Source organism: Monodelphis domestica, chromosome 1 (assembly GCF_027887165.1).
Source record: "Monodelphis domestica isolate mMonDom1 chromosome 1, mMonDom1.pri, whole genome shotgun sequence".
Lineage (NCBI taxonomy): Eukaryota > Metazoa > Chordata > Mammalia > Didelphimorphia > Didelphidae > Monodelphis > Monodelphis domestica.
Window position 1 is genome coordinate 87552543 of NC_077227.1, and position 72089 is coordinate 87624631.

Consider the following 72089-nt stretch of genomic DNA (forward strand, 5'->3'; position numbering starts at 1 on the left):
AACTCTGTTATTGATCTTGTTCAAGGAATGATATATCCTGACCAATCAAGTATTTAGGTCTATCTGAATCATCATGTATCTATACTTGAATTATCTATGTTCCAAAAATTGGTATATCCTAGAAAAAAGTGAGTTGACCAGAATCTTTTGTTGGCTCAGAATCATAGCTTGAAAATGCCCTTCTCCTGTAAGATTTGCAGAAGCAATGAAGGCCTAAAGAGAAAGCTGAATGGAAGAGCTCCATAGTTCACTACTACAAATAAAAGTTTTCTCTGTAGGCTTTAAAATAATGCCAACCCCTTAACCCAGCCATACTGTTGGGTTTGTACCCCAAAGAGATAATAAGGAAAAATACTTGTATGAAAATATTTATAGCTGCACTCTTTATGGGTGGCAAAAAATTGGAAAATGAGAGGATGCCCTTCAATTAGAAAATGGATGAACAAATTGTCGAATCTGATGGTGATGGAATGCTATTGTGCTTAAAGGAATAAAGAACTGGAGGAATTCCATGTGAACTGGAAAGAACTCCAGAAATCGATGTAGAGCGAAAGGAGCAGAACCAGGAGAACATTGTACACAGAGACTGATATACTGTGGCACAATTGAATATAATGGACTTCTCTACTAGCAGCAATGCAATGACCCAGGACAATCCAGTGGAATTTATGAGAAAGAACACTATCCACATTCAGAGAAAGAACTGTGGGAACAAAAATGCAGAAGAAAAACATATGATTGATCATGTGGTTTGATGGGGATATGATTAGGGTTTTGATGTCAAATGATCAGTCTACTGAAAATATGAATAACATGGAAATAGGTTTTGAACAATAATACATGTATAACCCAGTGGAATTGCTTTTCAACTCTGGGAGGGGGAAGAGAAGAAGAGTGGGGAAAAATCATGAATCATGTAACCATGGCAAAATATTCTAAATTAAAAAAAAAAAAAACTTTTCTCTGTACAACAGATAGGTAAACCAAAACACAGAGAGGAAGTTTTCCATGCAGGCTAGCAAACTCAGGTGCCAGTGATGATTATTAGCAACTAAATCCCCAAACCTCTCAGAATCTCAATTTACTCATCTGTAAAATGAAGATTCTTTCATTTACCCTACCTACTACACAAGGTCATTGGAAGGATTCAATTAGTATGTTTGTATAAACTGCTGTAAAATCTGAGATTTTGCTATTTTCATCATCATTTTAGTAATAAATTACACAATTATGCTACAAATATTCCATTTTTTTGAAGCTCTAAATTCATGCAAAAAAATTGAAGAAATATTTTGTTGCTATTGTTCACTTTTCACTTTTCTTCCCCTTCCTAGGTCGAAAGCTTTGTTTATTTCTCTTTTTTTAAGTCTGGAATTTTAATGAAAAGAAGGTGGCAAAAATATGGGGAGTGAAATTCATTCTGATATTTAGGAAATTTTTGATTACAACAAAATGCATTCTCTGCAGTATTTTTTCTTCTGGTCCTGATTTCCTTCTATTCTTTTGGAACACAAAATGTTCACATAATAACATAACATAAAGTAGATACAGACTCATAAGTTCCCTCAGTATTTACCAGCTACTACAGAGATGGGACAGAAACAAAGCAGTAGCTGTGTGGAAACAGACAAAGGGACAGGGCCAAGTGCCTCTTTCTGGAGAAAGAAAATAATCCAAACATTTAAGAATCCAAAGAAACAATAGGGTTGACTGGAACCAACTTTACTGTTCAATTTTTTTTTTTAAATAGAAGCCATGAGTAATGGACAAAGAATCAAGAAATCAGTGGCAAGTCGAATGTGTGCCACTGACTAGTTGGGTGATCTTGAACAAGATAAGAAACTTTTCTGGGCCTCAGTTTCTTCATCTATAAAATGAGAAGGATGAACTAATAGCTCATATTGTGATATGGAAATCACTTTAAAAGACTGATATATATTAATTTAAGGTCGCCAAGGAATTCAGCTATGTAATTCCTAAATGAAAACTCAAGTCAGCAGTCAACCTTTTATGGAGTTTTTAATTACAAACAGGAGGAAGAAAGGTATTAGAGAGAGAGAGAGAGAGAGAGAGAGAGAGAGAGAGAGAGAGAGAGAGAGAGAGAGAGGGAGAGAAGGGAATAGGGCTTAAATATCCCCTCTGCTTAGGCTGGGCCAAAGGCCCAAGCCCTTAGATAGCTGAGGCAAAGAAAAGAGATTAGTCCCTATCACTCACGTGACCAAAATGGAGAAACAGTCTCAGGGGCCTCCACCTCCAGCCTCCTTCAGAGCAAGCCCTCCTCTCAGACCTCTCCAGGAGCTCTCCCTCCAGGAACTCTCTCCTCTCAGACTCCTCCAGAGCAAAACCTCTCAGAGCCAAAACCTCCTCCCTCCTGTCCTCAGACCCCGCTATCTTTAAGGAAACCATCTAAGTCCCCTCCCCTCAGTTCTCACATCTACCAATCACTATCGATGTCTCCCCTGTGCCAATGGTGGCTCTAGCTTAACCCAGGACCGCCCAGAGGTCTGTTTCCTTTGCACATGTCTGTTGAAAGTCATATTCTCAAATAATTAAATATTGATCTTTGCTGCAGCCCTTCCTAAATTCTGTTACTCTTAGTAGGGTGGAGATTGTAAGTTCCAAGACTTGGTTCTGTCATTCCAAGTATCTCTATTGTATCAATTCTAAAATCAATCATGACTCAAAGAACTTCCTGTTCTATGCTTAAGCATAGGTCAAAGCCCTTTCCATTGTTTAGCAAAAGGTTTCTGTCCTAAAGTAATCTTAATTAGGGAGGAGAAGGATCCTCCCATGCCAAGGAGTTTCACATTCCAATAGAGTTCTTACTATCAGTAGGAAATTTTTCAAGTATGAAATTTCCCAATGGGGAAATTTCCAACATTCATAAGTCTAAGAAATTTTAAGGTTTACAACATTTATATAATGATTCATTGTTTTTGAATTGTATTCTTGACAATCTTACTATACAGGCAGTATAAATCTTAATATTTACATTTTATAGATGAGGAAACTCATTTTATGAATGAGAAAAAACCAGAGACATTAAATGTCTCTTTTAAGTTCAGAAACTTTTATTCAAACAAATATTTATTATGAGGCTATCGTAAATGTAAGGAATACAAATGTAAAATGAGACAACACATTCCCTGAAGGATCTTACATTTTGGGTGTAAGAAGCAAAGATATGATAATAGAATTTGCTCATCAAGAAGTAAATGCATAGTGATTATGGGAAGGGGATACTGAACACTAAGAGAATCAGAAGAGGTCTCTGGAAAAACATAATACTTGAATTGGATCCAATGATTATAAAAGTCAGAGATAAGCAAGGAAGATATTACAAACACGCTTTGCAAAATCACAGAGGAAGTAGATAGACCATCACAGGAAATAAATTGAGCTAGAAAAGATTCTGTGAGGAGTAACATAGAAGTAGGTTGCAGCCAGGTTTAAATGTCTGACAGAGCCATTAGTATTTTCTCCTAAAGTCCCTTGGGAGTTACTACAGCTTCTTAAGCAAGAAAGGAGAATGTCCAAATTTGTGTTTTAGTTAGATTGATCTGGCAGCTGAGTGGAAGATGAATTGAACAGGGAAGAGACTGGTTCCATGAAAACCATTTGGGAGGTGTAAGGGGAGAATGGGATTAATTTTTAAAGGATTGGACTTGGTTATTTAAGAGTGTTGTCACCAGGAATTTAATTAATTCCAAAGAGATTTTATTTACAATTTATTTACAAAATGTAGAAAGAGTGGAGTAAGAATTCAGAGAGGATAAGGTAAGATATCTAACCTAAGCATTAAGTAATTTATCTCTGACCCCTGTCTCAAAAAACAGGCAGGGGCATTTAGTCCTCAACTGGATAGGTCTCAGCCCTTGTAGCCCAGGACCTGGGGAAGTCTCTTCAAAAAATCCAGCAGTTAAGAGTCAGTTTTTCGCCCACCACGTGTCAATCTACTCTGCAGATTCTTCTGCTCCTCTTCATCAGCCTCAACTCAAAAGCATGAAGAATTGAATTCTCACAGGAAGTAGCAGCTCCTTTTAAAGACATTTTCTCTTGCATCACTTCCTGTGCCTTCGCTTAATTCTATATTTATCAATCACAGTTGAAGTCCTTTTCTAGGACTGCTCAGAAGGCAGTTAGTCGATTCTGATTCATTACCCACCATCGCACACATGGGTCACAGACCTCCCACTTCATGATTAAGTGGAATATTTGCACTTTTGGTGATTAGATCTAAATGGACAGATCTTCATACATAACTTTTAAGAACCATGTTTACATTTATGGCTATTAAATCTAAAAATAGACAAGGGTTACAACTTAATCTTCACAATTAGGGGAGAGTTAAGTATTTTCATTGTTATAATCAAGGGATTGTTAAATTTAATCTTCACAGAGGCTATTGTAATAATTCAGGTGAGAAGTAATGAGGGGCTATACCAGAGTGGTCATCCTGTGACCATGGTAGAAATAAGGGGATGAAGGTAAGTGTTCTTGAGGAAGCTAAATGGATAAAACATGTCAACTGATTGGATATAGCAAAGAAATTGAATGAGATTAAGATATGAAGATGACTCCTGTGTTGTAAATTCAGGTAACTAGAACGTTGGTGTTGCACTCATAATAAAGAAGAAAATTAAGAGGAATAAGTTCAGTTGAAAAGATAACAAAGTCTGTTTTGGATATGTTTAGTTCAGGATGTCTAAAGGACACCCAGGTAGAGATCTCTAGCAGAAGGTTGGCAATGCCATCTGGGCATATGATCAGAAAAGATCTGAAATCTGAATAAGTAGATTGGAAAGTCATCTATATAAAAATGATTGCTGAACTGACTGATGAACTGACTGAAAAAGACTATAAGAGAAAGGAAAAGAGGGTCCAGGAAAGAGCCCTAATATATTGCAGAGTGGACATATTGTTATTCAGCCATTTCAGTTGTTTCTAGTTCTAGGATCCCATTTGGGACTTTCTTGACAAAGACACTAGAGTGGTTTGCCATTTCTTTCTCCATATCATTTTATAGTTGAGGTAATTGAGGCAAACTAGATTAAATATTTTGCCCAAGGTCACATAGGTAGTAAATGTCTGATGTCAGATTTGAACACAAGTCTTTCTGGCTCCAGGCCCAGTGTTCTTTCCAGTGAGCCATCTAGCTATCTAGGATGGGCATGGCTAATGATAACTGAAAAGGATTGGTGTGATAGGAAGGAGGAATAACAATTGCAAAACAGTGTCACACAAACCTGGAAAATAGAGAGTATCTAGAATGATGGTTCTTAACCTTTTTTTATATTGTGGATTCTTTTATTCATATGGTGAAATCTATGGAGCCCTTTTCAGAATTATGTTTTGAATGAATAAATTTCTGAAGGATTTTCAAAGGCAAAATATTTTGTTGAAATACTGTTATCACAGTAGTAAATAAAAAGCAAGTTCATGGACCACATGTTACAAACCTTTGATCTAGCTGAGCTAGCATTTATACCGAGCTTTGAAGTTTGCAAAAATATTTTACAAAGATTAGTTCACTTTAGCTTTCCAACAACCCCAGAAGAAAGGTATTATTATTATACCCATTTTGCAGATGATGAAACTGTCAGACAAGTTAAGTGAGTTGTCCAGGGTCACAACTAGTAATGGCTAAGGATTTATTTCAATTTAAGTCTTCTTCACTCTATCTCTAGCCCTTTAATCCCTCCACTTTGGAGTGGTCACCACTAAAAGATGCTGCAAAGGTCAAGAAAGAAGATGGCTAAGAAAATGCAAACAAAATTAATAAGTAAGTAGCAAAACTGGGACTAGAAGTTTACTTCAGGGCAATGTTCTTTCCATTATATCAGGCTGCCTCTACTCATTTCTAGGTAAAAAGGTTCTATGATTTTTATAGCTAATTAAATAGAGATGCAGATTAGCAACCAAAATACAATTCTGCATGTGAGATTAAATCATCCTCAAACATTTTACATACATTCATAGAGACTAGATTTCAACCAGAATTACAGACTACCTATAAAAGTATCACTGTAAACATTTTACAGATGGAGCAAAACCCACTGAGGAAATGGTACCCAGTGCCTGAGTGATCCATTGATGTTCCTAAAATGGAAAAAAACATCATAAGAGAAGGAAACTTGATAGCCTTCAGAGTTTTTGTCCTTGCTTCCATTCTCTCCACAAATCTTCTTCCTTATGGAAGTGAAACATTTTTTTAAGTCACAAGTATAATTATAGTAAAGTTCTACTAAAAACTGCTACGCGGTTGGTTCTCCATTGCCCAATGATTGAGGTGAATCCATTTATAGGAAATCTATAATAGTAAGTCATCAAGAAAACTATACAGAATGAGCAGCTAGGTGGCCCAGTAGATAGAAAGCCAGTCCTGGAGACAATGGGTCCTGAGTTTTAATCTGACCTCAGAAACTTATTTCCTGTGTGAGTTTGGGCAAATCACTTAATCCCGATTGCCTAACCTTTACTGTTCTTCTGCCTTGGAATGAGTACTTAGTAATGATGCTAAGACAAAAAGAAAGAGTTAAAAAAGGGAACTTCACAGAATGAGAAGGCATGGCTAATAAATAAATCTTGCTGGCAGTCTGGATTTATACCAAAGCATTAACTGGTAGGGTTGAACTTGCACCAATTAAGGAACTATTCATATCCAGGGGATCAAGGGATAAGAGTTAGAGAGCTGGAGAGGAACTTAGAGGTCATTTAGTTCAAATCCCTCATTTTACTGATTATGATAATGGACCCTAGAAAGGTTAAATAACTTGTTCAAGGTCTCACAATTATAAAGTGACAGAGCCAGGTTTGACCTCAGTCCTTGTGAATCAAAATTCACTTTTCTCTTTCTATTATACCAAGTTGATTACATTAAAATACTAACATATTGCTATACTTGTCAAAAAGACTGAATTTCTCTGCTTTACATAATGAGTTACCTCGTGTAGCCACCACCTTTGAGAACATTACAGGAAAGTATTTCAGAGGTGACTTGAGCTACAGATTCCACACTAAAGTCCAGATGTCAGTTTTAATCAAGTGCAAAAAAAAAAACTTTAATGACATGGAGCTGGAAATGCTCACTTTTCCAGATGTATTAAAAGCTGCTGTTTGCTACCTGCTTTGTATCAGTAAGGCTGCATGCAGTCAAGCACCCATAGCTGATTAATGCATTTGTTGTGAGCATGATTTTATCAAGGTCAGAGTCACAGAGTCACAAGTTGGGTGGACACACAGTCTAGTTGACTTCATTGTCTTCCATGGCCAGGTATTGTGTATCCTTAGTCCCTATTAACTACCTAGCCACCCAACCACTGTATGCCATCAACTACAATGTGAATTAAGTAAAGGTATACCTGGCTCAGAGAAAACTCATTCTCCCAAATGGAAAAATAAATAATAATTCTATTAATAACTAGCATTTATTTGGCACTTCAAGGTTTGCAAAGTGTTTTTCAAATATTTATTTCATTTTATCCTCAAAATAGCCCTGGAAAGTTTCTGCTATTATTATCCCCCATTTTACAGATGAGAAAACTGAGGTAAATAGCAGTTAAGTAAGTTGTCCAGAGTCACACAACTAGTGTCTAAGGCAAAATTTGACCTAAGGTCTTTCTGATTCAAAATCTAACATTACATTCACCATACTGCCTTTCTGCCTCCTGTCAAATCCCATTTCTTTCCAGTGGAAGAACAACCACATCACCTTTATGCTGGATGACTAATTACCACACTCAACACCCTATGAAGTCAGAGTCCCATTATAACTAAAAGATGATTGAAATACAAATTGCAAGTTACATGACTTACAACTCAGGGAACCCACTCTGGAAGTACCAAATGGAAACAATTATTGAATGGAAATGAGAAATTTAAATAATGCTGGCAGATGACAAAACAGTGCCATGTGAAACCATATCCCCAATTCTTTTCTCTCATCTCTTTTCTGATTCTATCTTCTGCTCCCTTCTAGATTCTCTATTTCACACTCTCATCCTACTCTTTCAGTCTTAGTTCAGCAGCCCATATGGGAGATCATGAAGTTGAGAAATGCTCTAGACCTCGTTTGAGCAGTGCAGAAAAGACAGGGTGATTAGATGTCAAAAACAACATCTGGCACACAATCCTTCATAATACAGCTCACAACATAAGCCATTTTAATCAAGTCGTAGGGCAAAGATGTTTTTATATGGATTTTTTATTCCTGATTCTGCCACTATGTTTATATGCAACCTTGGGTGAGGAGAAATTTAGAGCCTGGAGGAACCACCACAATCCCTTAATCCAATTCACTCATTTTATACATTGGAAAATTGAAGTTCAGAGAGCTATAATGACTCACCCCAAGTCACACAATTAACTTCTAGAATAATATTCCTAAAACAAAAATTTGGCCATGTCCATTCCCTGATTAATAAATTTCATTGACTCCCTATTACCTCTTGGATCAAATATGTACTTTTGTGTTCACTATTCACTAACCTTCATAATTTGTATCAAACCTTCCTTTCCAGACTTATTATGCCTCTTAATATGGTCCTGCCAAAATGCCTTCACACATGACATTCCATCTCCTTTGTCTATGCTTTGGTGTGAGCTGTCTCCCATACCTGGAATACATTTCTCATTACTTCTCCCTTTTAGAACCTCTTGTTTCCTGCAAAATTAAATTGCCCCCTTTATACAAGGGTTTTCCATATCACTACAGTACTTCTCTATGAAAAAATTATATTTATTTCATATTTTGATTTATTTTCTAATTATATAAGATGTACCAAAAGTCAGTATAATTTAAGCTCTTAAAGCTTAAACATATTTACCTCTGCATGTGTTGTTTCTTCCTCCCTTCCTTCTTCATTCCCTAATAAAACATAAACTCTCTGAGGGCAGGGAAGTTTTATTTTTGTCTTAGGTTCCTCAGCAACTACCACAGTGGCATATAATAGGTACTTAAGAAATGTTTGTTGGTTGATTGACTAATAATGTCAAAATCAAGGCTAGATGCTGAGCCTGAGAACCTCCTAAGACTTTCTCTAGTACTTTTCCTACTGTATCAAAGACTTTATTTGTGAAATGATGAACTTGAAATAATTATGTCTAAGGTCTCTTGGCTTTTTACTTCTGGTCTAGGTTCTCAAATTATGTTCTCACATTCTTTTCTATTTCTACAAGCCATAACTAGCAATTTTTGCACCTGCGTCAAGTAGCCCCAGTATGGATATGCTAAATTGAACATATGATCTCAATTCAGTTGGGTAATTCAAGTATAATGTTGGGGAGGCACAATAAAAACTTGCCATTGGGACTGGGGAAAGCAGGACACTGTTGGGCTAGGATGAACTCATTTGGGATAGTGCTACTGGGGAAATAAGCCTTCCATTTGCATCTAATATCTTCCTATTTTAACTAATCATTCTTACTAACGAGGTACTAAACTTAGATTTTGCTAAGCTGCAAAAATATTCTAAGTGCTGTCAGAATTCTTTTAATTTCAGTGCTCTTGGATAAAGCCCTGGTCGCCTAGTCCTATTTATATCTCTGAATTTCATTGCCAGTTATATTATAGTTTTTACTAGTTATTGACAGAAGAGTCCAAAGGAAAGACTTCTATGGGAAGGAAAGTAAAAAAAAAATGGAAAAAAGTTAAAAGTTAAAAAGGGGAATAAAGGATATACTACTTCTACAAAATAATTTTGTTGTTGTGTTGTTGTTATTGTTCCTTTTAGAAAGACTACTCAAAGAAATTTAGCTATGGAAAATTTCATTTTTTTTTCTTTGCAATGGAAAGAACTATTTGTAAGAAGAATTTCAAAAGTGACCTCTTGTAAAATGGCTATATGACTACATACCCCACACAAACATAGACTAACAAAAACACATATGTACATTCATGCCTTTGTATTTGCTTTTCCATGTTAGTTCTGCACTTAAACAATGATCTAACTATTATAGTGAATTGGGTCTGGTTCTTCTTTATAAAAGCCTATTCAAGAAATAGACAAAATGAGATTTAGAAATAAAGGGCAGAACATTAAGCTTTTAATTTAGCAATTTCATGAAAAGATCTTGCCCTGTGGTACTGTACATGAGCATAATGGGGAAATGTAATGATGCAATAGAGCAGTAATTACAATTGCACTGGCTTTTTTCTTCCTCAATCCAATATTGCTCCTTGAACCTGGGAACAATTACCATAGACAAACTCTCTAGACTAAACTAACTGCTAAAATGTGTATATGATGCGTGCATATTGAAGACAAGAATTTCCTTTTTAAGGGGAATCTAATTATCTGATCTTTTGTATTGGATATCTATCAGGAGAATGTTAATCATGTGTTAGGACTTTTATTGTCTTTAAAAATTAAATCAGGAAATATTTTCATAGACTAGGAGCAAGGGGAGATGGAAGTGCAGAAGATTTTTTGGAAAGATTTTGTTTTGAATATTTTCCTTTAAGTTTACTTTTCTACTAAAAGCATAAGGCAAAATGCATTTTAATATATTAGATAAATTATTATTATTGGATAAATTATTATTGAATAAATTATTATCATTAGATAAATTATTATTGCATAAAATAATTATTATTTATTATCTGGAGATGAAATTCTAGAAAAAGTATGATTCTGAAGTCTCAAGGGGAAAAAATATAGAGCTGTGCACTGTTGTGTGAGCTGGGCATATTATTCAGATTCTCTAGAACTCAGTTTCTTCATCTTTAAAGTATAAGTCTAATGTCTATTCCAGTTCTATTATTCTATGACAAAAATAATATACTTTTCTTCATTACATTCTGGTCATCTCAGCCCTCTAATGTGTTTAAGAAAAGCCAAATAAGCTTTATAATGACCTTGAAGAGAATCTATTTTAAATATTGGGAAGGGTAAAAACTTTCACTGGCCTGTGAAACTTTCATTCTTCCTGTCCAAGTTAACCATTACTACCCTTTTACCTTTCTAATTAAGCCTGCTACAGATAGCTAAAATAAGACTGGGAGTAAGTAGTGTGGGAAAAATGGAAAGAGTGATGGATTTGGAGTTGAAGAAGCTGGATTCAAATCCTTTCCTTGCCCCTTGTTCATATGTGACTTTGGAAAAGTCACTTCTCTTTGAATCTCAGATTTCTCAATTACAGATTTCTCATCTGTAAAATGGAGAGACTGAACTAAAGTAAAGATAAACAGATAAGTAGTTAGAGATGATAGATAGGTAGATAGGTGGATAGGTAGATAGATAGTAGGTAGATAGTTGGATAAATAGTAGATAGATAGTTGGATAAATAGTAGATAGATAGATAGATAGATAGATAGATAGATAGATAGATAGATAGATAGATAGATAGATAGATAAATGGATGGATGGATGGATAGATGGATGGATAGATAGATAAAGAGATAGATAGATAGATAGATAGATAGATAGATAGATAGATAGATAGATAGATAGATAGAAAGATAGATAGTAGATATAGGTAGACAAACAGAGGAGAGAGAGAATGAGAATGTGAATGTTATTAAGGCTTACTATGTTCCAGGTGCTGAACTAAGCCCTGGAAGCAAAAAAAAAAAAAGACAGTTCATAGCTTAAAAGGGCTTAAATCCTAGTTGAAGAGTTCATGAAAAAGGGTATTGAAAAGCTAGTCTAGGAAGGCATGAGTAGATTCAAGTTTGAAGAGAGTATAACTAGCTTGAGAACTTCCTCAAATGGAGGTTGGAGGGAAGGGAAGGGGCTATACAGGTATAGGTGTTGACAATGGGGAAAACCACTGCTGTGAAAGGAGAGAGGCCAGGAGAAATATCTAAAGCCTGTTCCAGTGCTAAATGAATTTCCCTTTGATCTTAAGGTATCCCTGTAGGATACTATGCCTTTCTGGTTTTCCCTTAGACTTTAAGCTGCTCTTCATTCTCCTTTACAGCTGTATTCCTCAAGGTCTTCTCTTTGGCCCCTTCTAGATGGCACAAAGGATAAAGTGCTAAATTTGAGTTCAGGAAGATCAGATTTCAAATCTTACTTTAGCCACTTATTATGTGACCCTGGACAAATCACAACCTCTATCTCCTCAGTCTCCTTATCTGTAAAATGGAAATAATAGCAACCAACTCACAGTTGTTGTGAGGATAAATGCAAAACTCTTTGCAAACCTTGAAGCACTATAAAAATTATTAACTGCTTATTATTATTTCACCGTATTCACCCATTTGAAGACATTGTCCATTCATGCTACAACTATCACCTTTATGAATCTGACTTATGAAATTCATCTCCTTAGTTTTGACCTCTTTCTGAACCAACCTGAAGCTCTATATTTCCAACTATCTATTTGATAATAAATAATAAGAATAAATAATATTATTAATAATACATTCTATAGTGCATAATTTTTAAATATTGTACATGTATTATATCCTTTGATCCTCACAGCAAATCTATAAGGTAGATGGTGTTATTACCTCCTTGTTATATATATGAGCCAACTGAAGCAGGCAGAAGTTTAAAAGGTTGGCCAAGAGTTTAAAAAAAATAAATTCCTGATGCAGAATTTGAACTCAGGTATTCCTGACTCCATATCCAGTGATCTAGTCATTATGCCACCTGATTTCCATGCCTCTCTTAACTTACATACCCTGCCAGAACCTTATCTTCAATATATCAAAATGGACACATCATTTTCCCACCCCAAAATCTCTCTTGTTTCTGGTTTCCCTATTTCTATTATTGTCACAAATGGTTTTCAGTAATGTAGGTTCAATATACCTGTATCATTTTTTGTCCCTCCCCCTCACTCATCAAATCTGTTGTCAAATGCCATGGATTCCATTTATCTCTTTAGCATTTCTTGAATATTTCTTTCCATGTCCATTCTTATCACCCTAACAGAGATTTTTCATCTCCTCTTGTTTAATCTATTATGAGAGCTAGTATCCCTTCCTTCAGAATTACTCCTTTCTAATTTACCTTTCACAAGGTACCACAAAAATCTTCCTTTGGAATAGTTGTGATCATGTTACTACTCTGCTTAAAATATTTGAATATGTCCCTATTACTTTTAGAATAAAGTCCAAAATTCTTAACCTGGAGCTCCAGGCTTTCCATGATTTAGTTGCAAAGTACATTTCTAACTTTAGGTTGGTTATTACTCCCCTTCACATAATCTGTTTTCCATCCATATTGAATTAGTCTCCATTATCTGCATAAATCCTGTGCTTTGCAATCCTTCTATTTTGTAACCTTCTCATCTATGTTTGGAATTCCTTTCTACTCCCATCTTGGCCTGTTGAAATCTGACTTATCTTTCAATGTCTGGTGCAAATGCCATAAGTTCCATGGAAACCTTTCTGTTCCCTTCATTCAGAAATGAGTTCTCTCTTCCTGTTTTTTTTTTTGGTATCTCATGCATATATCAGTTCTCTTTTTTTGGATTAGAGTGATTTGTATACATTTCTGATTTTCCCTACTAGATTTTAAATTACTTGATGGTATAGCCTAGGGTTTTCCACTTAGAATATGTTAGGTAATCAAGTGAATTAAGCTGAATGGACTATAAACAATACTTTCCTAACTGGCCTGCTTCACACCATCTAGATTTTTTTCTATCAACTGTATGCCACTGACCGTTTTTTTTTTTTGTGTTTTGTTTTGTTTTGTTTTACATTAGAATGTGACAGATATTATTTTTGTCTTTTCTTGTACCCACAGTACTTATCACTGTGTCTGATACATAGTAGGCATTTAATAAATGTTTTCTGACTGGATGACTTGTCTGTTGATGCATATAATCAGGGTTCAACATAGGAAGTTGTTTTTTTTAAAAGAAAATATCACCTTTTTCTGGTTTCTTGGGAACGTTTATGGATAGAGGCAGAGATAAGTATAGGAGTCATCCTCAGTCAGAAAGACCTGACTTTCATGTCACTCCCAACACATGCTGGTTGTGTGATCCCTGAAAAAGAAAGAAAAATCATTAGAAGTAAAATTTTCCCCTGAAAAGCGGCAATATTTGAGAAAAAGTGGAGAAGAAATTATTTTCTTATTTCTTCTACTGACTGACTATAATCAGACATTGCTGGTGGCATAAACTTGATTAGCTTAGCAGCCAGGAGAGTTATTTAAGGACATATTTATCCTTTGTTCCCTTTGATTCTCAGCAATGTTTTTTACTTGGTGTTTTAATCCTTTGGAAGAAATAGAACTGCCAATTTCTTCGTGGACTTGGTACATTTTCAAGGCCAGAGAATTCCATCATCTCGAGTAATATGAAAATGTGCCAGTACTGAAGTCACAGCAATTGTGCTTCAGTGGTGGTGCCCAGACACGTTTGCTCAGTTTCCTCTATGGCACTCTTTACTGCCTTGATGTAAAGTTAGTATATGGTCTCGTCAAGGTGCCCAAGTAGTTTGGTGCTTGAGTTTGAAGCTGTCAACATTTTAGAAAGGAAAATCTTACTCCAGTTTTAAATGTTTTACTTTGCAATCAGACTAGAGGAAATGAAGCCAAGATGCTTCTTTCCTTCTACCAAGAGGGCAAAGGAGGAATTGAGGGAAAAATAAATGCAAACCAGTACTTTCAGGTATGTTCAATGTCATCTACAAAGTTACCATTCTCATATTTGCCATTTAATGAGAGGAGACTGACTAGGAAAGGTGACTGGGGGCTTGAAACAATGAAGTATGGATGCTTAACCTAGAGAGAGGACTTAATTGGGAGCATGATAGTTAACTCCAAATATCTTAAAGATAGCCATGTAGAAGAAACATTAGACTTATACTATAGAGGCAATCGATATAAATTGCAAAGAGGCAGATTTCAATCAAATTTAAAGAGAAACTTCCTTATAAATAGAACTATACAAAAATAGAATGAACTGCCTTGGCAAGTAGGGAATTCCCTGTCACTGAAAATGTTCAAATGAAGGCTGGGGGTGTTGAATGAATATTGGATTGAGAGGTAGTATACTATAATAGGAAGAGCTTTTAATTTGGTATTAAAAGGTTTCATGTTCTTCCTACTATAGTATACCACCTTTCAACCTAATATCCTTTAAGTAGTTCTACATAAGACACAATGTTCCTCTACACCACTTTTCTGATATGGAAAAAAATGCAAATAATACTTTCATTAAATATCTTACAAGGTAGCCACAAGGAAAGGCTTTATTCAATTGTAAAGCACTATGCATATATATATATATCACTATATATGATTATTTATGTAATTGTGGCATAGATAGGATTCTAGTTAGAGTTGGATCAGATGACCTCTAAGGTCCTTCCTAAATCTATATGTTTAAAACATCTTTTGAGGGCAGGATTTTTTTTTCAAATTTTACTGAAGTATCTATTTCTTTAATTTTCATACCAGTAATTTACCTTTACAATCGCCACCCCAATGAAAGTTTCATTGTAATACAACAAAAAAGGACATAAGCAAAAGAAATGATCACAGAAACAACGTCTGACTGTACAGACCACAGTCCAGATTTCCCATATTATGGAGAAGAGGAGGAGGAAGAAGAAGTGGGGAGGGAGAGGAGGAGAAAGGGAAGCTATAATTCATTATCAGTTCTCCAGAATGAAGATTAGACAATATAATTAATCAAAGTCTAATTATTTGTTAATGTTGTTGTTTCCCTGACTGCAGTTCCTACTTAATTTCTTCATGAGTGGACACCTGAGAAGGAGAATGGAGACTGAGGGAAAAAGAATGACTAGTTTATAGAGATAGACAGAGAGAGACAAAGGAACAAAGACTCAGAGACAAAGAGTTAAAACACGAGGGATCCAGCATGCTCCAGTGATGCTTCTCAAAGAGAGCAATTTTCACATGTACCCAAACTTTTATTGGAGAGTTTAGGAATGTGGAGTAGGAGGTAGCTAATGAACATGTGACATGGCACAGGTTTTAACATTGGTTCAATTGACAGTCACGTAATCAAAGAGGAGGAGGTTAACTGAGCATATGACTTGGTATGGAATGTGGTCTATCAAGGTGGGAGCTAGGACCCTGTGGGAAATAATGTCCTACTCAGGAATTCTTTTGTTCTTTGGACTTAAGATTTGGAAATACAATAATCAAAAAGTAACATGACCATGAGTCTGATATATGCACACATAAGATACAATATCAATATACCAATAATACTTTCAAGATGCTAATATACCTGGTATGCTACTGTACTCATGTATACTGTTCCCTAATTGTGTTTACTTTGTTCTTCATTAGGTCATAGAAATTTTCCCATGTTTCTCTGAATTCATATTCGCCATTTCTTATGGTAAAAGTATTTCAATTGACTGCTTAATTCACTTGCTAATCAATGAACATCCACTTCTTCCAGTTTTTTGCCCCAACATAAAATAGCTATATATTTTGGTATCTATGTATGTATATATATATATATATATATGTATGCACATATATATAACTAGAATCTATACCGATAAATAGGTATAAAGGATATATGATATAGAAAGTTTATATTGATCAATAGAAAGTATATATACATAAATATAGAAAGAATCAAAATCAATAGAAAGAAAAATAAAGATTGCTTATATATAATAGTCTTTCTATATGTATATACACATATATGTATATGTTTGTGTATGTATATAATAATATACTCTTGGGATACAAATGCATATATACTCTGAGATATATATTATAAAACATACTATATATAAGTGGGAGATATATGTCTATATATATTCAGATATAATATATTCTGATATACTATCTAGGATATATATAAATATATAAAACACTTAATGTGTATAACACCACTCAATTTTCTTGCCTATTGTGCTTTGAATTAATTTCTCAACAGCATCATTATGTCTGCACAGGAGGAACAATTCTTCATGTATTTATAAGCCTATGAAAGCCTTGAAAATATATCTAATAGATTAGCTCAGCGTATCACAGATTTCAGGACTTCCTTACTCTAAAGAAACATCAGGTGAATGTTGATGTGGCTATCTGAAAGTGAAATTTCCTCATAATCCATTCATTCATTCATTTAATCATCTACATGAAACAGCAGTTCCTTTACTACTATTCATGGTCATAATAGTTCACAATTTGTTCTTTATCCTATGTAAAATCTTCATTCAAAACTGTTGAAGTGAGTCTGGGAGAATCATATTGGATGGTGCATCCAACATCTTTAAAAAAAGGTTTTAATACAGACCTGAAGGGTGTGACGTACATTAAGTTGAGGCACAATTACTCTGGATGTCTCAATGGTCCCATTATGCTCTTTTCCCTGATGTTTTGTCCACCTTTTAAAGTCATTATTCAATTGACTCTTCTAGTTCCTGCCAACTGGCTGTCTCCATGGGATGGCTGGCACACCCCCCAGGACTGTGCAGCCAGTGATGACATTTTTACAGCTTTGCTTTGTTCTTTCTCAGCATTAACCTCATTGCTCTGCACTTGTCTCCATTTAAAATTGCATAATAGAATCTTCTGTTGGTGATCCGGGCCCTCTGCTTTTGGAGAATGACCTTAATGTGCATTAAAGTGGAACACTGGGGACCAGGCTTCTACAAGCCTATTTAAATCATTCAGGGCTCATTTGTGATAGTGTGGGTTTTAAATGACCCAAGTGCCATCTGAGAAGGGGAAGGTCAATTTGACCTCCAAGCTCAGCGGCAGTCTTGTAGTTCCCAACTCAGAGGGAGAGACTTCTTGATCATGCTTTGCAGGGCCATCAACTCATATCCCTCAGGGCTCTGCTTGGTGCTGCTTTACTGCGTGTGACTTAAATAAACAGGTCCCATTACAGATCATGCACAAGGCAGGGACCAGGGTAAAAAAATAGTAACCATATAAATTGTTTGTTGGAGTAGGAAGGAAGGCATCATATGTGTGTGTGTGTGTGTGTGTGTGTGTGTGTGTGTGTGTGTATCTTCAATAATTGGAATAACTTTTTTAACATTAAAAGACTGGCTGAAAGTAAAAAAAAATAAACTTTATATATAATAATATGTAGATAAATTATGTATGATATTTAATAATATAGATAGATAAATTATATATGTTGTATATAATAATATAGAGTGATAAATTATATATAGAGAGGCTCTAATTACTTAGTGCTTTGGACAAAAGTTCTCTAGGTCTGATAGATAAGTTTAATTCATTATGTTGTTAAGCTTCAAGAGATTTTCTTTTTCTTTGGACTTTTATGACTTTAGTGTTGTATCCAAGAGACCAGAAAACAAAACATATTTGCTCAAAAAAAAGAGGGAAAGGGAACAACAATCAGAGTGGAAAGAATTTGTAATTTGCTACTATATTTGCTATATCCAACTGAAAAGAAGGCTGCAAAATTGTGGCATGGGGGGCAGAGAAGCCACTCCATATGATGGTCAGTGCAGCAAAACTAGGTCTGAGGCTCCTTCCTGGCATGTGCAAGTACTCAATAAATATATTAGAATTAGAGGTAGTAAGGGAAAAAGTTCATTTTGCATCCTAGGAAGAGACATAACTTTTTAATTTATTGAAATGATCAGCCAACTCTGCTTTCAGTAAAGACGTGTGTAATATTTATTGGGAAAGGAAATAGGATTGGAAAAATGGAGAATAATGGGAGGTTTGTATGGGGTAATGAGGAGTTAAGGGGAGAGAGGGAATATTGTTTGGTGAGGCAAGGGAGGGAGATGCCCCCTGCTGAGAGGAAGCCGCAGGAGTCCGATAAGGACTCTTTGTCCTGGAATGATTAAGCTGAAGTTCAGCTCCCTCTATGACCAGAAATGATAGTCTACTTATCTGACTGCGTATTCTAATAATATAAAGTTTAATAACTAGTTGGGATTGGAGTTTTTCTCAGCTTCAGAACTGAGGCCAGGGCCCAGAGGCTGGCAGAGGGTTCTCCCACTCCTGTCTACTCTATATGAGTCCTTCTTTGTCCAATACAGAATCTTAGCAGTAGACAGAAAGCAAACCAGAACCGGTCTAACCTTCACAAGCCTATGTCTTCAACTGAACCAAGAAAAGCATGCCACTCCAGACAGGGCTGAACAAGCTCCTCTCTCCTCCAACACCCAGAAGCAAGTCCCACCTGGCAGGAAGGAAGGACTCCTCACAAGGCCCCACTGCCACTCCCAGCAGGAAGAAAGTGCTAGTCACAAGACCCAACTGCCACTCCCAGTTGGGCCCTTCCCCCACAAACTGTCAGTCTTGTTTCCTTTCCACAATCGTCCCCTTTTTTTGTTGTGACCTTCCCAAGGTCACATATTTATATGATAGTTATTAATTTAGTAAATCTACTCTAAGGAATTCTTAGCAGGAAAGTTTGGGTAAGGGTAGTTTTGGGTTTTACAATAAATTCAGTACAAAAAAAAATGTTGAACAAAACTATTACAAGAAATTTGAATCTTAGTGCTAATACTCTAAGTTAACTAAAACTAATATACTATTTATAGAAATATTTACATATAATACAATATACATTGTTCCACATCATGATGTCAATCAAACAGAAATATCTATTGATCTTTCTATTTGCCTAAGACTTTATGGAACTAACTATATACATATTTACATTTGGCATAAATACAATTTCAGACACTTGTTTATATAAACAAGGTCTTTCAATGTGTCAGTTTGTGATTTTGTGTTTTGTGTCTAATAGTGTTTTGTTGAATTAATTCTTATCAAGTTTCTTCAGATTTCCACTTCTCATGTTGACTGATGGATCTCTTCTTTCTTCCATGTTATGTAGTGATGCATACTATTTCCCTAATATGTGAAATTACTTTTATTTTATTATTTCAACACACTCAGTCTTACACATAAGTCTCATTTTCAATCTGTCCTCTTCTTATATAAGCAAATTTACAAAGTTCAAAGTCTTAGCTGTCCATTTCAGCTTTTCCTCTTTGTTTCTTGTCTCTAGCATCTTTTCTTGATGCTTTTCCTCTGGGCTGGTTTAAAATCTTTTCCTCTGGGATGCTTTTCCTCTGGGTTGCTTTTCCTCTGGGTTGCTTTTCCTCTGGGATGCTTTTCCTCTGGGTTGCTTTTCCTCTGGGTTGCTTTTCCTCTGGGATGCTTTTCCTCTGGGTTGCTTTTCCTCTGGGCTGGAAAGTTGTCTTGAACATTATGTGTCACTATTATTTCTTTGTGGTGTACTTTTTATGTTAATCAGTTTTTGTTTTCATTTCTCAGCCCTATCTGTTGTCTAATTATCTTCTATGTCTGTTACAGTGATGTTGAACTTTTTCTGGTTTCAAGTGGGAACACTGAAACCATGAGTCTTTCCCTGCAACTTTTATAGCTGTTGGGGTAGTAAGCAATACTTCATGTGGTCCAGTCCATTTTATGTCTGTGGCCAATTTTCTATTGAAATTTTTTAAGTATACTATGTCTCTTGGTTTGATGTTGTGCAAATTGTAATCCAGGGGTACTGTTTGCTGTATCAAGTCCATTTCATGCAATTCTGCTATTCTTGTCTGTAAAGCTTGAATATATTTTGTTAATTGACAATCTCCACCTATTGTGGCAATGTAAGCTGATTTACAAGTCCTTCCATGCCAAACTGCGTGTCCATATAGCATCTCAAATGGAGAGATATGCAAATCTCCACTGGGTCGTGTTCTAAGATGGAAAAGAACTAATGGCAGAATGTTTGTCCATTTTTGGTGTGTTTCTGCACAAAATTTTCCTATCAATGTTTTAATGTCTTTATTTAATCTTTCCACTTGCCCTGAACTTTGGGGATGATATGGTGTGTGGTATGTTGCTTGTATTCCTAGATTTTTATAAATTTCATTTAATATTGACTGAGTAAAGTGACTTACATGGTCTGAGTCCAATTTTGAGGGAATCCCAAATCTAGGTATGATTTCTTTCAATAGGATTTTGACCACAAATGCTGCGTTGTTCTTTTTGGAAGGAAAAACTTCTGGCCATCTAGTCAGTCTGTCTATGATGACAAGGCAATACTTAAACCCTTTGTCTTTTGGCATATTGATAAAATCTATCTGTATGCATTCAAATGGAGTATATGCTAAGGGACGACCTCCTAAGCCTTTAGTCTTATAAACTCCCTGATTGAATTGCATACAAATTTTACATTTTTGACAAATTCTTATGGCATAACAATGTTTGTGTTTGCTTTTTCTTGTGCATTTACAATTGTTTGGAATTCTTCTGCATAAGGATTTAAGGTTGACTTTTCTATTATATCATTGGTATTTTCTTTTGTAATAGCATTTTTGCTTTCAGAGTCATTGCCTCCAGGAGGTCTGCTAATTTGAACATTCTCAGTTATTTCATTTTCCTCCCCATTGGACCCTTCTATTGTTTGCTCATATGCTTCAATTAATTCATTTACAGTTTGTGTATTACAGACTGTTGCCAGTTCTGTTTCTTCCTCTTTCTTTGTAGCTTGTTCCACTGTTCCAAAAATTTTCTCTTTAATCTCTGTTACATCATTATCTAATTGGATTTCTTCTTCTATCTGTTCTTTAGTTTTATTTTGTGCTTTTGGCACCTCACATCTTATCTGCATGCAGTTTCCTTCCTTTTCATTTTTCCCTTTTCCTTTTCCATTTTTCCTTTTTGATGTTACCCCATGCACCTGGCTTCATAACTGGCTTTGTTGGGCAGCACCTGAGACTACTTGTGAATAATGTACTTTCGCTCCTTGTTGGATGTACCTCTCTCTCCATGGTTTCTAAATTTGGTGCTTGCAATGATTTCTTGCAATTACAATCACAACATTTTGCATTTGTTTGTGTATTATTGCTGCTATACTTTACATTGTTTTTCCAAGACCTCGGTTTGTTATTAGCTTGGAATAATTGTGCCTTTAAATAACAGTCTCAAACCATGTGGCCTATTTTTCCACAGAGGAAACATCTGGGTAAATTTCTCCTTTGGTTACTTTGTATGTAATTTCTTGTGGGTTTGTATGACTGCAGAGTGGCTAGATTTTTTATTTCTTCAATTTCTTTATATTTACTTGAGCTATTTGCCTCCTTGAGCTTGGCTTTAAGGTCTTTTATTATTTCATCCTTTTCCTCTAGCATTTCTTTATGACCTGAAAATATGTAGGTTGCAGTTTTTCTTAAATCTTCCAGACTTAGTGTTTCCCAATCTGGGCATTGAAGTTTAAAATATGACCTAATAGGTGTGTTACTGCCTTTCACAAATTGTCTCCTTATGTGTTGGAGATTTTGTTCAGTTAAATTTTCAAATCCAAGCACATCCTCTGCTACTTCAATCACTCTATCGAGGAACTTTGATGGATGTTCCCCACTTTCCTGTCTCAATTTCTCAAATTTTCCCCAAGTATCTGGTCTTTTTGAAAAACTTTTCATTGCCTCTAATAGATCTTCTCTAGCCTTTCTTAGGTAACGTAGATTTTTATTATTAGATAACTCTAAGTCTGTTCCTTTCTCTGGCCATGATGTTAAATTTGGATTTATTCTAGTTTCATCATGGAATTGTTGTTTTTTCCCCTTTGAAAATAATTCTGAGAGAAGAATTTCAGTGTCCTGGAAATCTGGATCATAAAGCCTAATTGCTCTTTTAAATTCGTTTAAACATCTCATCAGTTCTGAAAACCAGGAAGGCATTCATCTTTTCAGACTTCCAAGGTCAGCTGTTGTAAATGGTTTATGTGTTTTAATATGAATTATGCCGCTATCTGGTTGTAGGCTTGTTTGATCTCTTAATGGCAATATTTGTATTCCACCTTCATCCCCATCTGTATTTTCTTGATGAACTACATTGTTATTTTTAGGTATGTCTTTGTTGTGTGTTAATACCTTTGCCACATTGTTTCTCTTCAGTCAGTTGCTTCATCATTTCCTTTATTTGCATTATCTCCTCCTTCATGGCTAAAATAGTCACAGCCATTTCATTATCTTTGCTTTTTTTCCAAAAATTAGAAGCACACCTATTTTTAGGACATAGTATAATTTGGTTAGGAAGAATAATGCTCCAGTATATGTGTGAATGAATGAAATCAAGCGATACATACTTATATTCAGCCATTGCAATGTTTCATAGATGCTAAGCAGAAAATAAATATAATCTGAAATCGTGACAAAAAATAAGTCGTAAAATATATACAAGAAATACGCAATCCAAGCTAGATAACCCATGGCAAGTAATAGTTTATTTGCCGTCTTGTATCTTGAAAAGCCTTTTGCAACAGAAAAAAAATTTCAAGTCTGGCCCTTTAAGAGTCCCCTCCTCCCTTCAGGAGGAGTGGTTTCTTTTGGGTGTGGTATCACTAGGCAGATTAGTTGCACTCAGCACTGCTCTCAAAATCGTTACTTTTCACAGTCACACAGGCTTTTGAAATGTATGCAGGCCTGATTTTTTCAAATTCTTGACAAAAATAGGTTGGAAAACCTAGCTGGCTCTACCAAAAACTGTAATATTTTATTGGGAAAGGAAATAGGATTAGAATAATGGGAAGTTTGTATGGGGTAATGAGGAGTTAAGGGGAGAGAGGGAATATTGTTTGGTGAGGCAAGGGAGGGAGATGCCCCCTGCTGAGAGGAAGCCGCAGGAGTCCGATAAGGACTCTTTGTCCTGGAATGATTAAGCTGAAGTTCAGCTCCCTTTATGACCAGAAATTATAGTCTACTTATCTGACTGTGTATTCTAATAATATAAAGTTTAATAACTAGTTGGGATTGGAGTTTTTCTCAGCTTCAGAACTGAGGCCAGGGCCCAGAGGCTGGCAGAGGGTTCTCCCACTCCTGTCTACTCTATATGAGTCCTTCTTTGTCCAATACAGAATCTTAGCAGTAGACAGAAAGCAAACCAGAACCGGTCTAACCTTCACAAGCCTGTGTCTTCCAACTAAACCAAGAAGAGCATGCCACTCCAGACAGGGCTGAACAAGCTCCTCTCTCCTCCAACACCCGGAAGCAAGTCCCACCCGGCAGGAAGGAAGGACTCCTCACAAGACCCCACTGCCACTCCCAGCAAGAAGGAAGTGCTAGTCACAAGACCCAACTGCCATTCCCAGTTGGGCCCTTCCCCCACAAACTGTCAGTCTTGTTTCCTTTCTACACGTGGTTTCATAGATTTAACTTTTTGGTAACAATCAGAACTAAAAGAGACTGAGCAGTATCATCAGTCAGCAGGGCAGTCTTCAATGTTAGAGATAGGAGAAAGAGTTAAAGGAAAAATACAGAAAACTGTACCAAAAAACTTGGTAGAAATACTTAGATGAGCATCCTTGAGGGATTTTTAGAGGATGCTTATGTGATGAGATGCTACAAAGTAATAGTAATAATAACAAAAATAATAGCTAGTATTCATATAGCAGCTCAGGGCACCTAGGTGGCCCAGTGAATAGAGCACTGGTACTGGAATATGGCCACAAACACTTACTATCTGTGTGACTTTAGGCAAGTTACTTAACCCTATTTACCTCAGCCTCACAAACAGTAAAATGAGTTGGAGAAGGAAATGATAAACCATGTCAGTATCTTTGCCAAGAAAATCTTAAATGGAATTATAAAGAGTGAGACCCAACCAAAAAATTGATATGTAGCACTTTCTAAGTACCAGGCATAGTGCTGAGAGCTTTACAAATATTATCTTATTTTATCCTCACACCAACCCTGAGAAATAGGGGCTATTATTATTTACATTCTACTGAGGCAAACAAGTCATAACCTGACAAAGTTACAGGCAGCTGAGGTTTAATCTGAATTCAGTTTCTAGACTGTTGGTGTAGTATTCTATCCACTACACTACCCAGTTATCAGAGAATACCTATCTCCTTCATTTTTCCATAAATATTTTATTTTCTCCAATTATCTGTAAATATAATTAACATTCATTATTTTTAAAATTGAGTCCCAAATTCTCTCCCTCTTTCTCACCCTCCTTCTTTCTCTCCCTTCACTCCACATCCTTGCCCAAGATAGTATGCAATCTGATATCAACTTCACATGTGAAATCATGTAAAACATTTTTCCTTATTAGTCATCCTCATTTCAAGGCAAGTAAATGGTATAGTCAACAAAGAACTGGATTTGGAGTAAGGTAGATTTGAGTTTTGAGTCTTAGTTCAGATACTTACTCTATATCCCTGAGGTAATCACTAAACCTCTCTTGCCTTCAGTTTGTCATCAGTGAAATGGGGATAATAATGGCTCCTGCCTCACAGGATTATTATGAGGATTAAAGGAAACGTGTAGAGTACTTCACAAGCCTCAAAGCATAATATACATGTTATTGTTGTTATCTTCTTTTGTGCATTTTTTCAAAGTAGGAAAATGAAATGTGGCTTAAGGACCCCTTACAGATGTGTCAAGGAAGTTCATCCCCTCCCCCTCCTGAGTAGCTTGACCTGTCCATCAAACATTCCTGACATAATACAGTTTCACTAGGTTTGCATCCCTGTATGTGCTGTACATCAATAAAAGTCAAGGTTTGGGGCTTGAGAGGAGGGAGAAGCAAGAAGAGAATGAAGAAGGAAGAAGCAGGAACAGAGCAAGCAGGTGAAGGGGAAGGAAGAAGAGACTTGCAGGCTAGGCACCATGTGGTCAGGTTACTTAGATGAATAATTGTCTACCCTTTCTAATAAACTTTATAAAATGTATATCTGTGTAGAAATAGTACTTCAATTATTACCGATGGTGACCAGATTGGTTGTTTAGGATCTTTAATTTTCTTCTGAGAAGTTTAAATAAGTGCTTAAATTAGCATATGTAAGATAAAATCAGCTTCTGCCTACATATATGAAACTGGCTGAGAAAGAGAAGCAGAACCTTCTAAAGCACCTCTTCCTATGGATTGATGAGAAAAATCCCTTCCATGTGTTCCCCTCTCCCTGTTCTTTTACCTTAGCCCAGGGTGGGTCAGTAAAGTCCCCACCAGAGCCCAGCCCAGCCCCTCACTTCCCCAGGTGTTTGAAACTACCAGCTCCTACTGCCACTTTGCTCAGCCAGGTGCTGAGCTGTGCAAGGAGACACCCCTTAAATTAATCCTGGGGGTCCTTCTAGGCTGTGGATTAGAGTTGTGGGTCCCTTGGGACAGTAGAGACAGAAGTCCTGGCTTTTTGCCCAAACAGAACTGGGGGTCTTTAGGACCCAGGCAGGGGAGCAGCTGTTTTTTTTCCAGATCATTAAGGAATCTCCCCACATGGTTCCCCACCCCACACCCCACTGGACCATTTTGGATGAGAGTGAGGTGGTGGAGGATGGGTCAGGATCACCCACACCCCCTGACAGTCTGACTTTCCAGGACACGAAAAACACAGATTCCTGTTTCTTCCCAATCTCTTCACACTCTCCAGACAAGCAATACAGGGGAAACTGACATGGGCACCCCATGCCTGCTGCCTTTCCTCCCCTCATCACAGACCAGCAATAGAACCTTTTTTTTAAACAAAGAGGCACTAGGATCCAATGGGTCTTTCCCAATCTAGTGTCTGCCTGACTTTCCCCCACAATGGCTGCTTTTGCAGAGACCTGCTCGGAGACACCCATTAAATTAATCCTGGGGGTCCTTCCAGGCTGTGTAATATGGTTAGGAGCTCCCTGCCCCCCCAACTTTGAAAACATGTGACCACTAACTAACCTCTGAGGGAAACTGTATTTTTATAAGGAAGTTCTCTTTGAATTTTTCTCTTTCCCTCCCCCACCCTCAAACTTTCCTTGCAGACTGTCTGCCTCCTTTAGCATATTAAAGTCACAATTTTTTTTTCCTTTCTCTTCCTTTATCTGATTGCTTTTAGATAAGTGCCTACCCTCAAGTGCCTTCCACTATACACTCATTTGTAGCACCACCTATGAGAATTAATACTACCGGAAACTAAAAAGAATTCCTTTGCTACTGCTACTAGTGATCTAAAATAATGCTATTAAATTGAATATATTGAAATAAAAAGATTAATAGAAAAAATAAATAATATTGAATTTATATTAAAACCAAATATCAAAAATTGAACAAAGCCAACATTAAATCAAATTAATTGTATGCAATATTAAAGAATAATTTTAGAACAAATAGTATTAATAATACTATGAATAACAATAATTATTAATTTTCAATAACTATTATTATTAACTCCTATTATTAATGACTATTAATGATTGATATTTGTTTATGGTCATTTATTGGTATTGATTATTAATAACATTATCAATAATTGTAATGAATGCATATTGTTGCTAATTATTAATAACAACAATTATTACACTAAATACACATTAATTATTCATACTATTGCTATGCAACAATAACTGTTTCCTTACATCAAACTTTTTTGTTTTAAACCTCCTCTCATTGCTTTCCACAATAAAACTGAAGAACTTTGTGTTTCCATTTTTTTAATGTTTTAGGAACATTTCATTGTTTAAGCTGACCATTTACCAATACTCAAACTACCTTAAATAAGCCAGACAGACTAGGCAACATGGGAAATGACGCAACAAATCAAGGGAAATCGGAAAATATTCCACCTGATTCAACTCTGCATAAATTTCTTAATTCTTGGGCTGATCCCAATCTAAGGAGAATTGGATGACAAAGAAAGAAGCTAGAAAGCTTTGTAAGCCATAGATGGATATATATCTTTTACCTGGCCAAAATATGGCTCTTTTGAATTCAAGTTCTTAAAAAGATTTGAAGTTAGCCATTAAAAAAGATTCCAAAGATTATAAATGCATATTCTTGTGGGCATATGATGTTGATAAAGCAACCATTCCCAATGAGGAAACCATTTTTTCTTTGGAACCAGACCAATCTAGTTTAACTCCTTCAGTGAAATCTAGCAAGAAACACACTCTATCATCCCATCTGACCTGTGGAGAAGTTTCTCCTCATAAGGACCCAAACTAGGACTTGAACCCCTCAGCTCCTCTCCTTGTCAGACCTTGCTCATCCTCTACTCCTCCCATCCCCTTCCACCCCAATCTACCTCTCTACCCTCCCTTGACATCCCACTACCCAGTGCCCACCCATCTACCCTATCCCCACCCATACCATCCCTACTTCAATCCTTTTCCGTATCCTCCTTCCCAGCCACCTTACTATGACTCCTCTAGACCTCACCCATCCTATTCCTTTCCACCCGATACCTGGTCCCACCCCCCTTCTCTCCACCATGCCCCCAGCCCTGCCCTCAATCTTTTCATACTGCCTCCCCACCTCCATTCACCCACCCCATCCCCTTCCCCTATTAGCCTAACTGCAACCCAATCCACTGAACTCCAGAACACAGACCAAGCAGCAGTTGCCACAGATGATTAAAATAAAGGTCTCCTCTTTTTAAGAGATGTCCTTACATATAACAGATGTGGAGATTTAGAAGCCATTAGACATCATACACCTTCTTATCTACAGGACATCAAGAGATTCAAAGAAAAAATTCCCTCATTTTAAACTGAGCCTATCTTGTTAATAAATAGGGTTGAAAACATGTTTTTCATAAATATAACCCCACATGGGTCGATGAGGAAGATTTGCTCCAGGCCTTGCTAACAGAAAGGGAAAGGAATAAGATTATTTCTCTTATCAATCAGGTCCAACAAAAGGGAAAAACTCATTGGTAAACTGAAGATCCCAAATGGAACCCAAATTCAGAGCAAGATTACTTACAATTATGCCTGGCTAGAAATGCATTGCTAAAAGCTATGAGAACCTATTTTGATAGGTCTCGTACATGGACTAAATTTGAAAATCTTAAGCAAGAAGACAATGAAAATCCCTTCCAGTTTATGGATAGACTTATTGAGCTGGGAGGAAGGTATATCGAGCTTGATCTTGATAGAGAATGGGACCTTTGATAAATCAGAATATAATTTGTAAAAAAAAAAAAAACAGTTGTAAGGTAGTTAGGAATTATTTTATGACTAGCTCTCCAAACTGGCCTACTATGGACCTTGAAGAATTGAAAAGAGTGGCAGTTTATGCTTTTGAGGGACCTAAGGAAAAGAAGAGGGAGAACATTGATTTAGTGGAAGCATTAGAGAAGGAAATAAAGGAATTGACTGCTAAACAGGGTGAGAAGGATAAAGAGAATGCTACATTAGTAGAGACATTAAGGAAGGAAACAAAAGAATTAACTGAAACAATTTTAAAGGTAAAGCAAGGAGAGATCATTGTTCCCTTACAAAAATCTACAAAAAAACCACTAACGTTATTTTTTTTGGAAAAGTGAGTCATGTAATTATGAATTGTAAGAAGAGAAATAAGGAAAATAGGAATAGTAGTTTCAGGAATAATGATACTATTGATAGGAGGAATAGTTATTTGAATGAGGCAAATCAAAACGCAAACCCAAACATTTGTCCTCAGTGTGGGAACTCCCCTCAGTATGGGGGACCCCAGAGGTATGGAAAAAGGGATTGTGATGACTGATGGTATTTGAAAGGGGAAGGAACCTCAAAAAGTCTGGAGGTGAATGTTAAGCCTTTTCAGATCTCATTGCCTTATTGATGTTAATTGTTGCAGTTTGTTCCCCTCCCCAGACTGAAGAAGTCTTTGTAACCCAATTCTAAATACAAGATATATCTAATTCACTGTTGAACACTTCAAAACTTATCATAATTGAAATTTTCTGTTACATTGTCTTTATTTATACCGCCCCTATGCTTGTACTAAAGAATATCATGTAAATATCATGTAAAAAGCCCATTTTGTTCCTTTTTTGGCCTTTGTTAATTTTCATATATATGATGATGGATGGACTTCATCAAATTGGTTTCAACTTATATAACAGATTTGGAGAATTTAATTATCTAATAACCTCAATTGATTTTAATGGGTATTCAGAGACATGCTTTTTCGATATCTGGGAGCATCCCTATCTCTGATCATTTATTTGCCTACCTCTGAGTTGTTTGTAACAAGAGGTAAGGGGTCCATTTGTAGCTGAAGTAGAGTGCAATTTCATTGTTGTATTTTCTCATCTCTGCATTTATTGTAAATGTAATGAATGACATTTCTAAAATGATTTTCACTTTTTAGTCCTCAGCTCCACATGAAAATAGGTGGGAGATACTGGAGACAGTTCTGTTACACTGTTACAGTCTTATACCAAGAGGGAGGGAGGTGCCCAAGTGGCTTAATTACCCTGTGATGTGTTATAATCTCATCCAGGAGGTGGGAATGATTTTTCCTGTGAAGCCTAGTAGCTTCAAAATGGATTTATTATATTTGTAACTCTTCATCACCAGTACAAAGGTTTTTCTGGGTTTCTCTCCTACCAAATTTTGGAATGATGGTAATAATAGACTTTGTTAAAAATATTTTTGCCAAGATTGAAAGATTGGCTAAATCTGTAGAACTTGTGACAAGCAATCATGTATTCATATGCCTTTTTAAGGACACACATCAAGTAGCTATAGAAACACATGTAAATCCTAATGATAGTGGGTTTGTTTGCAGTTATCCTTAAATGAGCTCTTATAATTTGGGGGATTTTGGTACTTTTCAGAATCTGTATTAGTTGTTGTACTACTGTTTTTAAAAGGTTTTTACTTGGTAAAAAAATTATGTACATTCACATTTTGGACCCTGGCCAAGTTAAGAGTGATATAAATTTCATTTTTGAGTGAGCATCTTTTGTGTTGTGCCTCAGCTTGGCTAAAACATTGTCACATGGAATATGAACTGTAAAATTATGATTTTTAATTATTTTTCTCTTTATTTTTGTAATAGGATGTTTGATTTTTTTTTCCGTTCTCTTTTCCCCTAATGTTGGTGGTACTTGAAGTACATGAAATCAGTATTAATGTTTTTTGCCTTAAAGGATATAGTTTACAGTACCTATTAGCCCTAGTAATATGCATACCCAAAAACTTTTGACTATGGAAACCTACCATTTATTAATAAATGTTATGGGATTTTGTTTAATGATTATGTCTGATTCCAAGAAAAGGGAACAAAAGAGCCACTATACAGTGCCAAGTAGCACAAGGTCAAAAAGGATCAAACCCAATCCAAGGAGGATTGGTGAACTTCTATGCTAATACAAAAAAAAAAAAAAAAAGCACAAACTTGAACCTAATGTGAGAATCGAGGCTGTGGTGCTTGACATATGTTATGATGCAGGACTCCCTTGAAACATATTCCATGAGCAATATTCTGAGTCAAATACCTCAGGTTGGGAACCATCCTGGCTCCTCTTATCCCTGAAAGTGACAGTAAAATCAGAACACGGAATGATTTTCCCATTTGCTGCTGAAACTTAGTCCCTTCTCTCTTATAGTTTGGCAATTTTCTATAGTCTTGGCTGCAAATGTGTAAATTCTATATTGCTGCTATTGTCCTACAGGCTTGTGGGATGTAAGTCACTTTAATAGAACCTTGCTGTGATTCAAGAACATGTTACAGGTTTATTTTTTTACTCAGAATTTTATACACATAAGATTTTTTTATTTTTTTATCATTTATGTACTTATTATTTTTATACAGAATTTAATTTTTACCTCTTTTACTTTGGGATTTTTTGGTGGTTTGTTTTTGTTTTGTTTTTCTTTTGACAATTGTTTCATATACCTCATAACTCAGTCATGTATCCCAGTGTGATTCTGGTGTTGGTCAACAACCTCCTCAGGGAGGATTGTGTGATTATCCTAAAAATCAAAGACTTAAAATTTTTTGGAGAAATTTCAGGAAAAAAAAAAAACTTGCCAACATCCTGAATCAAAAAAGTGGATCCTTTTGGAGAAGGTGCTGAAAAGATGCCTGAAGAAGTCACACTATGCATCAAAAGATCCAGAATGAACTTTGGGATATAATGAACTGACCTGAAGCAAGTTGAACATATTTATTCTGAATGTAAACTCTTATGCTAAAGGGGACTGCCCCCTAATTGACATTTTGTCAATGTATCTATAAATGTTTTTTTTTACTCTCATCTCTAACTATTGTAACTCCCTCTTGAAAAAAAAAATTGCAATCTTATATGTACTTTTAGCTAGAAGGTATTTAGAGTTATAAAATAGTTATATAGAGATGATCCATTGGGGAAACAGGTCTTCCAAAGGATAACAGGGGGATGGTGTCAAGGAAGTTGATCCCCTCCCCCTCCTGAGTAGCTTGACCTGCCAATCAAACATTCCTGACATAACAGAGTTGCACCAAGTTTGCATCCCTGCATGTGCTGTAAGTCAATAAAAGTTAAGGCTTTGGGCTTGAGATGAGGGAGAAACAAGAAGAGAAAGAAGAAGGAAGAAGCAGGAACAGAGCAGGCATGTAAAGGATAAGGACAAAGATACTTGCAGGCTAAGCGCCATGTGGTCAGGTTACTTAGATGAATAATTGTCTACCCTGTCTAATAAACTTTATAAAATGTATATCTGCATAGAAATATTATTTCAATTCTTACACAGACCATACTTACTTGAATTTAGAAAAAACTATGTGCTCTTGACAGCACCCAATCAGAAGTTTCAGGAGGGTCTTGATAAATTGAATGATCTTTTTTGAGGGGAGGATAAGACCTCTTAACTTTTTAAAAATGATTGACAATCTTTTAATTCTTTGTATTTGTATGATGATATGAAATTTATAAGAAGTTTTTAATACTTTTGATCTTCACAATGACCCTGTAATGTAACCAATATAGATAGTTTTATCCCCATTTTATAGATAAAAAAAATGAGACTCAGGAAAGGTTAAATGACTTGACCAACATTATGAAGAAAGTTAATTGTGGAGACTAGTTTCAAGTCTAGTTTTCTTTCTATTATATCATATCTTTATGACACCATTTAGACCTGGATAGAACTTTAGGGTTCCCCCTAGACAAACACAAACCAATGATATTCAGTTATCTTCTCCATAAAATCTCTGGACAGGAACCTACTGAATCACAGAAATATCCTTCTACCACTCCAACCATGAACCTCATACATACACCAATGACCTTAAGAAATGCAATTATTTCTATTTACATAAACTATATTCATCCAGTTCTGCTATAATGCAACAGATAACTATGCCCGAAAGCACCCTGTTATGAACAATTTCACAATAAAAACAAAAGAGTTATTTTATTGATAAAATGGAAAAAGGGACACAACATGCAAAAATTTCATTAGTGACAAATTTAAAAATATATAGGAAACTAATAAAATAGTAGCAGTTTTATGCATGCTAGATGGTTACAACATACATAAATGTTACAATAAATAGTGGTGGTATTCTCTGCCTTTTGCTATTGCTCCAGCTGTTCCCTGGTTCTTTTCAGCCAGAAAAGATTGGGGCAGATGGGATTGTATGACAATGCAGACCATCTCTCTTCCAGTCATAGCTCTTAATGCACCAGAAGATTTACAATAAATATGACAATTCACATTAGCAAAAATTTGAATTTGGAAGTGAGTATTCAAATTGGGTACTAATGAATGAGATGGTGCTCCCTGGTCATCACCAATTTTACTGGACTGCTTACATTGCCTGGCTGTTAGTAGATAACTAATCAATGCTTGTTCCATTGAAATTAATTTAATTCCTGATATGCCAACTATCTTCTTGTTTCACTCATACTGTGACTTTCCCAACTGAAACATTCTTTGTCATATGTATTGTTGCTCTCTTATCAGATGTAACCTTGAGAGAAGAGAGTGTGACCCAGGCAAGTTATTTAACCTCTCTAAGCCTCAATTTCTTCATTTGTAAAATAAGGCTTGGATCCTATGATTTCTATGAAACCTTCCAGAATTGTCTCTTTTCTTATGATTCTATAATTATAAGTCCCACCCCCCAGTGCTTAGGACAATGAGGTAACAGTGGGTATTCAACAACATTCATCTGAGTCTTCATATAAAGTTGTAAGATGTCCAAATAAGTGCCATCAGTTTAGCAGATGTTGAGGGAAGAGATGTTTTTTCTTTCCAACTAGCAGCCTTCACTGGTTGGTTGACTATATTGAACAGTTAATTCTGATAAAATGTTCCAACAGGTTAATTCCATGTAGAAATAACCAGTATAAAAGACAAAATAATGAGTTTGTAGCCATGGCTACCCACAAACTGGCTTTACAGAAAAAAATAAATAAAAATATGAGGACAAAGAATGGAAAGTGGAACTGAGCAGTCGACTATTTTTTTAAGTGTTTCTATAAATTCAACATTTTTTAATGTTTTGGATATGTAGACAAGCCTAAAATGAAGAACTAAAATAACTATTAAAAGGAAACTTTTATTTAATGAATTATTGGCAGTATCTTCTCTTGGTAGTTTTGTTTCTAATGTCATTCTGCTTTTTGTCAAATGGTACCTCCTCGAGACTTCCAGGTAAACAGCTACAGTTTAAATGCAGGAATCTAACTCTCTTCATCACTTAAAGATATAGACTGCCTTAAAAGGCCAAAAATTAAAAAGAATTCATATGAATGAAGGGACTCCACAGTAGGGCACAACATTGAAGGTAGGTGGGATTTGGGCATTTCCACGTTATAAGGGGGTGAAATAGATTCCACCAAAATGTGGGCTGATCTACCCTCCCCCTTCCGACCTATAGAGCCAGTGCACTAGAATAAGAGCCAGTGAGCACTAGAATCAGTGAGAGTGAGGGGCACCTCTAGGTCCTTGGCAGCTGGCTAAGACCACCAAAGACCTACTCCTGAAAGCAGCTAGACTTGAGACCCCAACAGGCAGAAGAGCACAGGCCTTGGGCTAAGAGATAGTTCAGAAAAAGGAAGCAAACAGTAGAAACTCCAGAGACTCTAGAGGTAGCTTCAGGCAAAAACCTCAAAAAGCTCCATACACAGAGAGGCTGCTCTCATCAATCAGACTGCTGAATGGAAAGGGAAGGAAAAAACAGCATAGTGATGATGAAAAATGCTCAGAAAAAACAACTTCCAAACACCAAGAAGATCAAGAAGAAGGCTTTGACCCTGGATAATTTTTATGGAGGAAAAATCCAAACTACAGAGGAAATAGCAGAAGAGGACAAACAAATAAATGCATCCAAGTCATCCAAAAAATGGAAATTGGCCACAAACTCTTGAAGAATTTGAATTGGAGGTTATGAAAAAGATAGAAGAATATTGGTAAGAAATGTGGGAAATACTTCAAAAAGAAAATAATGGTTTAAAACACAGGAACTCCCAATTGGAGGAAGAAGCCCAGAAAACAAATGAAATGATGAATAAATTAGAGACAAAAATTAAACAGCTGGAGGGCATGAAAAGCAGGATAGACCAAACCAAAAAGGAAAATCAAAAGATTACAATGGAAAACCAGTCTTTAAAGATCAGAATTGGGCAATTAGAAGCCAATAATCTAGCACAACAGTAAGAATTAATAAAGCAAAATAAAAAGATTACAAAAGTAGAAGGAAACATGAAATATCTCACTGAGAAGATGACTGATGAAGAAAATGGTTCTAGAAGAGACAATTTGAGAATCATTGGTCTACCTGAAAACCCAGAAATAAAGAGAAACATTGAAATCATACTACAAGAAATTATCCAAGAAAACTGCCCTGAAGTTCTTGAACAAGATGGCAAAATAGACATTGAAAGAGTTCATGGAATGCACTTTACACTATAAAAGAAAACCTCCAGGAATTTGATTGTCAAGTTTAAGAGCTTCCAAGCTAAGTAAAAAAAAATAATAAGAAGCCCAAAACAGACAATTCAGATATGAAGGGAAATCAATAAGGATCACACAAGATCTAGCAGCTTCCACAGTAAAGGACTAAAAGGCTTGGAATATGATGTTCAGAAAAGCAAAAGAATTGGGTCTTTAACCAAGGATCACCTTCCCATCAAAACTGACTATATACTTCCAGGGGAAAGTATGGGCATTCAACAAAATAGAAGATTTCCAAGTATTTGTAAAGAAAAGATCAGAACTATGTGGAAAGTTTAATATCCAAACACAAAGATCAAGAGAAACATGAAAAAGGTGAATAAGAGAGAGGAAAGGATGTGAATTTTAAAACTACTACACCATACTCAGACTGTACTTCAGAAGATCTGATTTAGCTATTTCCTGATTAGTAACAATGGAGATACTTGGTCTAACAGAATCAAGTCTTGGGAACTCTAAATTTCTCCACCTACTTAGTTTAACGAGGTCAGGAATGTCTGCACCATACTCAAGGATTAAGTATCTGAGAAAATGGCTTTCAACATACATGTGCAGAAACAGCTGACAGACCCCTGGGCTCTCCTAAGTCAAGCTAAGCTATCATTGGTACAGATGAGATGCAGAAAAGTGACATAAAACTGTCTATATAAGGCACGTGACTTCCTTTCTTAGCCCTCTTTTCCCAGAGAGACGTCTCTGGCTGGCAGCATGCTAAGTGTTCCGACATCTTGGCCTGGTGGCAGCTATTTGTCTGGGTTTTGGCAGTGAGTTTGCCCTTGAGCTAATTCAGGTTCAGGCATCTTGGCTGAGCCCTCTTGGAGTTCAGGCTGATGCTTTCCTCTTTTACTCTCCAAACCTTACTTTCTAGAGCTTCTAATCTTCCCACCCAACACAAGCCAGGAGGGGGAAATCCTACACCCTTTTCCTTCTCCCTTCTTCTTAAATTTCTTTCCACTAAATTAATTCAATCGCCATAAATTTCCAGACTGTCTTGGGTAATTTTTTTTGTTATTTTGGATATTCATGGTGACCAATAATTAATATAGTTTAGGTCACAATACTAAAATTAAATTATCCTTTACAAGGAGGAAAATGTTTCTTTAACTTTAAATTTTCTTTTTTAAGTGCTTCAGTAAGATCAAATTGTTTATAGTAATGTATGGAAAATGTTGTTTGTAACTCTCAAAAATTATACTCACTATTATAGTAATTAGAAGAATTGTTCATAGGTAAAGATTGGGGTAATAAATGGGCCAAGATAATATGCAAAAAAAAAAGAAAAAGGGAGGGAAAATAGAAGATGGCACCAAGAGAAACTTGAAGGAATAAGATAATTAAGATAATCAATATCACCCAAAGAGGTACATGGGAAGGAGAGGGGAAGTATACTATTATAAGAAGGAGAGGAAGAGAATGCTAATAGGAAATACTTAAACCTTACTCTCAGTGAAATCAATTTTGAGAGGGAAAAGCATCTAGATCCACTGTAGTATAGAATTCTATCTTAACCTAAAGGGAAAGTGAGAAGGGAAAAACTAAGGGGGGGAATGGGGTGGTGAGTACAAAAAAAGGAGGGAAAAGGGGGACATAATAGACACTAAAAAATAAGAAGGGAACAAAAGTGAAAGGGTGGAAAGGGAAGTATAATAAGGGTAGGGATTAGGGGGACTGATTAAAGGCAAACCACTGGTTTAAAAAGATATAGTGAAAAAAGAAAGGGCAGAACTAGGAGAGGATGTCAAAATGTTGAAGAATACAGAGGTGGTTATCATAACTCTGAATGTGAATGGAATGAACTCATCCATAAAATAAAAGCAAATAGCAGAGTGGATTAGAAACCAAAATCCTACCATATGTTATCTACAAGAAACACACATGAGACAAGTAGACACTCACAGAATGAAGATCAAAGGCTGTAGCAAAATCTATTTGGCCTTAACTGAGAAGAAGGCAGGAGTCACAATCTTGATATCTGACAAAACCAAAGTAAAAAAAAAATAGATCTGATTAAAAGAGATAGGGAAGGTAAATACATTCTGATAAAAGGCAGTATAGACAATGGGGAAATATCAGTAATCAACATGTATGTACAAAATGGTATAAAATCCATATTTCAAAAGAAGAAACTAGTGGAGTTGAAGGAGGAAATAAATAGTAAAACTATACTAGTGGGAGGCATTAACCTTCCTCGACCAGAACTAAATAAATCAACCAAAAAATAAATAAGAAAGAGGTAAGAGATGTGAATGAAATCTTGGGAAAATTGGAGTTAATAGATATGTGGAGGAAAATAAATAAGAACAAAGGAATATAGCTTCTTTTCAGCAGGACATGGTACATTCACAAAGATTGACCATGTACTAAGGCATAATGGCAAACAAGTGAAAAAAGCAGAAATAATAAATGCAACCTTTTCAGATCATAATGTAATAAATATAATAATTAGTAAGGGTACATGGAGAGTAAAATAAAAATTAATTGAAAATTAAATAATATGATTCTACAAAACCAGTTAAAGAACAAATCATAGAAACAATAATTTCATTTAATAAAATGACAGCAATGAAACATATTTTCAAAATCTATAGGATGCAACCAAAGCAGTATTTAGGTGGAAATATATATCCTTGAGTTCATATATTAATGAATTAGGGAGAGCAGAGGTCAAACAATTGGACAAACAAATCAAAAACTTGAAAGGGAACAAATTAAAAATACCCAGTTGAAAACTAAGTTAGAGATCCTAAAACTTAAAGGAGAAATTACTAAAACTGAAAGTGAAAGAACTATCGAATTAACAATTAAGACTAGAAACTGGTATTTTGTAAAACCAAATAACATAGACAAAGTGCTGGTTAATCTAATTTTAAAAAAGGAAAGAAGAAAACCAAATTAACAATATATAAGATGAAAAGGGAGACCTCACCTCTAATGAAGAGGAAATTAAGACAATCATTAAAAACAATTTTGCCTAATTATATGGCAATAAATATGGCAATCTAGGTGATATGAATGAATATTTACAAAAATATAAATTTTCTAGATTAACAGAAGAAGAAATAGAATACTTAAATAATCCTATATCAGAAAAAGAAATTGAACAAGCAATCAAAGCACTCCTTTAAAAAAAATCTCCAGGGCCTGATGGATTCACAAGTGAATTCTATCCAACATTCAAAGACCAACTAATCTCAATACTATGCAAACTATTTGACATAATTTGCAAAGAAGGAGTTCTACCAAATTCCTTTTGTGACACAAATATGGTACTGATTCCAAAGCCAAGCACATCAAAAACAGAGAAAGAAACCTATAGATCAATCTCCTTAATGAACATAAATGCAAAAATTTTAAATAAAATACTAGCAAAAAGAATCCAGCAAGTGATTACAAGAGTCATTCATTATGATCAGGTGGGACTTATACCAGAAATGCAAGGATGGTTTAATATTAGGAAAGCTATCCACATAATTGACCATATCAACAAGCAAACCAACAAAAATCACATGATTATCTCAATAGATGCTGAAAAAGCCTACAACACTCATTCCTATTGAAAACCCTAGAAAGTAATAAACAGTATATATCTAAAACCATCAGCAAACATCATCTGCAATGGGGATAAACTAGAAGCCTTCCCAATGAGATCAGGAGTGAAACAAGGATGCCCATGATCACCTTTATTATTTAATATTGTACTTGAAACACCAGCAGTAGCAATTAGATAAGAAAAATAAATTGAAAGTATTAAAATAGGTAATGAGGAGACAAAGCTATCACTCTTTGCAGATGATATGATGGTCTACTTAAAGAATTCTAGAGAATTCACCAAAAAGCTAGTGAAAATAATCAACAACGTTAGCAAAGTAGCAAGTTACAAAATAAACCCACATAAATCATCAGCATTTCTATATATTTCCAACACATCTCAGCAGCAAGAATTAGAAAGAGAAATTCCATTTTGTAAACCTCAAAATTCCTTAGACTTATAAATGTTGGAAATTTCACCATTGGGATATTTCATACTTGGAAAATTTCTTACTGATAGTCTATTGGAATGGGAACCCCATTGGCATGGGAGGTTCCTCCTCTTCCCTTCTTAAGATTACTTTAGGTCAGAAAACCCTTTGCTGAACAATGGAAAGGACTTTGACCTATGCTTAAGCATAGAACAGGAATTTCTTTGAGTCTTGATTGATTTTAGAATTGATACAATGGAGATACTTGGAATAAATCTCCACCCTATTCAGTCCTAATAGGATTGAGTAAGGGCTGCAGCCTAGATCAAAATTTAATTATTCCAATCTCTACCATACTCAGGGTAACAGGATTTAGAAAGGGCTGTAGCAAAGGAGTAAAGATTTAATCATTTGAAAATATGACCTTCAACAGACATGTGCAAAAGCCAGAAACCTCTGGGCGGTCCTGGGTTAAGCTAGAGCCTCCATTGGCACAGGGAAATTGATGAACAGTGATTGGTAGATGTGAGGACTGGGGGGTGGCAACTTGGAGGGTTTGCTTAAAGATAGGGGGTCTGAAGGACTCAGGGAGGGGTTGAGGAGTTTTGGTCAGGGTGATTGTGGTGGACTCGGGGAGGCTTGCTCTGAAGGAAGCGGAAGGTGGGGGCCTCTGAGACTGTTTCTCCATTTTGGACACGTGAGTAATAGGGACTGATCTCTTTTCTTTGCCCCAGCTATCTAAGGGCTTGGGCCTTTTGGCCCAGCCTAAACAGAAGGGGTATTTAAGCCCTATTCCCTTCTCTCCCTTTTTCTCTCTCTCTATCTCTAATTCCTTTCTTACTCCTATTGTAATTAAACTCCAAAAAAGGCTGACGGCTGACTTGAGTTTTTCATTTAGGAATTACATAGCTGATTCCTTGGCGACCTTAAATTAATATATATCAGTCTTTTAAAGTGATTCCCTTGTTACAATTTAAAATCACCCTAGACAATATAAAATACTTTGGAATCTATCTGCTGAGACCAACACGGGAACTATTTGAACACAACTATAAAACACTCTCCACACAATTAAAACTAAATCTAAATAATTGGAAAAATATTAATTGCTCGTGGGTAGGATGAGTAAACTAATAAAAATGACAATCCTTCCCAAACTAACTTACTTATTTAGTGCCATACCCATTAAACTACCAAAAAAAAATTTTTTTTTTACTGAATTAGGAAAAAAAAAAACCGATAACAAAGTTCATCTGGAAGAACAAAAAATCAAGAATATCAAGGGAAATATTGAAAAAAAATGTGGAGGAAGGTGGCTTAGCAGTACCAGACCTCAAACTACACTATAAAGCAATGGTCATCAAAACAATTTGGTATTGGCTAAGAGACAGAAAGGCAGATCAGTGGAATAGACTTGGCATAAGTGACTTCAGCAAAACAGTCTATGATAAACCCAAAGATCACAGTTTTGGGGACAAAACTCCACTATTTGACAAAATATGCTGGGAATATTTGAAAACAGTATGGGAGAGAATAGGTTTACATCCATATCTAACACCTTACACCAAGATAAACTCAGAATGGGTGAATGACTTGCATATAAAGAAGGAAACTGTAAGTAAATTAGGTGAACACAGAATAGTATAGTTGCCAGATCTTTGTGAAGGGAAAGATTTTAAGACCGAAAAAGAGTTTAAAAAATTACAAAATGTAAAATAAATAATTTTGATTATATAAATTTAAAAGGTTTTGTAAAAACAAAACCGGTGCAACTAAAATTAGAAGGGAAGCAACAGGACTTCTGGTCACGATGGTGGCTTAGAAGCTGCGAAAGTTCAGACCTCAGAAACCCTTCCTTACCAATCGCAAACTGAGAGCTCCTAGGACACCAAAATTCAAGCTGAACAACAGGACAGACCTGGGGAACCCTCCTTCTGGACCTGGATCAAAAGGTACGGCCCCCCAAAAGCCAAAACCCTAGATCACTCAGATCTAAGGGGCAGGAAGAAGGAAGGTCGCAGGACCCATCCCCCCCCAACCCAGAGTGCTGAGCCCACGGCAGCAGTGGGAACTTCAGGGTTGGCAAAAGGGCCATAGGGCTGGCTATTTTGAAGGACTCACCTTGAAAGCAACCCTAGCCAGTCTCTGGGATGCCCAACACAGACGGCAGGGAAACATAGAGAGAAGGGGGAAGCCTGTAGACCCCTGGCTGGGTCCTTCCAACTGAGTCTCAAGGGAGGTCCCAGCTTTAGGGCACCAGCTGAACTCAGTCCCATCAGGAGTCCTCAGAGCTACTGAAAGGAGAGAAATCTTAGGGCCGGCAAAGGGGTTGCTCTGAAGAGCTTACCTTGAAAGTAACCTGCATCAGTCTCCGGGCATTCAACACAGATTGTGGAGGAGGAGGTTGGTTTTTTTCTTTTCTTTCTTTTTTCTTTTTTTGGCTTGGGGATCATTTGGCCCACACCAGCTGATCCTAATCCCATCAGGAGCCCTCAGAGCTTCTGAAAGAACAGAAACAGGGCCTGAGAAGGGCTTACTTTAAAAGCAACCTGGGCCAGTCTCCAGGCATTCAACACAGATTGTGGAGGAGGAGTTTTTTGCTTTAGGGCTCAATCAGTACAAACAAGCTGAACCTAATCCCATAAGGAGCCCTCAGAGCCCAGGGAGGCCACAACCCCTCCCCCCTTTAGAGAGCAGAGTCTTCTGAAAGAACCAGCTGAATCTAATCCCATCAAAAGTCTCCAGAACACAGGGAAGCCCAGGCTCTCCACCCATCCTCATTGACTGCTGGACTTTAAGCCAATCAAAAGCCTCCAGAGGACAGGGAAGCTCAAACCCCCAACAACCCTCCCCCAGAGACTACACCAAGAGATCTTCTGTTAAAGCTCCAAGAGGGGAGACTGAAAGAAGTCCCCCAAAAACAAAGAAAATGAGAGGAACAAGAGCACAGAGAAATACGGGGAGTAAAGAAGGGGTGAATTTGAGCAAACAACAGAAAAAGAAGAAAGAAATTACAATAGACAGCAACTACTCAGCAAATGGAACAGAGGGGGCGAGATCAGCAAACGATAAACCAGAAATCCCAGTGAATTGGATACAGGCTGTGGAAGAACTCAAAACACAACTAAGAGAGGCTGAAGACAATTGGGAAAAGAACTTAAAAATTAAGATAAGTCATCTGGAAACAGAGGCACTTGAACTAAAACAAGAAAATAGTGTCTTGAAAGCCAAAATCAACCAGCTGGAAAATGAGGCAAAGGAGATGAAAGATGAGGCAAAGGAGAGGAAAGATGAGGTAAAGAGGATGAAAGAAGATCTTCAAAGAAAATCAGACCAGAAGGAAAAAGATAACCAAAAAGCCAGAGATGAAATCCAATCTTTAAGAATCAGAATACAACAACTAGAATCAAGTGACCTCACAAGGCAGCAGGACACTATAAAACAAAACAAAAAGAATGAAAAAATTGAGGAAAATGTGAAGCATCTCATTCACAAAACAGACAATTTAGAAAATCATTCAAGAAGAGACAATTTAAGAATAATTGGACTACCAGAAGACCACGACAAAAGAAAAAGCCTGGACATAATACTAGAGGAAATTATCCAGGAAAACTGTCTCGAAATCCTAGAACAAGAGGGGAAAGTGGAGATTGAAAGAATCCACAGATCACCCCCTGTTTTTAATCCCCAACTGACAACACCAAGAAATGTTATAGCCAAATTCAAAAACAATCAGATGAAAGAACAGGTATTACAAGCTGCCAAGAAGAAACCATTCAGATACCATGGAAACATGGTGAGGATAACACAGGATCTGTCTGCATCCACACTGAAGGTCCAAAAGGCATGGAATATGATATTCCGGAAAGCAAGGGAACTAGGCCTACAGTCAAGAATAAAATACCCATCAAAACTGACTATATTCTTATAGGGGAAAGTATGGTCATTCAACACAACAGAAGAATTCCAAGCATTCATAAATAAAAGAACAGAAAATTTGATGTCCAACCACAGAACTTAAAAGAATCATCAAAAGGTAATTTAAAAAGAGGGGAAAAAACAAACAAAACAACAACAAAAATTTTATAAGAGACTCAATAAGTTAAAATGATATGTATCCCTATAAGAAAAAAGGTCATTGGTAACTCTTAAAAACTGTTGCTATCACATGAGCAGCTAGAAGAATTACACTCAGAGGGAACAGTGACAAACTGTATAGGATGTAAGGATAAGACATAAATAGGTATATAGATATATACATACATAAATACATATACATGTATATATATATACATGACTAGAGCTAAAAAAGAAAAGAGGTTATGACTAAAAGAAATGGGAAAAGAAAAAAAAAAGAAGGGAAGCAACAAATTGGGGAAAAATCTTCATAACCAAAACCTCTGACAAAGGTCTAATTACTCAAATTTATAAAGAGCTAAATCAATTGTTCAAAAAAAATCAAGCCATTTCCCAATTGATAAATGGAGAAGGGACATGAATAGGCACAATTCAGATAAAGAAAACCTATCAATAAAAATGTTCTAAATCTCTTATAAACAGAGAAATGCAAATCAAAACAACTCTGAGCTACCACCTCACACCTAGCAGTTTGTCTAACATGACAGCAAAGGAATGTGATGAATTTTGGAGGGGATGTGGCAAAGTTGGGACATTAATGCATTGCTGGTGGAGTTGTGAATTGATCCAACCATTCTGGAGGTTAATTTGGAGCTATGCCCAAAGAAGTTAAAAGACTATCTGCCATTTCGTCTAGCCAATGAGCTGCTGTAGTTGTACCCCAAAAAGAAAATAAGGAAAAAGACTTGTATAAAAATATTCAGAGCTTCACTCTTTGTGATGGCAAAAAAAAACTGGAAAACACGGGGGTGCCCTTCAATTGGGGAGTGGCTGAACAAATTGTGGTATCTATTGGTGATGGAATATTATTGTGCTCAAAGAAACAATCAACTGGAATAATTCTATGTGAACTGGAATGATCTCCAGGAATTGATGCAGAGTGAAAGGAACAGAACTAGGAGAACATTGTGCATAGAGATTGATACACTGTGGTACAAACAAACATAATGGACTTCTCTATGAGTAGCAATGCAATGATTCAGGACAATTCTGAAGAACTTCTGAGAAAGAATAGTATCCACATTCAGAGGAAGATCTGTGGTAGTAGAAACACAGATAAAACCAACTGCTTGATCCCATGGGTCAATGGGTATATGATTGGGGTTATAAACTCTAAATGATCACCCTAGTACAAATATCAAAAATATGGAAACATATCTTGCCCAATGACACATGTAAAACCCAATGGAATTGTGCATCAGCTTTGGGAGAGGGTTGGTGGTAGGGAAGGGAAAGAACATGATTTTTGTAATCCTGGAAAAATACTCTAAATTAATCAATTAAATAATTTTTTAATGGCACCTTCTCTAATAGAGAAAGGGAAGGGAGCTAACTATGTATTTTAATTTTAAAACAAACAACAAAGACAAACTCATGAATACCAAACCTATGCTAAAAAGTAAAAAAGATATCATGGTTTCCTTGATTATTCCAAATGATGAATTTAAAATTCTTGTAGTTTCTCTGGTGATTAGAAAACATATTGAGATAAGGTCTGTGCATGTGCATATGTGTGTGTGTGTGTGTGTGTGTGTGGGTGTGTGTGTGTTAAGCAGAGTTAGTCTGGAAATTGTATCTCCAAATCAAGGTTAGGCAAATAAAGACATTCCTTAAGGCTTTTTTTTTCAAAAAGTTTGTTTCCTCTCTCAGAAATACATTCCAAAACCTATGAAGAAAAAGTCTATTTTGAATTTCAATTTCAAGGAATTATCAGATTCTTAGGAGAGAGTATCTAGTTACTGGAGCTTTGGAAAGAACTCAAGTTAAATAGAAATATATTTTTTAATATCCTATATATATTAATATATCTGAGCTGATAGCTGATAATAATGTGCTTAAGTTGTTACACTCTCAAAGTTAAAACTATTCAAAAAGATCATATTTTTTAGAGATGAAAGGCCTTAAAGACCATTTTGAAATCCTGTCCTCTCCATTATTAATGAGGATAACAAAAGCTGTGCTCAATTTAATTCCATTCATTCAACAAACTTGTATTAAGCACCTAATACAATATGTTTAAGGCAATGTACTAGGCATGGAGATACAAAGTCAAAACCAGAAAACAGTACCTTAAAAACAGTGCCAGATTAAACTTCAGCAAGTTGTAAAAGTCTTCAGAGCATGTCTATGGGATAGGTGGAAGATTACCCTGGCATATATAATATTCTCATTGCACAGTAATGACTATCCCCCTGAAACCATAGCAATCATCAAACCAAAGGGGAAAAAAAACAACTGCTTTGGACAAATGTGGATATTCCTAAAGGACTGAAAAGTTCAAATCTTTGAGAAAGTGGTGAAATAGGTATATTTATTTATTCCAACTAATTAAAATTGTTGCCACTCTTCTGTTAGTGACTGCTAATTTAGCAGGCCATTGACATGGATGGAAAAAGCAAGAAGGTGTGCTCACTTCTTTCTATATTTATATGTGTTTGTACCTATTTCAGGAATTCCATGAATATAACACTCAGACTATGACCCTGTGCACACAAATATCCAGAACATATCTGCGCACCCAGATAGATGAGTGCAGTATCTGAATAACTTACATATGGATGCACCATGGTCTGAGATTTAGAGATTAAAATTAGAAACTTTGCTACCAGTCTGATGAGTCACTATCTTGATCAGGAAGGGAATAATTTGCTTCCTGTTACTTCTAATCAGACTTGGTTTAATTCCTCTTAAGTATTCCAGCTTTTCTGCATCTCCAATAGAATTAAGGTGCTCTTCGCCAAGCTCTCCTAGCAGGAAAAGAATGATAAATCTTAATGTTTTCCTTGGCAAGAAGAGGACGTGTATAAATGTTTACCAATTCCTTTTACTTCCCCTTTAAACACCTGCAGATCTGATCCTTCTTGGTTTTGTCCTTGAAGTAAATCTGAGCCTCTGAGATTTAACATGCCATTCCGGAGAGGAATGGTTTTGTAGAGGACTCACTACTTCAGACCTTGCCAACACAAACGCAGACATTTTAGAACTGCACATTCTTCCTGCTAGCCACATATACAAGGCTGGGCTTGGCTGAGAAAACCTGTCTTTCCATGAAGTTAAATAGTTATTGCCCACTGCTATTCTTATTGGTATTTCTAAGAAAATATAGGACCACACCAGTGGAAGATATCCATGGGTGATAGTTATCATTCTCCAAGGAAGCTAACAAAGCTTACTTCAAAGACCTCACCTCCCAACTTTTGGCTTTGCAGAGCACTTCGAATTTGCCACATATATTACCCCATCTGGTTCTCAAAACTACTTTGTGATAGCCTCCATTTTAGTATATCATCTACTGTTATCTTTCAGCAATGTTATGTTCTCCCATTTATTCTCTCTGAAGCCTATGTTCCACGAGCTGTCAAACTGATATTCTCAAAGCATAGTTGTGAGCACTTCACTTCCTACTCAAGGATCTCCATTGGTTCCCTATTGTCCACCATGATAAGACACAAACTTCTCCTCCATTTCACATTTAAAGCCTGTCACAACTTAGATTCAGCTCTCTTTTCCAATATTATTTCACATGACTGACTACAACTAGTCATCCAAACTAGTCTACTTGCTATTCACTGTATCCCACATGCCATTTGCTATCTCCAAGTTAATCCCCATTCCCATCTCAGTTCAACTTCCTAGACTACAAGCGTCTTTCAAAACTCAAGGATTCCCTTCTACCTGAAGCCTGAGCTTCCATTGTTAGTAACTTCTCTGCCCTCCATCCAAATGGTTTTGTATTCATCTCCTCACACATCAGACCTACCCATCCCACCCCCACCAAACCCCAATGGAATGTAAGCTCTTTGAGAGCAGAGACTATCTTCCTTTTATTCTTTTTTTCCCCTTTTGGCTTCCTCCACCTTAAACTATAGCAGGGCAAGATCATGATTTCCTTCACCTCAGAACCTGTGTTCATGAACTACATAGAATGGGACTCTATGGCAACCTTGAGGTATTATACCTTCAGTACATACAAATACTGTAGTGTCCTTTGCTTCTTCTTTTTTTCAATCTCTCCCTATCTGTTGACTTCTATGTTTACCCCATCCTAAAAAGAAATAAACCAAAAGCTCACTTGACCCTACCATCCTTGTCTAGCTTTTTTTTTTTTAGTTTTAGCTCATCTTATATTTTCCTTCTTTTTCCCAGCTAAACTCATTTGAGAAAGTTGTCCACTTAGCATGCTACTTCCTGTCCTTTTACTCTCTTCTAAACCCCTTGCAATCTCACTTCTGACTCCACTCATTCAACTGAAACTACTCCCCACAATTACTTTTTATCTCTGATTGCCAAATCTCATGGATTTTCCTCAACCCTATTCCTCCTTGACCTCTCTGTAATAATTCATGTTCTTTAATACATTCTCCTTTCTTTTTGCTAGGTTTTCCTGACATTGTTCTTTCATGGTTCTCCTAAAATATAAATAAGATAGCTAGCATTTGTATATCACTTTAAGGTTGGCAAAGCACTTTAATACGTTGTCTTGTTTAATCTTCATAACAATCCTGTGAAGTAGATACTACTATTATCCCCATTTTTTTAAATGAGAGAAGTTAAATTATTTGTCTGGGACCACACACATTGGAAGTATATGAGGTAAGATTTGATCTCAGGTCTTCCTAACACTATGTCCCTCTCCTCTATTTTACTGATATTCTATTCTATTCTTTTTCTTTATCTATAACCTGTCCATTAAGTGAAAATATTCCCTTAGGTTCTGTTCTAGGCCCCTTTATCTGTTTGCTCTATGCCAGTGGTTCTCAACCTCTCAATTTGTAGCAATGAGAATAAATAATGCATATCAGGTATTTACATTCCAAATCATAACTGTAGCAAAATTATAGTTTTAAAGTAGCCACCAGAATAATTTTTTGGTTTGGGGTCACTGCAACATGAGGAACTGTATTTGTGGGGTCACGGTATTAGAAAGGTTGAAAACCACTGCTCTATACAATCGTATTTGGTGATCTCATTAGATTCTATTACTATAAGGATCTTCTCTGTACAGATGATACTCAGATCTATATAGTTGATCCACTCTTTCTGATGAGTTCATGGCTGCATCAGCAACTGCCTTTTGAACACCTAGAATCACTCATTCAATAGGTATCTCAAACTAAATATGTCCAAAAGAGAACTCTATCTTTGATAATTTTCTTTGATTTTGTGATAAGGGGTATTAATCCCACTACTGAATGAGAATGAATCTGTGCACCAAAGATTATGGACTAGTATTAATCAATCATCTATGTACACAAAACAATCTCTAGATCTCTCATAACACTTAGTAGCTTTTCTATGCACTTATCAGGTATACCAATCAGTACAATATTCTTTTGGGGAATTTATCCCTCCTGAGAGATTGTAAGCTCTTGTATTGCAGGGATTGAAGTTTCAATAAATGTTTGAGGAATGAAGGAATAATAATTGTCTGAGCTTTCCCCTCTACTTCTATGTTCACCATGGTAACCACTGTAACCTCAACCAACAAATGGGAAGTTTTGTGTGACACAATGAAATCATCTTATATAAATGGCAACACTATTGGATCTTTGGTTCTGATGTGCTGTGCCATGATAAGTTTCTAAATTTTGAGGTATTATTTGTCCCTTTGGAAAGGGTGTTTTCTGCCCCAGTGACAATGTATGTAGGTCACGTGGCTCTAGGATTAAGTTCCTGTTTTTTGCCGAGTGTTGTGGACTCCATCATCAACTCATAGAATTTTTTTTTTTGAAATTTTAAACCATTACCTTTAATCTCACAATTTGTACTCTGTATTGGTTCTAAGGAAAAAGAGCAATAAGGGCTAGACAATGGGGTTGTCCAGGGTCACATTACTAGGAAGTGTTTGAGGCCAGATTTGATCCCAGGAATATCCATCTCCAGACCTAACTATCAATCCACTGAGTCACCTAGCTCCACCCTAAGTTATAGTGTATTGTAGTTTGAAGAGACATAACCCATCCCCATTACCTTATAGGTAAAGAAACAGACAAATAAAAGGTGAGAATGGAAGGAGATTACCAAAGATTATCTAGCATATCTCAAAAGAAATATTATCTGGAAAGTGCTTAGCATATTGCCTAGCACAACAATAAATATCACTTAATAAATACTACTTTCCTCCCTCCCTCCCCTTACCCTTTTACTTCCCTCCCCCTCCTTTGGTAGTGAAGCCAGGTCTATAACCTAGGTTTTCCTACCCCATGTAGATATATTTTCAATTATATTAATGCAACTACCTTTCCAATGCTTTTCATTTATTTTGTCTAGTTCCAACATAGTCCAGGCCTTGGGGAATAGGAATGAAAAGCTTTCATGTAAAACTGAATAAAATGATATGGTGCAGATATGTCCTCTTACACCCCCATGATTGACCCCTTCCATACATAAATGGAATGTCGTTCCACTGAAGTTCCCTTGATATCTGAATCACTATTTACATTTTTTGTCTAAAGTGTTTGAAGTGAATTTAATGAGATGTGGCCATACTCTGGGTCTATGAGTCTTGAGGATATATTGATGGTCACTTGTGCTTAAATGAGCTGAGGAAAATTGGCTCTCTGGTGCTCTACAAAGGAGTGGAAGTGATTTTTCCATGTGAAATGCTCCAATTCTCCATGCTGTGTTCATCTAAAGGAAGCTGGCATTAGTTAGTGTTATGTCTTTCCCTAGAAGCCTGATTCTTTGTCCCAGTCCAACAATTTCATGAACATTTTTTGTCCCACTATGTGTCAGGTATTGTGAATGGACAAGAGTTTAGCACTATGCCAGCTCTACTTAAAGTTCATGGGTGATTTTTCCCTTCCACCTTGGCAATCTGCAAAGTAACAAGACACTGCTCTGCTGCTCTACTCCTCTATTCCAAGCTTGGAAATGATATTTTACAAATAATGGCCTGTCTTTGAGTTCCCATTTATACCTACAAAAGAGAAAGAGAGAGAGAGGAAGATGAGGAGGAGGAGGAGGAGAAAGAGAAGAAGAATATGGAAAAGGAGAAGGAGAAGAAAGAAAGGGAGAGGGCAAAGATGATGACAATGAAGACAAGGACAAGAGAGAAAGGGAATAGAGAGATATAGAGTTAGATTAAAAAAGAGAAATAGAAAAAGTTACAGCTAGATATAGAGACAGAGAGAGTTAGAGATTGAGACAGAGATAGGAAGAGATGAAGTTAGAGCTAGAGAAAGAAACAAAGAGATAGAATTAGAGACAAATATATATATATAAATCTATGTAAACACATGTGGATATTATGCACAAATACATGTATATGTGCATGCACACATGTGTATTTATATTCACACATGTTGGCGTGTGTCTGCTAAATTTTGAGTAGGAAGCTCCTGGTAAACTTACTTTTACCAGTGCAACTTGGCATTTTCTCTCCAACTTATAATCAAAGAGTAGTATAATATAGATATACTTTTGCATATATTCCACAAACTTTTTATATGTTTTTAAACATATTTGTTTATGTATGTGTAATATATACAGAATTTCCCAAAAATCAGTGTTGTCATTTTAATAACTTTAAAACTACATTAAAACCTTAAGAAGGGGCTGTGTAAATGTACACACATATACATATGCAAATATCTGCCTATAAAATATCAGACCTGTTATTTTTCTAATATAGGGAGCTTTATGCTCTGGTTAAGAACTCCATCTACCAATACAGATCAGGTCCACTACAATCTTTAATCTCTGAAAGTTTCCTAGAGCCCCTGACAGATTGAGTAATATGACATGCCCAGGTCACACAGCCTCTATATGTTACCCCCCCCCCCAGCTAGAAGAAAGAGCCATTTCTTTATCTGTCATCTCATTTCTTTGACTTCTTCTCTACTCATTAATTACTATAGATTTTTTACATGTCATAGTTACACGTCTAACCTTATCCCCCGCCACCCTTTAAAAAATTATAATGTAAACATTTTGAGGGCAGTAGCTCCACCATTTTTCGTCCTTTATATGAGCATATTACCTCAAACATAAGTAGTGTTAAAATAGTTGCTAAATTTAATTATGCAAGTATCATATGCCCTTAATAGACAGTTCCAAGAGGACAGGCATTATCTAAATGTTTGTCTTCTCCCTGCAAACTATGAGCATCATTGAATTTTCTATGTCTTAGTTTCTTCATGAGGAAAACAGGGATAGAAAGGCAACATAGTGGAGTGAATAGAGACAGCTATCAGAATCAAGAAGGCCTGGGTTTAAATTCTGCCTTTAACTTCCTGGCTGGGTGATGATAAGTGATCTTATCACTTATCTGGGTGATAAGCAAGTCACTTAGCTTCTCAGTAAGTTGGAGAAGAACACTGATCTACATTAGTAGATGGATTTAATTTCCTTAGAGTTTCCTAAACCAGGAGGTTTCAAATTACAGCTGAAAGTAAAATCTCTCCCCTCCACCATCATGAAATTTGGTTTTAGCATTTTTAAATGAAATAGAGGTTTATTTTAAAATATATAAGCCATTTTTAGTCTGAGAGGTTCAAAGACTGGCCAGTAGGCAGCAGGCAATAGTTTGTTCACCTCTACACCTAGGAAATCATGTCTATGACAAAAACAAAGCAAAAAAATGGGGATTAAAGAATTTCCTGCTCTATCTGTATCATAGAGCTGTTATAAAGACATCATTGTGTTACCTGAAAAGTGTGACAAGGAAATCACTTTAAAAGACTGATATATATTAATTTAAGGTCGCCAAGGAATTCAGCTATGTAATTCCTAAATGAAAACTCAAGTCAGCAGTCAACCTTTTATGGAGTTTAATTACAAACAGGATGAAGAAAGGTATTAGAGATAGAGAGAGAGAGGGAGAGAGAAAGGGGAGAGAAGGGAATAGGGCTTAAATACCCCTTCTGTTTAGGCTGGGCCAAAAGGCCCAAGCCCTTAGATAGCTGGGGCAAAGAAAGGAGATCAGTCCCTATTACTCACGTGACCAAAATGGAGAAACAGTCTCAGGGGCCTCCACCTCCAGCTTCCTTCAGAGCAAGCTTCTCAGAGCACCTCTCCAACCACTCAGAGCCAAAACTCTCCAACCAACCACCCCTCAGTCCTCAGACCCCTCTCTCTTTAAGCAAACCATCCAAGTTCCCTCCCCTCAGTTCTCATATCTACCAATCTCTGTCCATCAATTTCCCTGTGCCAGTGGAGGCTCTAGCTTAACCCAGGACCGCCCAGAGGTCTGTGGTTTTGCACATGTCTGTTGAAGGTCATATTCTCAAATAATTAAATCTTGATCCTTTGCTACAGCCCTTCCTAAATCCTGTTACCCTGAGTAGGGTAGAGATGGGAATAATTAAATTTTGATCTATGCTGCAGCCCTTCCTAAATCCTGTTAGGACTGAGTAGGGTGGAGATTGTAATTTCCAAGACCTGGTTCTGTCATTCCAAGTATCTCTATTGTATCAATTCTAAAATCAATCATGACTCAAAGAAATTCCTGTTCTATGCTTAAGCATAGGTCAAAGCCCTTTCCATTGTTCAGCAAAAGGTTTCTGTCCTAAAGTAATCTTAAGAAGGGAGGAGGAAGAACCTCCCATGCCAATGGGGTTCACATTCCAATAGAGTTCCCACTATCAATAGGAAATTTTTCAAGTATGAAATTTCCCAATAGTGAAATTTCCAACATTTATAAGTCTAAGAAATTTTAAGGTTTACAAAAGCTTATCACAGTGTAGAGGTACAGAGTAGGAGCTTAATAGATTTTAATCAGCTTAAAACATTTATATTATAATATTTATATATTGGGAATATGTTTACGGTCTTGACCATAAAATATAGCAAAGGTTCTCCCCTCTGTATATAATATGGGGTTGTCATTGTGTGGCTCAAAAGTGTCTTCTCAAAGAGAGATTTTAATTCTTGCTAGGAAGAGAATGAAGAAGTTGAGGCCAAAAGTGTGGTCATTTTGCTTTACTTAAAGAGTAGAGTACTAGACTAGAACTGTATCTATCTGACCCCTTAATATTATTAATCAAGGGCAGTTTGGGCAAACCTTTTAGAGATCATATGCCCAAATTTCACTTTCAAGTTACCTTTGAGCCCCCCACATTACCCCAGAGAGGGGAGAGAGGAAGTGCTTGCACTGGGCTGTTAGGCAGAGGGGTGGGTAAGGTGAGAAATGTTCTTAGGCACTGTGGCAAAGGGTAACAGAGCAGCCACCTCTGGCATGTGGAGGCACACATGCCATTTGTTCACCAACATGGGTCTAAGGAATGTGATTTTCAGGTTCTGATCATTGCTAATTAATTAGGGGAATAGGACCCCAAATTTTATATCCAATATCCAATTCTTGACCTCTCTCACAGCATGGCACTTTCACAATAAATAGACATAATAATCACAATAACCCTTTTATCTAAATCATACCAAAACAGAAATTAGAAAAGATATATGTAAGAGAATATATACTAGATGACACAATATGAAGGAATTCTCCTATTGGGAGTAAGATAACTCAGTCCAACCAAAAAAGAGAATCCTAGATCTCACGCAAAGGGAAGCTCCCTAAAGTCTCTAGTGTGGAAAGCTGAGGAAAGGAACATGATGGACACTGCTAGCTTCTCTCATTTAGAATTTTTCTCAGAGTCTTTCCCTTCAATAATCTGAAGTGGGATTGGCATCTTTCATTCTACTATGCCAGCCTCCATCCTGGGAACCCAAAGTTCCTGAAATTCTGTGTGAGCCTCCAGTTCATATAGTCAAGACTTGAATATTCATATTCATTTCTGAACCTCTTTTTTGCATTCCTTATGAGCAAATAGGAAGCAGGAATTAGAGTGATTAGGAGACACAGATCACTTACTGAGAGACCCTGATTTTTGTTGTTATTATTTTCCTTTTCTTCCCTTCTCTCCTTTTTATTTTTTCTTTTCTTTCCTTTCCTCTATCCCTTTTACTTTAAATTTCCCTTTCCCTTTCACTTCCTTCCCATTCTTTTCCTTTTTTCAACCTACAGTCAGACAGGTATTATATAAGTGAAAACTTTATCAACCCATTACCAATCTAGAGAGATAGTCTGGGCCACAAAATTTCTATAAGAGTGAAGAAGCTGTGATAATAGAATATTAAACTATTCAATTAAAATAAATATCAGAAAATGTCATCAATTGTTTTTGTAGCAATCATTTAATTACTTGTCAACATTCCATGTGTTAGATGCATTTTATTAATTTTTACAGTAATGACTAATCAAACCCATGTGACATTACTGATGCATGTTTTGAATGTTCATAGTTGGACAATTTGAGTTGGTGACCTGAGACAAGATGGCAATATATTGTGCAAAGAAGTCTAGATTTGAAATTATCAAAAAACATTGTATGCCAGTACTAGCTCTGCCACTTAGTAGCCTTGTGACCTTGGGGAAGCTATTTCCACTTGTCTGAGTCTATAAAGTTGAAATGCTTACTAGGTCCTTCCCAGATCACTTACTTTATAGGATTGCTGTGGGAGATGCATTTTACAAATTATAGAGTGCTAGATAAATTTTGACTATTAATATAAGATAATAGTATCACGGAACTTGGGTTGGAAGGAGACTTAGAAACCATTTTTTCCAACTCTTTCCTTTTATAGGTGAGGAAATGAAAATCACATAGATGAAATGCCTTCCCCTATGGCACACAGACTGTATCCTAACTCCTGGCTTTGACTCTGAAGATCTGGGTTTGGTAAAAGAAGATATTTCATTTCTATGGTTCTAAGTTCTTTCCATCATGCCATATTGTCTCCCTATTTCCTTCACTCTTGGTGGGGAGGGGCAGGCGAAGGTGGAATCCCATTTATTTCAACTGTTATTTTAAAGACTATAGAAAACAAAAGAAAAACTACTGTTTCACCCTCTGCAGTTACAGAAGTTGACCTGGGCATTTATAGGACTCTCTGCCTGTGGTCACTCAATGTTGGCTCAGATAAAAGCTGCAGCCTGTTTCCACACAACCTTCTCCAAGTCTAGTCTTAGCCAAAGAGTGAATTATATTCTTTTTGGAACATTTTAGAACCAAAATAAACTTGAGCAGAGCCACTGGGATGCTGAAAGTTCATACCAGAGAAGCCTGTTTTTTATGGCTCAGTGGAAAACTGGACAATACCTTCAAATTTAGAGAGTCCTCTTAAAAGCTTATTTAAGTAACCAAACAATGACTTGACAGAGAATATGAATAGGAATAGGGGCGATGAAACCAGAATATATATAAGGAATCTTCTAGTAGTACGGTAATATAGAAGTCTGAATTTGGAGTCAGAAGTATTATGTTGAATTCCTGGCTCTTTCATTTACTACCCATGTGACTTAGGGGAAATTATTTAATTTCCCTGAACCTTGGATATAAAATGAGGGTATTGACATAAAGGCTTTCCTGGCTCTAAATCTATAATCACTTGGTCTTCTGAAAAGTCTAAGGATATATAGCCAGACAAAGAGAAGACTTGGGTGTTGGGAGTGTAGGTAATGATCATTTTCTTCAAATATTTGGAGGATTGCATATGGAAGATGGCAGGAACTCATTTTTATAGCAGAAGAGAGCATAACTAGGAGCTATAGATGTTTAGAACTTTCACATGATTAAATTGTCCAAAAGTAGAAATAGCTATTTAGAGAAGTAGTGATTTCTTAATTACTGGAAGTCTTCAAAGAAAAGTTCTATGACCATTTTCAAGGATGTCATGGATATTGTTCATGCTTCAAGGAAGGACTAGACTAGGTAGCCTCTGTGGTAAAATTTTATTCCATAGTAAGAGTCTGTATATAATTCTATTTATATGTGAATTGGGATAGTATGATGTGGAGTTGCCTTGTGAGTAGAGACAGTATATTTTCTCATAATAGCTCAATTTAATACACTTTTTGTAGGGACCTACCATATGTAAACTAGGTGGTACAGTGGATAGAGTGCTGAACCTGGAGTCAGAAAGATTCATCTTCATGAGTTCAAATCTGACTTCAGACATTTACTAGCTGTGTGATCCTGGGCAAGTCACTTAACTCATTTGGTCTCAGTTTCCTCATCTTCAAAATGAGCTAGAGAAGGAAATGTCAAACCACTCCAGTATCTTCGCCAAGAAAATAGCAAGAGGGGTCACTAAGAGTTGGAAATGACAATAATAACAATTATGTAGAAAGTCTTTGTTATTCCAAAACATATTCTTACTCTTATGATAAAAAATGACACCAACAATCCTATGCCGAGCACTGATTTGGGGATCAGATAGGCAAGGCAGATAGGCTCTTGGTTCAAATCCCATTTCTTGTCATCCATGTAACCTAAGTAAGACAAGTCATTTTACCTCTTAAGCCTTAAGTTTGCTCATCTGTAAAGATTATAAACTAAATCTGTATAGTCAGTCACTTTTGTCTCTAACTCTATGCTTCCATGACCCAAAGTCCCTTCAGCTTTTAAATCTTGTCATAAAAGTACCTAATATATATATATATATATATATATATATATATATATATATATAAACTTTAAATATGGAAGTGCAGATTCATATCCAGCAGGGCGCTACAACATATACACAAAAAATGTGGTACCAAAAAAAGGGAACATAACATATAAGAGACTACCACAGTAGTATTATAAGACTTATGAAGAAAAAATCAATTCTGGACTGATTCTGGTAGTGGGGTGGATTTGGGGGGTGGGGAGTCAAAATATTTATTTGGAAACCTACCAGACCAGTGTTTCCTACTTGTATGCCTTTTCAAGTTGTGCCAGAGGGATAGCAGCATCTACCCAAGATAGTTGGCAAGCTATCAAGTTTTTGGAACTAATGCCACTCTTGGCAGGTCTTGTCCTCTCAGTGATGATTGCAATGAATTTGGACAGAAATCTAGATTTTTGAAGACATTGTCTGACATGTAGTAATAAAAAGAATTAGAGAGTACATTTGATAGTGCTTTCATAAAGCTTCAGAGAAAACCGAGGGAGAAGGGGTTTATCTGAAGGAGAGTGTACAAGATCTTAAACTCTATTCTAATGATTTGCCTGAGAAAACTGTCTCAGCATTGCATGTGCAGGCTTGCTTAGGGGTGGTATGCCATGATTGAGCTGATGTTAAAGCAGAGATTAACGGGTTGGGGTTTTTGAGTGGATACATGGTCTTTTAAAATTTTTATTTAATATGGAGAAATATTTCCAATAAAAAAATAAAGAATAAAGCAGAGGAATATCACCATGGGAGAAAACAGTAATTTTTGTAAAGGAAGAGAATATAGACATTTAAGCATAGGGTCTAATGAGGAAGAAGGATTTATCCTGATAAGAAAAAAAAGAACCTAAATCAAATGATATGAAATTCAACTCTTCCTCCCCTTCTCCTTCCTCCTGTTTTTGACAGAACTCTATCCAGGTTTAGTCCCTAATGTGGAACACCCTCACTGGGCTGCTTAGTCTTCTCATAAAATCTAGAATTGGTGGAAACCTTAGAGATAATCTAGATCAGTGGTGACTAATCCCATGCAAGGATATCCTTGTGGGCTTTATATTATATATATATATATATATATATATATATTAGAGAACCACATACTTCCCTTATCTATGTTCAAATGTGTTTTTATATATTTTTTCAAACATTTCCCAATTACATATTAACCAGGTTTGGGTGCATTCTAGAACATTGTAGCCCACAAGTGATACCAATCCTTCCATTCTAACAAATGAAGAAATGGAAACCTAGAAAAGTGAATGTTACCTAAGCAGTAAATGGTTGTTGACCTTAGTTTTCTGTCTTCAAATATTGTTCTACCTTTGTATATCTCACAGGGGTAAGGAGGAGAAAAGGGGTTTTTATATAAAGGTTGGACTAGATTATTTAAGAATAGGGCTGCCAGGAATTTTAATTAATTCTAAGAGATTTATTTAAAAACTTATTAACAAAATATAGAAAGAGTGAAGTAAGAAATCAGAGAGGACAAGGCAAGATATCTAGCCTATGCACTTAGTATTTTGCTCCAACCTCTGGCTCAACCCAGGCAGGGGAGTTAGTCCTTACTAGGAGAGGCCTCGGCTTTGAGCTGAGGACCTGGGGATGCAGGGAGCCTCTCTCAAGAGGATAGGTCTCTCTTGAGGTTAGTCTCTTCAGAAATAAGAGCGAGGAGTCAGCTCTTTTTACTCACCACATGACAGTGAAAAGGGAGAGATTTAAGAACAGTCTCACCAAGTACAGGATCTCAGGTACAGTCAGCATATTCTTCACCAGCCTCCAACTAGAACTCAGAACTCTAGAAGAAGTTCCCACAGAACTTTGTCACTCCCTTTTAAAGACACTTTCTTTTTCATCACTTCCTGTGCCTTCCTGCACTTTTTATGTGGACAAATCATAGTCTAAAGCCTTGCTTAGGACTGCTCAGGAGGCAGTCAGTGGATTCTGATTCATCGCCCACTAATGTATACGCAGGTCACAGACCTCCCCCACTCAATGATTAAGTGGGATGCTTATACTTTTGGTGATTAAATCTAAAAAATGGGCAGGGGAGTTAATTTAATCTTCACACAGGGACTAGTGAGCAGTAACAGAGGATAGTATGAGAGAGGATGATCAAAGTTCTCATACTGGAGGAATGCTATTAATTCTGATTATATAAGAACAGTTCAAAAGCAAATTCTTAACTATATCTAGTCAATTCTATACTTAGACCTATTCCAAACTGGTCTCCTTGAATTGACCTTTTAGCCTTTATAACTCAAAGACTTGCTCCTTTCTCTTTTTAGACTTGTAGGCTCTCAAAACAAAACTGACTGTTCTTTTTTTTCCCAGTTTGTCTCAGTCTAAATTTATTGTCTTCAATTCTGTCCTCCTCATTGGGAAATAGCCTCCATATGGAACCAGGCTCTACCTCAGTATCCTCTCTGCTATATTTTACTACCTCTGACTTTTATAATGTCTTCTGAATGAAAGTGGATCTCTTTGATTCTGCTGTACACTATAGAATTGGGACACTAGTATTTTTCACTGAGATGCTAGAAAAGACTTTAGTTAACATAGCTAGACATCCATGGTTAACCTTTAGATAGTTTTTTTGGTCACAGATTTCCATGAGAATGATATTTCAGTACAAAGGATCTTTAGATTGATCCATCAAAATGTAATTGAATCCAGTAAAAGGAAAGCTCCTTGAAAGTAAAGACTTTCCTTTAATATGTTTTATCTTTGTATCCTGGACAGCTACTATGGTAACTTACAACATGGCAAGCACTTAACAAATGTTTATGATTTAAATGATGTTGTTGGTAAAAAAAAAATACCCTCTTTAGGAACACAGCCCAACCTCTGTATAATGTAGTAGGCAGTATGGGTCTTTAAGTGTTACCACAGTTGAAAAGTTGTCTCAGTGACCCAGAGAGTGAGCATAATAGATCAAAAATGTTCTTCAATAATACTCTATGGCCCTGATGGTGAACATATGACACATATGTCAGCACTGACATACATAGCCATTTTCAATGACATGAGGTTACATGAGGGCTCAGTGAGCCCCGAGGCCCAGGAGCAGCCCAGGGAGCTGTGTGCCCACAGCTAAGGCTGTGGCCATGCCCCAGCCCAGTCTGGGGAGAGGGCTGCTCCATGTGCTGGCCACAGGAGCAGGGGATGAGCTGCGGGCAGCATGCCAGGGGACTGGGGAAGAGTGGGACAGGGTGGGTCAATGCCAACAGAAAACTGGGTGAAGCTCTGGCCTACGTGCAATAGAGGAGTGCCTGGAACTGATTACCAGACACTTTTAGCACCCTGAAAAATATAGCAATGTCTTTACTCACAATTTTTCCCTTTAGGTACTTTTGTGAGACCTTATTCTCAACTTTAAATAATATCAAAATCAACAAAAGAAACAGATTGACAGATGAAGTTAGTAGTACTTGCTTGGGCTTGAAGTGTACAAAATACCAACCTTCAATTGAAGATTTAGCCAATGAAATTCAGCAACAAAAATATCACTAATAGGCAGATTAGTTAAAGAATTCCCCCTCGCCCTCACTTATCTTATTGCATGATACCCCACAAAAGTAAAATATTATCAAGACCAACAAAAGAATCCAAATGACAGATGAACAAATAAGTCACTAAGCAGTTAATTTAAATAATTAGCTTTGGGTTTATTAAATATAGTTATATATTACAATTTTACATTTTTGTTATTTAAACTATAAATATTACAAAATTATGGGTTTTTTTTCTCTCAAAGTGACACACAACCTGAGTTACATTAATTTTTTGGTAAATTTTGACACACGAAGCTCAAAGGGTTGCCCATCACTGGTCTATGGAGAAGCACTTATGGAGTGTGTCCTCAAAGCAAAGTTCTGTGGCAAGTTTTTTCATTAAGAAATCCCTTTCCAGGTCTTATTCCTGATAATTTGCGCCACCTTTTGATGCAGGTATATACTTCTAAAGTCAGCAGAAAATAAGTGTGTAAGAAGAAACAGAGGCTGTAGTATTATTAAAGAGATGTACAAGATAAAGTATGAGAATTTATCCAAATCAAACACTATTTTTTCTATAATTTATTTTATAGAATAATTGAGGCATTCGGACTTAACAGTAAGTTGAGTGGTAAGGAACTTATTTTAATAAAAATCTCTTTGAAAAAAGATTATTGTTTTGCTTTTTGCCTCTCCCTTATTTTATTTCTTTTATCAATTACATGTAAGAAAATGATTCCTTTGGAAAAATATATTGATGATTAAAAAAAAATAAACATGCATCCTATTTTTGTTGTGCATATATGGGAACTGCCATGTAGATAAGCCTACTTGCTTGGGAATGACCAGAGGACTCTAGTCAAGTACAAATAATTATTTAGGTTGACTGTAACCTTACCAAAATGTCACTGATTCTTACAAAATGGCATAAAGTATCACAAATATCCAATCACTTCTGACTAGATCTAATCAAAAAAGAAAAAAAAACATCACATGCATTATAAGATACATTTGTGACAACCAGTCTCTAGGAACATTAATATTTCACAAAAGCAGAAATCCACTAAAATCATGTACATTTAGGAATGAATGATAGAATCTCAGAGTGGAGAGGGATGTAGGGATTCATCTTGTCCAATGTAGTTGGAAAGAAATCCATTCTATAATATCCTGCATGTGTAATATACAATCTTTTTGTTGAAGTCTTTAAAAAATTTAAATAAAATTTAACAAAATAATGTAAAAGGAGGCAAGATTAAAAGACCTCAACACTCAGAAATGTTATGTATACTTTACATTAAAGGGAAAATAGTATAATATTCCTACTATAAACAAGGAACTATGTTATTTTTTGGATTTACAAAGTTTTTTAAAAAGCTAATATTTTTGCCCTTTCAAGAAATTTATTTTTGACTACTCCAAGATATTTTATTTTCCTGATTACTTGTAACAAAAATTTTCAACATACATTTTCCAAAATTATAAGATTCAAATTGTCTCCCTCCTTCTCATCCCTTCCTCCTCTTGGAAATGGTAAGCAATTTAATCCAGACTATACATGTATTATCATACAAAACATATTTCCACATTGGTCATCATTTTAAGAGAAAACTCAGAGACATCCCAAATCCCAAAATAAAATGATAAATTAATTAATATGAAAGATAGTATGCTTTGATCTTCATCTGACTTGAACAGTTTTTTTTTTTCCCTCTAGAGGTAAAAAGCATTCTTTCTCATAAATCCTTCAGAATTGTCCCAGATCACTATGGCCAAAGGGTGCTAAAAGACTGTCTGCCCTTTGATCCAGCCATAGCACTGTGGGGTTTATACTACAAAGAGATAATAAGGAAAAAGACTTGTACAAAATTATTTATAGCTACAATCTTTGTGGTGGCAAAAAAGTGGAAAATGAGGGGATGCTTTTTGATTGGGGAATGACTGAACAAATTGTGGCATATGTTGGTTATGAAATACTATTGTGCTCAAAGTAATAATGAACTGGAAAAATTCCATGGGAACTGGAACAACCTCCAGGAAGTGATGCAGAGTGAAAGGAGCAGAACCAGAAGATCATTATACATAGAGAAGGATATACTATGGCACAATTAAATGTAATTGACTTCTCTACTAGCAGCAATGCAATGATCCAGGACAATTCTGAGGGACTTCTGAGGGGTTTGGAAGGAGGGGAGAGAAAGAACATGAATCATGTAACCATGGAAAAATACTCTAAATTAATTAATTAAATGCAATTTTCTTTAGACTAAAAAAAAATAAAATAAAGAATTGTCCCAGATCATTGTGCTGCTGAAAGTAACTAAGTCTTTTATAGATGATCATTGTTCAATATTACTTTTGCTATGTTGAGTGTTCTCTTGGTTTTGTTTATTTCTCTCTCCATCATCTCATGTATATATTTCCGGTTTTTTTTTCTAAAGTTATCCTGCTTTTAATTTCTATAGCACAATAGTACTCCATCATCAATCTATACCATGATTTCTTCATTCATTACACAATTAATGAACATCACCTCAATTTCCAATTCCTCAACACCATAAAAAGAGCTGTCATAAATGTTTTTGTACAAGTAGGTCCTTTCCCCTTTTCTATTATCTGTTTGGTAAACAGAACCAGAAGTGGTATTATAGAATTTAAGGATAAGCACAATTTTATAGACCTTTAGACTTAGTTCCAAATTGCTTTACAGAATGTTTGGATCAGTTTACAACTCCACCAACAATGCATTAATGTACCAATTTTGTCACATCTCCACCAACACTTATAATTTTTCTTCACTTTCATATTGTCCAATCTGATAGGTGTGAAGTAGTACCTCGATATTGTTTTAATTTGAATTCATCTAATAAACAGGAATTTATAACTTTTTTATGATGATTGATAACTTTGTTTTTTTTTTTAATCTGGAAATTGCTATTTCATATCCTTTAACCATTTGCCTATTGGGTAATGGCTTCTATTCTTATAAGTTTGATTTAGTTGTCTATAAATTTGAGAGATTAGAACTCTATTAGAAAAATTTGTTCTAAAATTTTCTCCCAATTTGTTGTTTTTCTTCTAATCTTGGTTACATTGGTTTTGTTTGTACAGAAGATTTTAAATTTAATATAATCAAAATTATTCATTTAACATTTTATAATTCTCTCTCTTGTTTGGTCACAATTTCTTCCCTTCTCCATTCCTATGACAGGTAAACTATTATATGTGCTCCTAATTTACTTATGGTATCATTCTTTATATTTAAATTACATATTCATTTTAACCTAATCTTGTTACAGGATGTAAGATATTAGAATACACCTTGTTTCTACCTTGTTTTCCAATTTTTCCAGCAGCTTTTGCTAAATAGTAAATTCTTATCCCAAAAGCTGGAGTCTTTGGATTTATCGAACACTAGATTGCTGAAGTAATATACCCATATATATTATGTTTCTAATCTATTCCATTGATGCACCATTATATTTCTTAGTCAGTATTAAACTGTTTTGAAGCTTACTGCTTCATAGTGCATGTTAAAAAATTAATTCCTTTGATATTCTTGACCTTTTGTTATGACCAATTGTGTTATCATTTTTTCTAGTTCTGTAAAATAATTTTGGTAATTTGACTCGTATGGCCCTGAATAAGAAAAATGATTTAGGTAAAATTGTTATTTCATTATATTAGTTCACCCTTACCAAGAGCAATTAATAGTTTTCCAGTTGTCTAAACTTTATTTGGGTAAAAATGGTTTGTAATTGTGTTAAAGCCTAAAACTCAAATCACATACCCATATATACATATGATAAGTGATAGGACAATTTTATTTGATAATTTCTTGTAATATAATGTCTATGCTTTTTTATCATGGCTTTTTGGTAGTCCAATAATTCTTAAATTCTTAAAATCCTGGATCTGTTTTCCAGGTCAGATGTATTGTTAATGAAATAGTTCATGGTTTTTTCTGTGTTTCCATTCATTTTATTTTGTTTTATTGTTTCTTCATGTCTCATGAAGTCATGATTTTCTAGCCGTCCAAGTCTAATTTTTAAGGAATGATTTTCTTCTGTGTGCTTTTGAATCTTTTTTTTTCTTTTTTATCTTTTTGTTTTCTATATGGCTAATTCTGCTTTTTAAACTCTTATTTTCAACTTGCATTGTTTCCCATTTTTCCTCTGCCTCTCTTACCTGATTTTTAAAATTCTTTTTAATCTCTCAGACCCTACGACCAATTCACATTTTTCTTTGAAGTTTCATGTGTAGCTGTTTTGTTTTCACTGTCCTTTTCTGAGTCTATTCTTACTTTTCTTTGTCTCCACAAAATTTTACTATAGTTAGGTTTTTTTTAATGTTTATTCATTTTTCCAGCCTTTTTTTACTTTTAATTTTATATGAAAAGTGGGCTCTATTCTCAGGGTAGAGAGGGCATTCTATTACACTTACCTCTAGTTCTGAGTTTTTGCAAGTTTCAGTTCTTCCAAGGTGATATGATGACCTGTGATCTGGGAGCTCTAAAAAGCACCTCCCACTGCTGATTCACATCTTCTGGCACTACTGATGGTTTGCAGAGCTCAGAGAAAAGTGAACTACCCTGTGCTAAGACTAAGGTTCTAGCCTGAGTCTTGATCAGAGGCTTTGGGTCTCTCTCTGGGCTTGATCAGTTGAGTCACATTGTAGATTGCCTTATTCTCACCTTGAACTTTGGTAGGGGCTCTGGGCCTTGTACTGGGCTTATACACACTACCACTCTTACACTTTTACAGTACCCTTTTTTGAGGTAACCTAAGATCATATAACCTTTTTTTTGGATAGCCATCATTATACTGTTGACCCACACTGAGTTTGAAAGCCCCTGAAATCTTCAGATCTTTTTTTCCCCCTGAGGTACTACTCTTCAGCTATTCTTTTCCCATCTTATAATTGGGAAGAATTTGCATAACAAATTCTTGCAACATTGCAAATTCTCAAGATTTGGTGGGGGGCAGGTTCTTATTCTGTAATCCAAGAAGTTGGCTAGTCCTCTTGGTTTTTGTTACATTTATAAAATTTTTAAAACATGCCTTTTGTACCTTTATCTAAATCAGTGATTAAAATATACATGACCAATCACTGATTCCTAGTGCATTCTACTATACTGGAATGAACCATAGATGACTATTTTGTGGGTTTAATCATTCAACCATTTCTGAATCTGCCTAAGGACCTTTAATTAATCTCTTTCCATCCAATCCACTTCATTGGCATGAGAGACTATATTAAATGTCCAAATCCAGGTAATAGTATCTTCACCAGTCTCTTAATTTGCTAGCCTGGAAAACTTAATCAAAAGAGAATTTAGGATAATGTGACAGGATTTGATCTTGATGAAGCAATACTTGCTCACTGTGATCCCTGGTTCCTTTTTTAAATTATTCTTTATTAATATGTTCTTGAATTTCTCCAGGTCAAAATAATATTCACTGAACCAAACAGTTCTTGAGCTCCATTCTCTTTCCTTTAAAAAAAATTAGAATATTTATCTTTCTGTGGTTCCATGGCAATTCTCTCATCCCCAAATCTTTCCAAATTCAATGGCTGAGTACCCACAAATACCCATTGTTTCAGTAACCTTAAAATATAGTTAATCCAGATCTAGTGAAGTGAATTTATCAAGGATAGTTCACAGGTACTCTCTTCCTACCATCCTATTTAACTTAGGTTTTAATTCCCTATTACCACATTTTGTTCCCCCCCCATATACTCCAAACTGATTATTCACTATAGGAAGCAATAAAAAGCAAAATGATTTTATTAAGTGCTTACTACATGTCAGACACTATGTTAGATGTAGAGGATTCAAGTACAAAAAAAAAAAGAAATAATCACTACTCTCAATTAGCTTACATATTACCTTTCTTAGGTGAGAATGAAAGTATATGTTTATGTTTATGTATTTGTATGTAAAGCTAAAAATCATAAATAAAAAGTTAATAAAATATATATAACAATTAAATGCAAGCTAATTTGGGAAAGAATGCTTTAGTAATGGGAAATTTTAAGAGGCTTCATGCAGAATATGTTTCCGTTACATTTTTTTAAGGAAGATGATTGAGCATTAGCCATTATGGTTTTAGAATGACAATCAGGGATGTCAATTAATCACAGTGATTAGTCAAGTTTGTTTTCAATTTGGGAAACTCAACAGGATGGTTTCCATAATTTGCCTCTATCATGTTCTGTTTCTTAATGCATTTCCATATAAGGGGAACATAAAAAAACAGATCACCCAAAAGAAAGTAACCCATGGGACCTACTAATACAGAGGCCATATATCTGATTCCTAATTCCATGGGGTTTATTGGGTTCAGTTGTTTCTTGTTTGGGGCCAGGTACATTTTTGGTCCATGTGTTCATGATGATATTAGGGTAATGAAGCCAGTTTTATAAAGGCTGAATCTGGTTTCCAAAATATTGAGTGAATTTCATATGCAAAAGGATTAGAAACCATTAACTGGAACTCATTACTCACTAGTGAACTCAGTATTGGCAAGGGAGAGGAAGATCTGGTACCTTTATTACTTGTTAATTATTGAAGCTTATGCAGCTGAATCTTTCCATGCCCATTTTATTAAAAATGAAATATCCTTATCCTTATTGCCACCAGGTGTGTATGGTTACCTCCCAAAGTGCATGGTTGATTGTCTAGACTTTGCCTCTGGGTCCCATGGCTCTTATAGGCTAGATTTTGACTTTCCTTGCAATCCATCTCCCTCTTTCACAGCACCCCATGCTGTGTTGTTACCATCTACTCTAATGTAACCTTCTCAAGGGCAAGGATTGTCTTGCCTGCATTTGTGTTCCCACGTTCAGAGTTCAGAGTTCAGAATTGAGTAAGACTCTGAACTGAGTTCAGGAGATTCAGTGGAGGACTGGAGCTTGCTTGGAGATGGTCTTGTGGTGAGTGATAAGACTGACTCCCTCTCCCTTAGACTCAGGGAGGCCACTTTGGCCTAGGCCTCTAACTACTGCTTGGCTCAGCCTGAGCCAGAGAAGTTTAAATTAATTCTCTCTCTCTCCTTCCCTTAATTCCTTCTCTCTTTATTATCTAAAATCTCCATAAATCCCCAGCTGACTTGGGTATTTTCAAATTTGGGAATTTCCCATGGCGACCACTTATTTAGATTTTAAGTCAAATCACTAAAATTATCCTTACATCTTATACATATAAGGTATTTAATGGAATGTTTATTGAATGAATGAACAAGTATTGTGATAAACTTACCAGACTATAAGCTCCTTGAGTGTGAGGACAATTTATTTCTCATTTTTATATCATTCACAGTTCTAAGGACACAGGAGATTGTTTCTTTAGTGTTTGTTGAATGAATGGACAAATGGATGGACAAGGCAGTAGCAATAAGTACCTACACTGGATTACTGCATTGAAGTCAACCAAAGAGAAAGCAAACTAAATTTTTTCTTTAGTTTATTTGAAAGATAGCTTTACATTCACTGGCAGATATTATTCAATCTTTGCCTTCACTCTTAAGACTTTCCAACAGTGAGTGGCAAGAGCAATTTCTGGGCCTGGGTGCTATTGAGTGCACATCTTGAATGATAAGAAAACAAGGAATCTCCATGCATTAAGTACTTTAAAAATACACTCTGTTTATTTTTGCCAATATGGCAATCCATTTGTGAAATAATAATGTTTTATATTCAAAAAAATGGCCTGACATAATTCAAGTTGCTTAGAACTAAGTCAAGTTAATGAGGCATATTTTTCTCCTTTTCTGCCCTTCCCATAAGAACTATTGGATCAGAACTAGAACCAAGAAATGAGGGTTTCTGCTTTCCACTAAGTTGTATCATCTTACTTTTTTACCTGGGGTCTCAGCTCCTCATCTCTATAATGAGGGAGTTAGACTAGATGGTTATTGAAAGTCTTTAAAACTTTGACCTTGTCAATACAGTGCTCCTGAACAACTCAGAGGGATTAATGAGGAAGAACACTATCCACATTCAGAGGAAAAACTGTGGAAGTAGAAACACCGAAGAAAAACAATTGCCTGATTACATGGGTCGAGGGGTATATGTTTGGGGATATAGACTCTAAATGATCATTCTAGAGCAAACATCAGCAACATGGAAATAGGTTCTGATCAAGGACACATGTAAAACCCAATGGAATTGCGCATTGGCTCTGAGAAGGGGGAGGGGCAGGGGAGGGAGGGAAAGAATATGATTTTTGTAACCAAGGAATAAGGTTGTAAATTGACTGAATAGAATTTTCCCAAAAAAATAAATAAATAAAAGACCAGATTTGGAATCAGGAAAATCTGAGTTCAAATCTTCCTTCAGATACTTTCTAATTGTATAATCCCGGGCAAGATGATTTCCCTTTCAGCGTCAGTTTCCTTATTTGTAAAATTAGATTAGAATCTTCCTAACAGGGGTATTAAGAACATCAAATGAGTTAACCTATATAAAGTGACTTGCAAACTTTAGAGTTCTATAAAAAAAGAAAACTTTGACTTTCTATGACCATGAATAGAACTCAACTTGGAAGGTTAAGCTAATCATTCTCATCACTAGTTATGATTTGTTGATTATTTGGTTTAGCAAATTGTAAATCAGTTAGCTCCATGATTTTGGAAATTTATAAAATATGTCTTCTGGCATTACAAACTTACATCTATAAGCTTAGGTAGCAAAATGCTGCCTAAAAGAAAAACTTAACCAGGTTTTTATTTCAGCATTAAAATGGTTGGAACTAGCTATGCAAGTGTAACTGTGGACATGGACTCTATCTGATTTACCTTTGAATCTCTGTTTAGGTCATATCATCATCATTACATCTATATACACTGTAAGGAGAAAAAGAAATTAATTATATAAAAAGTTGGACTGGATTATATTTAAAATAGGGTCACCAGGAATTTAATTTTTTCCAAAGAGATTTCTTTACAATTTATTACAAAATAAAGAAAGAGTGAAGTTAGAAAATCAGAGAGAGGATAGGATAAGATATTTAGCCTAAGCACTAAGTAATTTACTCTGACCACTGGCTCAAAAACAGGCAGGGGAGTTTAATCCTTAACCAGAGAGGTCTCAGCCCTTGTAGCCAGGGAGCCTCTCTCAAGAGGATAGGTCTTTCCTGAGACTAGTCTCTTCAGAAAAATCCAGGAAAGGAGTCAGCTTTTTTTCACTCACCACATGTCAGTCCAACAGAAGAGATTTAAGAACTGCCTCACCAGGAACAGGGTCTCAGATCCAGTCAGCAAATTCTTCTCCAGTCTCAACTCCAAAGAATGAAGAACTCACTCTCACAGGAAGTTGTAATTCATTTTAAAGACGTTTTTTTTTTCGGTCACTTCCTGTGCCTTCCTTCACTTTTTATGTGGACAAATCATAGTCTAAATCCTTGCTTAGGACTGCTTAGGAAACAGTTAGTCAATTCTGATTCATCACCCATTATTGCACACATGGGTCACAGACCTTACCACTAAATGATTAAGTGGGATGTTTACACTTTTGGTGATTAGATCTAAAAATGTGCAGATCTCCCCAATCAACTATAAGTAGGGTGTTTACACTTTTTGTGATTAAATCTAAAAATGGACAGGGGTTAATTTAATTTTCACAATCAGGGGAGAGTTAAATTTAATCTTCACAACACTAAGATTTTCCATGAGCTTTAGAAATATCATCTTCTAACTCTGTTGGATAATGATAATTAGATATATTGCTATAGGAGCCAAGTAGATACCATTCATAACTTCTTTTCTGATAAAATTTTCTGATACTTACCAACCATTTTTAAAATTTTTTATTAAATACCTATATATGCAGAACATCATGTGAAATTGTGGCTAGGGCTGGAAAAATCACTTTTGCTATCCTAACTGATCTTTTTTCTGTCAAGTAAAAGTACATGTTTAGTATTTCATCTATCCCCTTCCAATCACTGAGAGTCTTTTAAGCTTTATTGAAATGAAAGTATGTAGAGAAAATAACTGGCAAATAGGGTATTTCATGAGACAATGTAGTGCCACAATGAAGACTGATGAATTAGAAACAGTTCTAAGTCTGGTTCTACAACTAAATTAGCTAAGTGGCCTTGGGCCTTTATTTTCTTGTTTATGAAATAAGAATATTGACCTTTAAGATATATCCTTTTGTACTTCACCAACCTATATTTCAATAGCATAGAAATTACCTCTCACACCATAGAACACAAATTGTCTACAATTTAGCAGGTCATTTTTTGAGATTCATTGTTTTTCAAAAAGTTCATCACTGTGACCCACCTAGTGAAAAGTCTATTTGAATTCAGTTAGAAAGATCTTCAGATTACAAAAACACAATTAATTCATTCATAGTTCCTTATTGAAAGCCTTTCTAACTTTCAAAGCAGTTGGTGGGAGTTGAGCTTTATTAGAAAACATTAAAAAATAAATTTAATTTTTTTCAAGATTACATGTCAACATGTTATATTAAAACCCATTTTATGATATTTTATGAACATATGCATTTTCATGCTCCAGTACATATAAACATACGGGACATATTCGCACAGACACAAACTCACACTTGTCTGTGTGAATATCTGCACAGAGAGCAGCATGGTATAATAGAATATTTAGGTTTATCTGTGTATCTGATATATTGATTGTATGACTAAGATTATTAAAATTATGGGAGAGGGAACTTTTCACCAGGAACTCCCATTAGCAAGGAAATCATAGCTTTGGGAATATATTTGATGCCTCAAAAATCTTAATGAAGTTTTCAACTATTAAGGATTAGTAAAAAGCTTATTAAAGCTTTGGGCATCATATTTATGTATGTGTATATAGATATACACATATAGATGTATGTGTCTATGTGTTTGTATATACACATATTCTTTTCCATCTATCTCCTTAATAAGCAAGAAATAAATAAGTAAAGGTAAAACTATTAAAATTTCCTTTGGGTATCTGAGATATCAGTGAGGAAGATGCCATTGTTCCATTGTGGTAGATAAATATTTGTGTCCTTTGGTAGAACTTTGTTAAGTTCTATAATAAGTAGTACTATAATTATAGTGAACTGTACTGATATTCTAGATATTCTGTTCAAGTACATCTTTGTTATGTTATTTCCTTTTCCATATTCATAACTTGCGTCTTATATTTTGAGTCATACTATTATAGAGTAGGTTAAAAGAAGGGTTCAAACTAGCTATATATAAAATAAAAATTTTATTTAACTAAAGGGAAAAAGGAAGGGAAGGGAATCAGGGAATAACTTACTTCTAACCCACAATAGATATTAAAATCTAAAACTTTCTATAATTATTCTGAAATAACTAATTAATTAAAGTTAAGGAGGGATTGGTAGAGGCAAGCACAAAGGGCCCAAAGAAATCTCACAACACAGGAGTCCTTTCTTTGATCCAAACAGCAATCCCAGTAAGATGTCACCAAGAACAGCAGAAATCCACTTCTCTGTACCAGCAGCAGTAGAAATAAGCAGAATATCAGGACAGCCAAAGAAAGAGGGAAC